Here is a 72,089-nt window from a genome sequence, read left to right on the forward strand (position 1 = left end):
CACTTTTCTCACATACACCCTGATTTGGGCAGAAATATGTGAGAACTTTAGATATCTCCAGACAGGGCCTTGTAAGTAGCAGAATGAGTAAGAATTTTCCAGGTGTGCCACATTCAGCCACAGCTCACCAGTCTTTTTTTTTTTAATATTTTGTTAATTTATTCATATTACATCTCAATTGTTAGCCCATCCATTGTATCCTCCCATTCCCCCCTCCTTCCACTTTCCCCCTACTTCCCTCCCCTATGACTGTTACTGAGGGGGACCTCCTCCCCCTGTATATGCTCATAGGGTATCAAGTCTCTTCTTGGTAGCCTGCTGTCCTTCCTCTGAGTGCCACCAGGCCTCCCCATCCAGGGGACGTGGTCAAATATGGGTTACCAGGGTTCATGTGAAAGTCAGTCTCCACTCTCCACTCAGCTATGGAGAATGTCCTGGAAAAAGTGAGGAAGAGCCTGGAACACATTGGCACAGAAGACAACTTCCTGAACAGAACACTAACAGCCCAGGCCTTAAGGTCAGCTAGCGAGTCTTAAGATCACTCACAGAACTGAGTTACTTGTTTCCTCTTGTAAAGCAGTCTTGATGCTTGCCTGCAATGTGTGATTTCTACCGCCACCTAGTGGCTTGCCCGTGCTTGCGGAACTGAGTCTACATAGTAAACTTAATGTTCTCTGCTATTCTGGTTTGTGGGGAGACTTGGGATTCTTTAATCTCATAAAGTCATGCTTGCTGTAGGTACAATAGATAGATCCAGGAAGTAAAGATGAGACTTGATAGGCTGAGGTCAGATGTTAGAGGGAGGAGGGCTCCACTTTCTGAGGACTAGAGAAGGGAGGGAGAGGGCGGAAGGGAGAGAGGGTGGGATCAAGAGGTGACAAGGGAGGGGGCTACAAGCAGGATGTAAAGTGAATAAATTTTAAATTTTCTTTAAAAATTAAAGAAAGAAAGAAGGCAGGAAGGAAGGAAAGTAAACAAGAGCAGAAGAAAAAGGAATCGGGCACTCACCTCGTTGCGCACAGGCTAGTGCTTGAGCCCAGGCTTGCCCTTGAGCCCAGGCTTGCCCAGGATCAGCTCCAGCTGCGTGCGGTTAAGGTTGGATCCCCCAATTAAATTGGTCAGTTCTGAATCCTTACACTTCTCCATGGCCTGGGGCAGGGAGGAAGCGATAAAGGATAATTTATGCAGACAGCTGTGGATGGTTATAAATGTAATATTATTTTGCTAGAAAGAGCACTGTCAAGAAATGAAAATAAAGCTAACTGCATTGATAAGCACAAAGGAAGAGACCAGTTTTAAATATAGCGGAAGATATTTGCCCACTGCTCTTCCAGTTGTCTCTAATATATTCCAATATTACCTTCCTTCCCACATTCCGACTCTCACGTGACTCCCTGACGCCATCACTAAACTTCCCTGTTATTCATATTCTAAGGACTCACCTGCCTTGTCAAGATCCACTGGTCAAAAATTAGTTTTCCGTTTCCATTTTCTCCTGTTGGGTTACGATCCTTTGTTGGCTAGAATGGAAGCAGCCATTATAATCATCTCCCCAGTTTCAGGACTGTGCACATAGCAATGTTCCCTAGTAGACAGGGGCTACTCCATAAATTAGGTAGAACAGCAAAAGATCTTGCATATGACGTTGTAAGGAATATTTAAAGCAGTGGTTCTCAGCCTGTGGGTTGCAACCCCTTTGGAGGTCAAATGACCCTTTCACAAGGGTCATATATCAGATATCCTGCATATTAAAATTTTTAATTACAACTTATAACAGTAGTAAAATTACAGCCATGAAATAGTTGGGGGTCACAGCAACATGAGGATCTGTATTAAAGGGTCTCAGCATTCAGAAGGTTGAGAACCAGTGATTTAAGGTGACAGGTTTCTTCTCTTCTCTCACTATTACATGTATTAATTCACATTTCCCTAGGTCTGTATGGGTATTCCATTTGTCATGGATTACTTCTTGATACCAGCATGATCTCCCCCAGAGAAACATTTGTCACCGAGAAAAGTCAATAGTTAAGTGGTCATGATCCCAATCAAATGAGCAATCACAGTCTTGATATGGTTACAGAATTAGTGTTCCCATCAGTGTTAATTTCCTTGAGCATGTCAAAGGTCAAAGGTTAGAAATGGCCTCTAAACATTGTCCTTTGAGGAACTGGGGATAAAGTTTAGCTGGTAGATAGAGTGTTTGGTGTAGAAGGCACAAGATCTTAGAGTCAATGCCCAGCACTGCATATATCAAGCATGGTGGCACATGGCTATAAGTCCAGATCTCAGGGGATGGAGAGAGAGAGAGATTAAAAGTTCAAAGTCCAAAGTCATCCTCTACTGCTTGGTGAAATACCTGAGACATTGTCTCACAAAAGTAAGCAAGTGAGTAAACAAACACCGCGGACTTTTTTCAGTTACCGTGTAAGAAGTATGAACTAAGAAAACAGGAAATATGGAAACAGGAATGTAGATAGGACATTGGGATCAGAATAACTCTTTAGAATAATTTTTTTCTAAAATTCAAAGGTAATTAAGTCAAGAAGAAAACAATCAATAGCAACAATTTTCAGCTGTAGACTCTAGAACATAGAGAAATGCCTTCCATTTACAGCCATTTCAATGGTTGAAAAATCCTGGGTCCAACTAGGAAGTGTGATGCATTAATTCTTAGGGATGCAGATTCTTTTCAGAACACTAAATGTATTTTAACTGAGGAATCTGTCTTCTGGTCGTAAAGTCAAACATCCTAATGAGCAAATATTTTCCTAACTTCAACTAATGACTCTCAAAAGGCAGCATTTTATGACTTATATCTAGTATCCTGTTTGATTGTAAAGTTTTGTTGTTTCATTTTTTCTTAGTCCAGCATGTCAAAGGCAATACAAAGGAGACAGTGTTGGAGGATGATTTTGTGTACTGTGTATTCAAACGCTAATTTCTCTACCCAGAGATCTGGTTCAGAGTTTGGCACAGTAATTATTCTGAAACATCTCCTTTCCTGGTATGCTTTCCATCACCTGCTGATTAATCAAATAAAAAGCTGCAGGCCCTTCTGATGCCAGTAAAGGGAGTCTGGGGGGTGGGAGAGAGAGAGAGAGAGAGAGAGAGAGAGAGAGAGAGAGAGAGAGAGAGAGAGAGAGAGAGAGAGAGAGAGAGAAAGTCACCATGAGGACACAGATGGCTAGGGAACAGCCAGGGTGAAACTAAGATGGCAGATAATGGGTCACATGGCTGAAATTAGTCTGGCCAGAATTTTGAGAGATTACTGAGTGTGTGTCCTGTTGGCATTTACAGAAGTAATTAGATCTTACAGAAGTAATTAGATCAAGATGATTCTAGCCAGATCACTGGTTTAATCCCTTGATTTCATTTCCTTGTTGAGGAGTAGTGGAAAGCAAGGGTGTGATTCATTTGGAGAATGTGGGAGCATGGGAGTGTATCCTTGTGTCCTTGGACTGTATCTTGCCCTAGACTTTTCCTTTGTTTCTTTTCTCTCTGCCTCTTCCACCACGAGAAAAGCAGCTGCCTCCATATACCCCACCTTGATGTTATGCTCAGACAAAGATGGCCAACCAACAATGAACTGGAGTTTAGGAACCAAGAGACAAAATCAAAGAAATTTTTAAAAATATCAAATCACCAATTTCTTCTTTGGTTTCTATGAGGTATTCACATGTTATCTGGAAAATGATTACTGTCTGGGGTACATGAAGAATTCAGAAAACTTTGTAACAAAGTTAGCTAAATAGAGGGGAAATTTTATACATAGACATTTTTTTTAAAAGACATGAAAATTTCCCACAAACATATGTTATATGACTCTCAGTGTGGCTCACATTTATGCAGGAGGGTGGGTATTAAGTTGCCTCTTTTGCACCCAGCTGGAAATAGGCTTGTTTCAGACTTGAAACTGAAGTCAAGGCAGCATTAAGAATATGGTCGTTAACCCCATGGTCAACTCTCAGCTTGCTCTGGTCCTGCCTGATTTCTTCTGAACTCCAAAACCACCATCTTTATCTCCTCATGGACCAAAGTTCCAAACCAAGTGCAGGAATGTAGTGGCCATGATTATTTAGTTCTGCACAGGGTTTGAGATTCATTCTACACACTCTGCTTTGTTTTTTTCCTGCTGTCACTTGATACTGAGTAACAGGAAGATACACTGCAACTGTGGGATGCAAGGTTAATCATTACTGACTTTTCATGCAGTCCTTAAACAGTAGTATGTGGAGAGAGAGGCAACACACCTCACATACCACAGAGAGGAGAAACCAGTTCAATGATCTCGCAGGAAGGAGAATTCCAGAGTAAATTCTTATACACTGATAAAGTACTTAGTTTTTAGCAAATTTTCTCATTATAGTTTTCCACAAGTTGTCTTATCACAGAAGATTAATTGAGCAATTACTGGCCATTTGTCACACTGAAAAACTACTTCTACATCTGTTCTCTCATTTGGACTCTTATTTTTCTGTCTATAATGAAGCCCCCTTTTTTATATGTATATTATAAAAAGAGTAATCTACCACACAACAAATGGAAACTGGCTCTGTGACTCAGTGACTAAGATCATTTGCTGCACAAACATGAAGACTGCAGTTCAGATGCCCAGCACCTACATAAAGGTCTGGGTGTGTCTGTGCATACCTGTAATCCCAGGGCTGCCAGGTAGGGGGGACCCAGGAGGACCACTGAGATGTAGGCCAGTCCTTCCGGCTTCAGCTTCAGAGAGAAACTTGTCTGTCTCAAGCAAGTGAGGCAGATAGTAGCAGAGCAATACGCTCACAATTCTCCTCTGGTCCTTCAGGTTCATACACAACTCACGCATCTACTGCACGTGCATAAGCCCACACACTCACTAAACATATACACATTTCCACACATATATACGCTAATACATGTGTGTTCACAACATACTGACATACATGTACACACACCATCACACATGTACACGTACACACATGCACAAATATGCACACATAGACACAACACACACATATATAATATTCACATGTCAGATTTGTATACAAATGCATACAATAACACACCATCAATTTCAGAAATTCAGACACACACTTAGCAGACACTCATCTCTCTCATGTACATTCACATAACACTGACACGCATACACACACACACATATATACACATTCACATTAGATTTGTACACAATGTATACAATAATAAACAATCAATTGCACAAATTTAGACATCCACATAACAGACAAACATTTCTCTCATACACATTGACATTCACATGCACACTCAAACACACACAATCTAACACACTTACACATTAACTTATAATCACACACATTCATAGAAACACACTAACAGAATGCACAACTTATGAATAATAGTTATACTGAAATACTAAAATACTAAATAAACTACATACATTTCCTACACCCAAACATATAGTGCACATTACCCACATATGGGAATACATTCCTACAAACTCACTTACCTTCTCACACACTTACACACTAACATACCACACACCCACATACATATAAACTAAAAGCAAACTACATACATATTGGATTCTAGGGATTGAACTTGGGTATCCTGGCTTATGTGACAAGTACCTTTACACACTCAGCCATCTTGTCAACCCAAATTTTACCTATATATTACTCCTTTCCATTTAAATTTCTACTTGGAAGATGTTGATATTACTTTTCATTGTTAATGCAGAAAACTCAAGCTTCCCTAAGAAGTTCATTCATACTTAAAATGCACTTCAGGAAACTGCTTCTGTGACTGATGGTTAACTTCAGCACATGCCACACTCAGCAATCCTCTTGCTCTATGGTCGCTACTAAGCCTCCATTCACCAAGTTCTGAATTCATCAGGAGCCACGATCACTGGGAACCATTCCTTCTTTGCTTTCTGTTAGATTTAAGCCATCAGTCACTGGAACAGCTGTCACACACCACTCGCCCTCTCTACAGGTCTCTTCTAGATAGATCTCTTGCCAGGGTGAGGACTTCTGCCATTCTCACCCATCGCTCTGATTTAACGCCACCTAGAGAGAACCAGCATGGCCAAGAGCAAATTCTCTTTGCTTTTGCACACAGGGGTTGTTTTAAACAAAGCTGAAGAAAGGTTGTTTTAACTCATGCCCCTTCTGCTCTATAGCGAACCTAGCTATTTCCAGGCCTTGGGACCCTGCCGAGCAGTGGGACAACTCCCTTTCAGGAGTGAGATCATAGCAAGTAGGAGATATTAATTATTTGAAGCCAGAGAGGGTTGTATTACTTCAGACTAAAAGAATCAGTCTCTCATCTGCTCTCCTTTCTCCCTTGGCTTTCCTATTCCCTCCCTTCTCCCTTACCTGTTTTTTTTTCCTGTCTCCTGTAAGACTCAGAATTCCTTACATATCTTGATGAGCTTCTCCTGTTCAATGAATTGTACAAAACCAGAACTGAATCCTTGATAACTCCATTAACCCTCACAGACCAAGCAGGACACCAGGCCATGCCTGAGACTCAAGCAGCTGCAGGTTTTTGTTAGTGTGTGCTAATCTGTACTGCATGCATGACCTAACTCAATATCTGTCCTGTCCTGATTACATGCTTTGTGATTTGGCTGAATTCTTCTATACTCAAATCTTGTTTACATTTGAAGGAAAGATATCAAAAAAGACAAAAAAAATGTAAAGTAGGTTAGCCAATATCAGCTTGAGTTTAGACAGCTTTCAACTTCATTATAATCCAATCCACAAGATACCTCCATATATACCAGCAACACTGAGCATAAATATTTTCCCTTTTCTCCTCTTCATTTCTTTCATCTTAGTGTGACTTCTGCTCCAGTGGTCAAAAAGCATATTGTGAACCTTTTATGTCTACTTCTCGCATTCTTTGGCCAAGAATAATTTTCCTCACAGCTGAAGCTCACCCTTAGTTACTGCCTATGTGTCTCCAAGATGGATAAGGCGCCCTCTGTGAGAATAAACTTGGTAACCATCCTATGGTTAGTCATTTCAAAAGCAACTCTACAGACAGAGAGACAATGGTTAGGAGAGCTTTGAGTCTGAGCACTGTTTGGCATATGCCTATGTCCAGTCATAGTTTATTCCATCGATATTAAATGGTCAGCCATCTGGTGTTTAGACCTTCCTTCAAAGTTTCTGTGGTCCCATAAAGGGCAGAGTGGTGCTGGGGGTGTGCCTCAGTTGGTAAGGTCCAGTCCTCACGTGTGTACAGCCATGTATTTGCCCTCTAGCACTAGATAAGCAGGCACACTAGCTCATGCCTGTAATGACCTGAGGAAACAGAAGTCCAAGGTCATCCTTGACTATTGAGCAAAGGTAGAAGACAGTCTGGGCTACATGAGACCCTACCTCAAAAACTTTTCTTCAGATAAAATGATAAAGGCCAAAGTGGCCATGTTTTTGTGGTTTCTTCCTGTCCTCTCTTCTTTAACACGAAAAGTCTTTTTTTTTTAAATCACAACCCAGAGTCCTTCACAAAGTCCTTTGGCTGATCTCACTCTTTAATCTATTTACACAGCTAGAAACAATGTGGCACTGGAGGTTATAGTGACTGACAACCACAGCCATAAACTAACTTCATAAAAAGGCTTTCCAGATTGGCATAACATACAGAGTGTACCCTGTGCCCAATTCCAGACTTGCTTGAGGAGTCTTCAGATTGGTTATGGACCTGCCTGGCATCATCCCCATAATTCAAGAACTCTTACCTGCACCATCTCCAGACTGCACTTGAGACAAACCCAGAAAACAGCTTATAGTGGTCAGCTTCAGTGGATTCTACAAATACACACCATTACTTGTCAATTGAGACTAATTTCAATGTAAATAGGTAATGAAATATCATAGTTGTGCTGGCTGTGGCTACTCTGTTGTTTGATATTTAGGAAGTTGATTTTAAGGACTTTGAATACTTTACGATTTGGAGTGATTCTTTGTTTAGTCTTTCATTCAGTCGTATGTTTGTTATATAGCCCAAAGTAGCTTCAAACTCACTACAGAGCCCAGGATAACCTCAAATTCACCTTCATTTACTGCTTACCCTCCTGAGTGCTAAATGCCAAACAGTCACTGTTTTCAAGCCATTATCTATTTCTTTTAGTATAAGGAATATTGAATAGCAGCCTTGCAAGCAAACTATTCATTTACCTTCTTTGACCTTTTTCCTGGTCTTATTGCCTTCTCAGTGTCTCATTGCAAACCAGCTTAGAACAGGGACCCACATGAGTTTTTTTAGTTGGGGGTGGCCTTGCTGGTTTTACTTCTCTGACTTGAGAACTGGTACAAATAAAACCAAAGAAAGTACCACTATTTTCCCAGGAACTATATATATTCTGCCTCAAAGTTGCAGTTCAAACTCATTTTTTTCACTTTCTCTTTAGCAAGATGGAAGTGAGCAATTTTATGGACTGTGGGATGGCTATTCTTGGTTGTCAGCTTGGCTACAATCCAGAAATGGAAGGCACACCTAGAAGAGATTTCCTGCTTTGGTGAAAGTGGGTGTATCTACATCTAATCTGGACCTTGGAGGTAAGAAGACAAACACCTTTGATCCAGATCTAAAAAGAAAAGCATGCCTTTAATTCAAATCTTGAGGCTGGAAGACATCTTTAGTAGGGGCCATGCCTTCTGCTGTAAATCTATATAAGGACATAGAAGAAGAAAGCTTTTGGTTTTTGCCTGCTGGCCCTTTCCTTCAATGGCATTAGAGCCTATTTATTCAGGATTCAGCATACGCAGAAGACCAGCTAAGACATCCATCCTCGTGGGACTGAGACACTACTAGATTCTGGAACTTTTCCATCCACAGCCATTGTTGGGCTAGCTGGAATACAGCCTGTGAGTAATTTCAATAAATACCAGTGTGTGTGTGTGTGTGTGTGTGTGTGTGTGTGTGTGTGCGCACATACATATATATATGAATATATATACATATATATAGATGTTTTCTTTATTCAGTCATAAATACTGTAACTCTAGAGAACCCTAACTAATACAAACTGGTAACTATTATTTATAAGTCTATGACTAACTACCCTGTTTCCAATATCTTGATGGGTATTCTAATGTTTAAAACAAATCTATCTGATATTCTAGGCAGAAGATCTAAAATGTGTGAAGTTCCCTAAGAAGCCAACAGAGGATGTCAGATCCCTTGGACCTGGACTTATAAATGGTTGTTAGGCACTCTCTATTCCCTTGGCAGACCCAATCTCTCAGGTTCCTCCTTAGCACTGCATCAGAACAACAATGGCAGTCTCCCTTCCTTCTATCCACACCTCCTGGGGATCCCAGACCATCTCTTCCTGATATGTCCCAGGCCCCAGTCCAAGCCTGTCAGAGGGCCAGGTATCCTTCCCACAGGCCTCTGGTCTCTCCCATCCCACAGATCATGCCCCTGACCTCACTCTTCTGATCCTTCCCTATATCCTGTCTTCTAATACCAGCACACACTCCCTGTGAACAAACCAGCCAAAGAGGGAGACAAAATAGGCAACACACAGCCATCACATTTTCTGAAAATCCAGAGAGGAAACAGAAACCAAAGAACAAAACACCCACCCAAGATAGGCAAACCCAAAAGTCAACACCTAGACCTGTAATCACCCAAAGCCCAAGTACTTAGGCAGCGTAGGAAGGCAATCAATAACAGCCAGGAGAAGATGCCTCCACAGGAACCTGGCTATCCTATCGCAACAGGCACGGAATATTCCAAAATAGCTGAAGCACAAGATAGAGATCTTAAAACCAAATATGGGAACATAACAGAAGTCATTTAGAATGAAATAAATAAATCCCTTAAAGAAATTCAGAAAAATATGAATAAATATCTGGAGGAAATTAATAAATTCCTTAAAGAAAATGAAGAACAAAACCACACAAACAAACAGTTGAAGGGAAACAAATAAAATTACTCAAAGCCTAAAAACGGAATTAAAAATAATAAAGAGAACACAAATTGAAGCTATTCTGAAAATTAAAAAAAATAGAAATTTAAACAGGAACTACAGAGACTAAGTTTACCAACAGAATATAAGAGATGGAAGAGAGAATCTCAACCATTGAAGACATATTAAAGGAACTTGGTATAACCAGTCAAAGAAAATTTTGAATTAAAATTTTTTCTCCTACAAAACATCCAGGAAAACTGGGACACTATGAGAAAAGCCAAACCTAAGATACGTACTTGAGAAAAATCCCACATCAAAAGCACAGAAAATATTTTCAATGAAATCATAGAAGAAAAATCTTTTTAACCTAAAGAAGGAGATGTCTATCAAGGAATAAGAAGCATGCATAACACCAAATAGATTAAACCAGAAAAGAAAGTCCCCTTGCTATATAAGAATCAAAACACAAAACATACAGAAAAAAGAAATGTATTAAATGTAACAAAGGAAAAAGACCAAGTAACATAGAAAGGAAGACTTGACTTCTCAATGGAGAATCTAAAACCCAGAAGGACCTGAACAGATGTGCTGCAGATTCTGGGGCCACAGATACCAGGCCTGATTACTATACCCAGAAAAACTCCCAATAATCATAGATGGAGAGAATAAGAAATTCCTTAATAAAGTCCAGTGTAAATATCTATCTATAAATCCAGACCTAAAGAAGCTGCTGGAAGGAAAACTCTAACCTACTCCCATGAAAACACAGGAAATAAATAATCTCACACCAGCAAACCAAAAGAATAGAACCATACACACACACACCACCATCACCACCACCACAATAATAATAATAATAATAATAATAATAATAATAATAATAATAACAAAATTACAGAAATCAACAATCATTGGCCATTGAAATCTCTCAATATTAATGGTTTCATTTTCCTAATAAAAAGACACAGACTAAAAGAATGTGTGGGGAGCCTTGCTAAATTTTGCCATGTTAGAAATCCTGTGCTTAGGCTGCAGGCTGTGACCTTCAAGTTGTTGACCTTTGCTGAAGGAGATCTTGTGTTTAGGCTATCTTTGGATTGTTTACCTTTGAAATAAATGAGGAAGTTCTTACAGGGAACTACCCAGAGTATTAAGGAAGTTCTTACAGGGTACTATTCAGAGAATTGTATTCTTGCCTGGGGGATAGGAGAAGTGAGATTACAATAGATCTTGTGTTGACCTTGGTGTATAAAGTCAACCCGCCTATATTAAAGGGAGTCTTGACCAATTTTTTCACATCTCTGTCCCTCATTTTTTTAATTTTTTATTAATTTATTCATATTACATCTCAATTGTTAGCCCTTCCTCTGTTTCCTCCTATTCCTCCCTCCCTCCCACTTCCCCCCTTCTCCCCTCCCCTATGTCTGTGATTGAGGGAGACCTCCTCCCCCTATATATGCTCTTAGAATATCGAGTCTCTTCTTGGTAACTTACTATCCTTCCTCTGAGTGCCGCCAGACCTCCCCATCCAGGGTATGTGGTCAGAAAAGGGGCACCAGAGTGCGTGTGAGAGTCAGATCTCACTCTCCACTCAACGGTGGAGAATATCCTGTTCGTCGGCTAGGTCTTGATAGGGGTTTGAAGTTTACTGCCTATATTCTCCTTGGCTGGTGCCTTAGTTTGAGGAGGACCCCAGGACCCAGATCTGCCTGTCATAAAGTTCTTCTTGTAGATTTCCAGGACCCTGTGGGTCCTACTATTTACCCATTCTTCCATGCTACTCTCGCCTAAAGTCTCAATAGGATGTCCTCTCCTCTGACCCACTTTCTTGGTAAGTAAAATTTTTCATGGGATGTATCCCTTGCTGTCCCTCACTTTTAATTCCCAGTCTTTCTTCCAGGGAACCCTGTTGGATTTGTACCACAGGCTGACATAAGAATGGATGTGAAAACAGGGTTCTTCCTTTTGCTGTATCCAAGAAACACACCTTAACATCAAAGATAGACATTATTTAGGGTAAAGGGTTGGAAAAAGAAACCCCAAGCAAATGGACCTAAGAAATAAGCTACTGTAGACATTTTAATACTTAACAAAATAGACTGCAAAACAAAGCTAATCAGAATATCTAGGAAAAGACTACACAATCATGAAAGGAAAAAATCCACCAAGATGACATTTCAATTCTTAATATTTATTCCCCAAATGCAAGGGCACCCATACATGTAAAAGAAACATTACTACAGCTTAAATCACATATTAACACTTACACACTGATAGTTGGAGATGGCAATAATCCACTGTCACCAATGGGCAGGTCATCTAGACAAAACAAAACAGAGAAATATCAGAATGACAAACATAACTTCAAATGGACCTACCAGATATTTATGGAAAATTTCACCCAAACACAAAAAAACATACCATCCGCTCTGCACTTCATGGAACTTTCTTCAAAATTGACCACATACTCAGACACAAAGCATGTCTCAACAGAGAGAAGAATTTTGGAGTAACTCCCTGCATCCTATCAGACCACTACTGATTAAAGCTGGATGTTATCAACAACAGACCCAACAAACTCATGAAAACTGAACAACTCTCTACTGAATTAAAATGGGTCAAGATAGATATAATAAAGAAATTAAAGAGTTTCTATAATTCAATGAAAATCTGGGACACAATAAAAGCAGTGCTAAGAAAAAGGTTCGTAAGACTAAGTGCCTACATTTACAAAATATAGAAAGATCTCTTAGCAACTTAATAGCACACCTGAAAAATCTAGAACAAAAAGAGTAAATAAGCACACCCAAAAGAAGTAGATGACAAGAAATAATCAAACTAAGGTCATACATAAATAAAATAGAAACAAAGAAAACAATACAAAGAATCGTTGAAACAAGGAATTGGTTCTTTTAGAAAATGAACAAGATAGTTGTGGTGGTTTGAATGAAAATGAACTCCATATTCCATAAGCTCACAGCGAGTGGCACTATTGGGCGGTGTGGCCTTACTGGAGGAAGTATGTCATGTGGCGTGGGCTTTGAGGTTTAAGAAGTGCAAGCCAGGCCTAGTGGCTCACTGTCTCTTCCTGGTGCCTGGGGGTCCAGATGAAGGATGCTCAGCTCCTTCTCCAGCATCAAGTCTGCCTGCACACTGCCATGCTTCCCACCATGAGGCTAATGGACTAAACCTCTGAACTGTAAGCCAGCCCCAATTAAATGTTTTCCTTTATAAGAGTTGCAGAGGTCATGTTGTCTATTCACAGCAATAAAATCTTAACTAAGACAATAAACAAATACCTAAAATAAATAAAAGAGACAAAAAAAACCCTCAAAATTAACAAACCAGAAACAAATAGTGGAGAATACAACAGACAGTAAGATTAACATAGTAAAAGTGACCATTCTACCAAAAACAACCTATAGATTCAATGCAATCCCCATCAAAATTCCAACACAATTCTTCCTTTTTATTTGTTCACTTTACATCCTGATTGCAGCTCCCTCCCTTGTTGCCTCCCAGTCCACCTCCATCCTCCCTACCTCATCCTCCTTTTCCCTCTACCCTAGACCTCAGAAAGGAAGAACCCTCTTTCCCTAACATCTGACATCGACCTGTCAAGTCTCAACTGTACTGTCTATATTTTTATCTTCTGTGGCCTAGCAAGGGGGAAGTGATCCACAAGTGGACACCAGAGTCCATGTCAGAAGCAGTCCCTATTCCTTATATTATGGGACCCATAAGGAGACTGTGCTGCCTACCTACTACATCTGAGCAGAGGGTCTAGGTCTTCACCACGCATGGTCCTTGGTTGGTGCATCAGTCTCTGCAGCACCCCGTCCTCAACTCAGATTTGTTGAATCCATTAGTCTCCTTGTGGAGCTCCTGTCCCCTCCAGGTCCTTCTATCCTCCAACTCTTCCATAAGACTCCTTGTGCTCCACCCTGAAGTCTGGCTGTGAGTCTCAGCATCTGCTTCACCAACACAATTCTTTGTAGACCTTGAAAGGACAATCCTCAACTTCATATGGAAAAAAAAAGCCCTGGATAGCTGAGACAATCCTAAACAATAAAAGAAGTGCTAGAGGGAGCACCATCCCTGATTTCAAATTGTACTACAGAGTAATGAAAACCGTATGAAATTGGCATAAAAATACACATGTTGATCAATAACATTGAAGACCCAAATATAAATCCACATACCCTTGGACACCTGATTTTTTCTTCTTTTAAAAAAGCCAGAAATACACAATGGAAAAAAGACAGCATCTTCAACAAATCATGCCAATCAAACTCAATAACTGTATTTGGAAGAATGTAAACAGATCCATGTGTATCACTCTGCACAAAACTCAAGTCCAAGTGGATCAAAGACCTCAACATAAAACCAGACACACTAAATGTGGGGTAAAAGGTCTGAGCTCACTTCCAAGTTTGATAACCTATCAAAACCCACCAGTCCCTGAGTAACACTTACATTGATGCTGTGCCTTGGATAGGCTCTCTTGGTGATCTTCCCACTCCCAAAAAGTTTGAGCCACACTAGGTCTCCATCACTCGTCTCCAGCCCACCTGCAACAGACTCACCTTCTGGCTCACAAACTGCTCAACACTCCATCTACCAATGGCAATTAGGTAAGTTTCTCCTTTGGCCAGTGTAACAACTTTCCTGAATCCAAGAAGGTGACTGTTGACCATCTGACACCCCTCTGGTACATTTGGAGTCAGAGGAACTCCCATTCATGGCTTTTAGGGCTATGGCTGGCATTCTTTATCTGACTCTGTCCTCCCAACCCTTGGAGTTGCAATCCTGAAGTTTCTTCAGCCCTAATTGGACTGTTGTGTCCATTTCTGCCCTCTTCTTTGGCCTTCCCTTTGAAGCTGCCAATAATCCCATAATTCCTCTTGTCTCTTGTGGCATTTGCAACCCCTTCCCTGATCTTCTGTGGATGAGACTTCCCTCCTAGAGCTTAGTTTTCATCCTCACCCTCTAGCCTCCATGGAAGTCCTGGTACCAGGCCCCAAGTCTCTCCTCAGGTTTAGCCTAGTGAGTGTGGTGACTTAACGGCTTGTGTCATTCTCTGGTCCTCACTGAGCCCTGAGGACAACCGAGGCTACAGGTTGCAGTGACCTTTTCCCTTTCCCCTCTTGTCCATGTGATCAGTATCTACATTACTCTTTCACACACACACCCCCTTGGGAGACTTCTAGAAAACCTCCTACCTGTCCACCTGCCACACAATCTGAAGGGTCTTAAATGTATTTGCCTTTGCAATTAAATTTTGTTTCAATACTTTAGATAACACTCTAAATTGCTGCCTAACAGCACCCTAGATTTCAAAATTATTTAAGACCTTTACAGCTATTCCTAAGGATCAATCAGGAAAATAGAAAGAGAATCTCTATCTAAACTTTCTCTTACTTCCACTCCAATCCTTTTCTGTTCTTGTTGTTCACCCAACTCAGCTCCTACCTATGAAGCCTAAACAAGATGATTCCTCCACTACTTTAATTCCATCTAATGAGCCTCCCCATGTCTATCTCAGCCCATAGCTCCCTCTCTCCAACAGGACTTTTCCCCCTTAGATTTCAGAAGATACCAAGGTTGGCCAGCCTGTCGCTGGTCTCAGAATAATAATACCTCGCACGTTTGCTGAGACCAGAGCCAAGTCCCATTGCATTATTCCTTACCTTTCTTTCTGCCTCTTGCTGCTCACTCCCATAAGTGAAAGGGTTTATGGATAGAGATTTGAGGTTCAAGAAACTTATATCAGCCATTCACCCAGACCATGCCTGTGGTAGGCTCTGGAGATTGCTCACCAGCAGGTTGCCAAAAGTAAATGTTTATATCTATAATACGAAAATCTATTTCTTTTTTTCCAAAATCAATTTCTAAACCACTCACTCCCTATGTTTTCTTTCTCTATGATCAAATTAGAGATTACTGTCAATGCTGTCCAAAGACTTATGGTAGCTGCGCTCATTGGTCCTGTAGGAGACATGATGCATATTCCAGAAAGAGTCCTACATTTTATGCGTAATGGAGACTTTATTTATATCCTAATCGAGGACCCGTAGTACCCCAAATGGGAGATGGGAGTCATGAGTAAGCTTAAGAACTTATCACGCTGTCCATCAGGCACAATCAAAATGCAAAGAGTGTATGCCCTACTCTTTCAACCCCTAAAGCTTGAGAAGAAATTGTCCAATATTCTTCAAAGGTCTCTATATCTCTAGCATCACCCCCTCTTAGACTATCCTCACCCTCCAGCACCACATAGATTCACTGGCTACCATAGTGTTACAAAATGGGCATGGATTACTAACAGATCTCCAAACACTTAAGAAACAAGTTGATGTTACCAGGGGTCATCTGGTAGAACAGTAAGTGGGAAATCTGTCTGAAGCTCTTGTCACACTGGCTGCAAATGTAAGATCTTTGGCCTATGTGCATATGCTGGTGCTATACAAAAAATACTAGTTGCAAATAGGAAAGGTCTAGGGCTTCTTGCCCATGTGTGAACATGGATGAAGCTGTGCTATAATATTTTACCACATTCTGTAGATGTCATTTGCTCAAGTGGATACTCTGGTGTTCTGTGGATGTGAACGTGGTACTCTCACTAAAGTAAGAAGATGATCTGTCTTTAATGCAGCAAGGCTTCTGCCCCTACATCTCAACCTTGTCCACCACTAGTGGATGTACCAAGGCAGGAGCTTCTGCAGTTTTACCTGTTTCAATTTTAATCTAAACTTTGCCTCTGGGTTTGGTCCAATCCTCAAGAAGCCTGAAGGGACAAGGGTTTTTGGGGGGGGTTGTTTTTTGTTTTTGTTTTTTTTGGGGGGGTTGTGGTTTTCTGTTTGGTTGGTTGGTTGGTTGGTTGGTTGGTTGGTTGATTGATTGGTTGGTTTTTCAAGACAGGGTTGGACCAGGGTTTTGAAACAGAACTCTTTTCAGCATCCCTAAAGTGCTTCAATTAAGGGTCAATAACAAGACTCACAAATGTCATCTAGATTGAGACAAGAACTCCAGGATAGAGGAGCAAACAACTACACTAGAGTGTGTCTACTACCTTTAAAGAGACAAGATTTAAGAAAAAGTCATTGTCTTCGTTAGGGTTTCTATAGCTGTTAAGAGCCACCATGACCATGGCAACTATTTAAAGGAAAACAGTTGCTTGGGGCTGGCTTATAGTTTCAGAGGCTCAGTCCATTATCATCATGCAGGAAACATGGTGGTATGCAGGCAGACATGGCAGATGAGAGTGCTACATCTGAACCAGCAAGCAGAAGTGAATACCACACTAGGCATAACTTGAGCATCTGAAACCTCAAAGCCAGCCTCCACAATGGCACACCTCATCCAACAAGGTCACATCTACCCCAACAATGCCACACCTTCTACTAGTTCTACTACTTATGGGCCAAGCATTCAAACAGATGACTCTATGGAAGTCAATCCTATTCGAATCTCCTGTTCTATGAGATGACATGCAGAATGTCCATTAGCTAGAAAGACGTTCTTAGATGTCCAGAGCCACATAGCTCTGACCCAGTGACTTCCAGATAAGTTAACAACAACTACTTTTCCTCAGAGGAAGAAAAGTCTCTGTGAGGACTACAGTAGCAAGAGGTTAGAGATGGACCAGAGAGGTCATAAATAAGGCTATGGTCTTGTAAGAAGACCACATAATTTGAACTTGGAATTTGTACACAAGCTCTAGGCATAGGATACAATTGAAAGACCTCTCAACACTCAATAACTATCTTTACTTTTAACACTAGGATAATGAGGCCTGTGGTCAAAACAGAGAAACAAACTTTGAGCCCTGGATGCTTTCTAGTATTTCTAGCCATGAACAAAGGCCCAAGACTTGTCCCCTGACCCTTTCCTAGTCCTCATTCTCTTACCTCAAAATTCCCCCTGGCTCCCTGCCTCCCCCTTTCAGTCCCATCAGTGGAAGGATAGTGTACATGTCCAGACTTTGGAGATTCAGTATGGCCTTTTTGTCTGATATAGAGGCAAGTTGCCCACACAAATGTATTTCTACTACTAAGATGAGAGTATATGTGAGTCAAGAAGTTTCCCAAAGCACAGAATAATCTTTGATCCAAGCAATGAGGGACTGGATGTTTTCCTGAGAGGAGCATGGATTAACCCTTTCATGGTCAAGGATGGAGCTTTCTCTTTCAAGAACCTAATAACTCCTTTGTGAAAGTCCTTTCATCCTTAACTGCAGACTCCTGGTCTCCTGCTCTCCAGCTTTGCTGCCATTTATCTAGCTTGCTGCATCTAAAACTGTGTCTGTGTAGAACAAGAGGCTAAAGAGGAAGAGCATAAATCTAACCACCCTTAGTTTCCAACAGTTTCCAGGTTTGTATATTCCTAGCTGTGTGACCCATTACACTCTTCTGCATCTCAGTTTCTTCATCTGTGAAATGTGCCATCTACCTCACGACGCTGTGAAGATCCTGTAGATACACTCTCCTTCATGAAGTACCTGGTTAGGTGAGTGGCTCAGTAGGCCTCAATTCTCCTCAAGTCTAGTGTCCTGTTGGTTAAATCATTCTAAAGTACCATGTCAGCTCATGGGTCAGCTTCTAAGATAACAGAAATGCACATGATACTCCTGTAGTAGCCCATTGTCCCATAAAGGCAATGGGCCAGTAATAACAAAGTAAATGATGCTTGCATTGGAAAAGGGCCATTACCTGTAGCAAATCTGAAAGGCTTCACCCAGATGAGAGCTAATGAACAGCTCTGGTTCCTCAAGCTGGGTAGAAGAAACTTATTCCATGAAGGAGTAAGTAATTAAAGAAATGATTCTTGATGTGCTCCCATTGACAGTACTTCAAAAAACGTAACCCAAAATTTGGGTTGAATACATAGCTGCCATTCAATAGATAATTGTTATGAATGGAGAAATACAACTAAGACACATGTATTCTAGTAAAATTTATGTAAAAATGAACTTCAAACGATAATTGAGTTGGATGGAAGTTCAAACAAACAAAAAATAGAATGTTTACACATCCATGTTTATTGTTTCTCTATTCATGATAGCAAGGAAATTCAGCCAGCCTAAAAGTCTACCAACAGGATAATGAGGTTGTGTACATACAAATAATAGTAAGGTATTTGACTGATAAAGAAAGATAAAATACATCAGAAAACAGATAGACCTGGGACGTATAATCTGAAGCAGAATGACTGTGTGTTCTCCTTCATACGTGGACCCCAGCCTATAGTATATTCATGTACATATATAATCAGATGTGAGTATGGATAAGAACTAAAAGTATTGAAAGGAGACAAAAATAGGTTAGTGTTAGGTGATAAGAAGGACAGAATGTAGGCAGGACACATGATTCAAGAAGGAGAATATAAACTTAACATTTTTTAAAATTTAAACACTATTATAGAGGTGTTTTCCCCTGGTGGGAATGTGAATTCTACACCTCTGTGTATCGAAGTAACAAGAACCATTTTTATATTCCAGAAGAATCCAACATGTGGAGCCGATACTGTACTAGTCTTGCATTTTTTCTTTTTTATTTAATTGATTTATTCAAATCACATCTCGACTGTTATCCCCTCACTTGTATCGTCCCATTCTTCCCTCCATCCCTCTTTCACCCTATTTCCCTCCCCTAGGCCTGTGACAAAAGGGCACCTCCTTCCTACCATATGGTCACAGCCTATCAGGTCTCATCCTGGTAGCCTGTTTATCCTTCCTCTGAGTGCCACCAGGCCTCCTCACCAAGGGGAGGTGATCAAATATGGGTCATTGGAGTTCATGTCAGAGTCAGCAGAGTCCCTGCTCTCCACACAACTGTGGAGAATGTCCTGTCCATTGGCTAGATCTGGATAGGGGTTCAATGCTTATTGCATGTACTGTCCTTGGTTGGTGCAGTAGTTTGAGCAGATACCCATGGATTTTTTTTTAATTCTGTTGACCATTGGTGCAAAGGGATTTGGCCATGACTTGTGCCTAAACATACTTGAAATATTGACCCATTTCAACTAAGATGTACCCATTTTCTCTGGAGAATAAAGGTAATACATGATTTCCCCCCAAGACTTGTTCAGGAAATCCTCCACATTTTACTACCAAATTAGACTAGATTAAAAGTTAGGGAATAGGTCACACTGTTTTTTTTTTAAATTAAAGATAAATTCACACACACACACACACACACACACACATACATATGCTGAAGTCTCTATGATCATTCCCATACTCTAAATATTAATAAATGTTAATCCTTTATAGCATCAGCAAATACTTATTGAAATATTTTCCCATGTGATTTTTATGTTCCTTTTTTGCATGGTATATTTTTATGAACAAACACTTCCATCGTGTGTGTGTGTGTGTGTGTGTGTGTGTGTGTGTGTGTGTGGTGTGTGTGTAGCTCAGCTGGATAGTTATGAAGTCTAAGCTAGCATCAAACTTGCAGTCCATCTTGCCTCAGCCTCCTGACTACTGGGATCATCCACAAATCCTGTCACACCCAGCTTATTTCTTGTTTTGTTTTTGTTTTTTGTGTGTATTAAGACAAGCTCTCCTGGAGCTCACAGGCTGGCCTTGAAACTGATGTAGTTTAGAATGATTGAAGTCTCCCACTATTAATGTGTGGGGATAAATGTGTGGTTTTAGCTTTATTAATATTTCTTTTACAAATGTGGGTACCTTTGTGTTTGGGGCATAGATGTTCAGCAGTATGATGTCATCTTGGTTGAGTTTTCCTTTCATGAGTATGGAGTGTCCTTCATCATCTCTTTTCATTAATTCTGGTTGAAAGTCTATTTTACTAGATATTAAAATAGCTACTGCAGCATGCTTCTTGTGTCCATTTGTTTGGAATAGTTTCTTCTAGCCGGTTATACTCAGATAATGTCTATCTTTGTGGCTGAGGTGTGTTTCTTGTATGCAGCAGAATGTTGGGTCCTGTTTATCCATCCATTTGGTTAGTCTGTGTCTCTTTATTGGAAAGTTGAGACCTCTGATTTTAAGAGAGATTGATACCAGTAACTGTTAGATCCTTTTACTTCGATGTTGGTTGTGGTAGTGTGTTTGTGTGCTTGTTTAATTTTGTTATCTATTTCCTGTGTTTTCCTGGGTGTAGTTAGCCTCCTTAGATTAGAGTTTTCCTTCCAGTATCTTCTATAGGGCTGGATCTGTGGATAGGTACTGTTTAAATTGGCTTCTGTAGTGGAATATCTTGTTCACTCCATCTATGGTTATTGAAAGTTTTGTTGGGTATAGTAGTTTAGACTGGTATCTCTGTTCTCTTATGGTATGTCAGACATCTGCCCAGGCCCCTCCAGATTTTATGGTCTCTGGTGAAAAGTTGGGTATGATTCTGATAATTTTGCCATTATATGTTACTTGACCTTTTTCCCTTGCTGCTTTTAATATTTTTTCTTCTGTACATTTAGTGTTTTGATTATTATGAGGAATTTCTTTTCTGATCTACGGTATTTGGTGTTCTGTATTCCTCTTCTATGTTTATAGGCATCTCTTTCTTTAAATTGGGGAAATTTTCTTCTATGGTTTTGTTGAAAATATTTTCTGAGCCTTAAAGTAGACATCTCTTTCCTCAATTCTGATTATACTTAGGTTTCATCTTTTCATGATGTCCCTGATTTCTTGGATGTTTTCTGTCAGAAATTTTTTAGTGGTAACGTTTTCTGTGATGTTTGTTTCAAATTCTTCCATTGAATTGTTTACACCTAAGATTCTTTCCTCTATCTCTTGTACTCTGTTGATGATACTTACCTCTGCAGTTCATGTTTTCTCCTCTAAGTTCTTTCTTTCCAGGCTTCCTTGAATTTTTATCATTGTTTTCATTTTCATCTTCAGATCTTGAACCATTTTATTGATATCTTTCACCTGATTGTTGGCATTTTCCAGGATTCCTTCCAGTGATTTCTTCATTTCTTCTCTATAGGACTCTACCATGGCCTCTCTAAGGGCCTCAATCTGTTTTGCTGTATCTTCCTGTATTTGTATATGGATTTTATTTGTTTCCTCCATTATCATCTTCATAAAAAATGTTTCAGGTCATTTTCTTGTGTTTTGGTTATTTTAAAGTTTCCAGAGCTGATTGTTTTGGGATAATAGGGGTCCTGGAGATGCCAATTTTATTTTAGCATTTGTTGTTTGTGTTTTTATGCTGTCCTTTAGCCATATTGCTATCTCTGGCATTGGGTGGTAGTTTCTGGTGTCTTTCACTGGCAATTGAGAGCAGCTCCTAGGTGAGTGGCTATAGATTGAGACTCATCACCTTTGAGGATCAGGGAACCCTTCAGGTGGATCAGGCAGGTGACCTGAGGTCAAATCGAACTGTGTTCCACTCTGAAATATTTCCTCTTAGCAGAGACTCAGACACTAGTGTTTCTGAGCCCACAGCTCAGTCTGAGACATAGAGTACAGGTGCTGTGTGCTGCCAGCTGGCATGTGGCTAGACCTTGGAGCCCACACACATGACTGCCTGAACCAAGGAACTTTCCATGGATTGGCCAGATAGCCTGAGGTCACATCCTCTTGTGTTCCAGACAATGGGGTCTTCTCTGGTCTAGAGAACACAGATATTGATGTTTTGTAGCCCCCAGTTTAGTCTGATACACAGAGCACAGGTGCCTCACACATGCAAGTGAGTGGCTAGACTTTGCAGACTGTGCACAAGCCTGCAGGGACCCAGGGAATTTTCTGTGGATTAGTTGGATGGCCAGAGGCTGGACCCACCCATGCTCCATACAGTGTGGACTCCTCTCACTTGGGAAACACTGGCCTTGGTGTTTTGTACCTCTCAGTTTGGTACTTAGGATGCTGTTCAGTCACTGCTGTCCTGCTCATCAGACATGATGAATGATCAGCACCACCATCTTGGATCTCTTGGTTATGATTTAAGGTGCTATTCCTTTTTCTATTGGGGTGCTATTGAGTTTTTGTTTATTTTGTCTTTTCATTGACATGAGATATCACTGTTCTGAAATCTTCCAAGTAGGCTACAAAGCTATGGGTATACCTGTTTAGGCCTCCCCAAGATTAAACTTACAAGTGAGTGAGTTACCTCTTTGACTTTTTAAATGTGAGTTCTGTGGAGAAATAGGTCATGGCAAACATGGAATGATACATCACTTCATGCCTAATGTGTTTAATTTCTGTATACTCTTTATAATGGTCAAAGTCAGCATTGTTAAATAGAATAGAATTTTCTCCATAACCTTTTAAAATTATGCTTAACTTAATTTTTATTTATCAATCTGTCATGCAAAATTTTTAGGCGACCACCTTGTCAACATCTACAAAAGAGTAAATCTAAGCATATATTTGATATTGCATTGGAGCCTTTGGTTGGTTTAGAATAGACTAATTGACCCCCATTGACATTGACTCTGTTATCGTGATTAAATGTCTAGCTTTTATTTGTTGTTTAATACATTTCAAGAAATTTCACATTCCCCATTATAGCATTTATGTATTTCATTCAATTTATTAATAAGAACATGAAAGTTTCATTGGCATTCATAAAATTTTGTTATTCATATTTTGTAATAATTATTAATAGGTGCATAGTAATTTTATTGCTTTTTGATAATTTTTCACTTTTCTATAATTCTTCAAATATATAGGTATAGTAGCACAATATATGCATAGGTATAGTGCTTTAATCTCAGTATTCTAGAGGCGGGGGTAGGTGGACCTTCATGAGTTCCAAGACAACCTGGTCTACATAGCAAGTGTATGTAGGGTTATATAATGGAAAACTGTCTCAATTTTTTGAGTTATTTATTAATGAAACATATAAATTCACCTGTATCCTTGAAATTTGGTAAACAATATTTTCATTTATATAATTTATCACCACATTCTTCTGGATCGTCTATAAACATAACACTATCATCTTTCTTCTCTGGTTTATTTTAATATAGTCTTTGTACAAAAGATATCACTAAAAGATAAAAGTTTTTAAAACACTGCTGATTCAAATACAGTATTTCAGATAATATTTGGAAATTTAAAGAATTTGTCTCATCAAATGTGTCCTTTTAATATTAATTTGACAATACAATTTAATAATTTTGATGTATTGCATATTTTATAAGTCTGACTTGTTTACCTATAAACATATCAGGTCAAGCTTCACAAATAAATTCTTAAATCTGAGAAAAATTTATGTATATGGAGTTTATACTTATGTGGACTGATTTTTCTTACCCTAGCTCAACAAGGCAATTTCTGAAACTCTTGAAAATGTGAATATCGAGTCTAGATGTCTGTCTTAGATAAAATATGTAGAGTTCCCTTTTACCTATAACATGTAATTTTTTTAAAATGCTGCTATATTTCCCACACAGAGACATGTTCAGCTTTTTCCTCTATCACCCCACAGGTGTGTCATGATGATTCTTTTAGACTAGCTCTCTTTTTACCAAGCTCCCAACCTTCCCACAAAGAGAATTTACTCTCTAGACTCTTGGAGCTGTGATCCTCAGGCTGTGGTGAGAACTCTGGGTCTCTTGGTCAGCCCTGCTGCATGTGTTTCACCTCCAAACTAAGAAGAATGGAGTAACTGCAGAGTAGTTTTTTCTTCCTCAAAGGACTTGAGGAATAGTGACTTATCAATAACCTCTGTTAATTCTCTAAATGCTGAAAATTCTTCCAACTCCTACCCCCCAAAAAACGATGACTGTTCCTCATCACACACTTCCTTCCCAAGACTTCTGAGCAAAACAGGTTAGCGTCAGAAGGAAATAAAAACATTGAGGTCATAAAAGAGTAGTAGGCAAGAATCTTTAGCATAGGGCCTAGTGAAATGGATCTGTGTTTAAAGGCACTTGCTGCTTTTACAGAAGACTCAGGTTTGGCTTTCAGCACCACATGGTGACTCACAACCAACTGTAACTCCAGCTCCAGGTGATCTCTCACCCTCTTCTTCCCTGTGTGGACATAGGCATGAAAGTAAAACACTCAAATGAATGAATCTTTCAAAACACAAGAATCTTCAGGAGAAACAACTTGATGCTCTATTTCAGAGTGTGACAAAAATATGACTTCCCTCATAGCTCTGAGGACTTAGCTCCAGCTGACGTTGATTTGACAGACAAGGTGGTCTGATAAGAAGGGGTGAGTTCAATCACCAGTATCCAAGATGTCTTTCATATCACGATGCATACACAGATATTCTGGCAGGAATTCTGACAATGGTCTCCATGTTAATATTCATCAGCAAATGGGTGGTTGGGATGTCCATTAAAACTACAATTTGGGAAAAAAAGGCTTAATATAAGAAATTGATTCTTCCTTGTTTTAAAGGAGGATAAGTCCAAATGTTGGTCAGTACTAAAGGTTAGTTCAAGGTGTACTAGTTACTGCTAACAAGTTCATTTTCTACCTACTAATCAATCCAAATAGTGTTTGCTTACTCTACTGGATAATCTGATGTCAACTTGACACAAGCTAGAGTCATCTGAAAGAAGACACCCTTAATTGAGAAACTGCCTCTATAAGATCCAGGTGCAGGCAAGGCTGAAGGGCATTTACTTATTTAGTGATTGATGTGGAAGGGCCCAACCAATTGTGGGTCGGGCCACCTGGACTGGTAGTCCTGGGTTCTATAAGAAAGCAGGCTAAACAAGCTAGGAGGACCAAGCCAGTAAGCACCATGCCTCCACCGCCTCCACATCAGCTTCTGCCTCCAGGTTCCTGCCCTGCTTGAGTTTCTGCTCTCACTGCTTTTGATAACAAACTGTTATATGGAACTGTGGGTAAAATAAACCCTTTCCTCCTCAAGTTGTTTTGGTCATACTGTTTCTTCACAGCAATAGTAACCCTGACTAACACTGGTGCTTAACATGTTAAGTTTATAAATTGATATTTTTTTTCAATTTTTTGAACAGGATCTCACATAGCCCAGGCTGCCTTCACAGTCACTACACAGCTGACAATGATCTTGAACTTATGACCTTCCTGCACCCACTTCCTAAAGTTAGGGTTATAGTCATGTACCACCGTGCCTAATTTAAGAACTTTAGATTTCTTATTCTAGAAGTATACTTTGTAACTTGGTGACATTCATACTTTACCAGTGACACAATAAAACTGAGAAATATCATTCTTTAGAGTTAAACATTTAAAGAATAATTGCTCTCTGCATGACACTCTCTCTGTTTTTCCATTATTGTCCTACTTAATTCTTAACTTTCCTCTATACTAATAAAAAGATTATTGGTGCTGTATCTGCTATTTTTGAGCACTTATAATTTTTCATTAGGTTACTCTCATTTCACGTACCATTCTATTATGTCTATTATGAATTTAAATTCCCATGATGAGAAGTGTTACACATGATGCCTGCTCTCATTTATAGGGTATGTCTTTTCTCAGTTCCCACAGCCTTCCAGTGGGAAGGAAGAGTAGAGACTGTTTATTGGCTTCAGATTGCTTTCAACAATAAGACCATCTCTAAGATCTTCCTTCAGTTTCTCATCTTACTAATCTAAGGTGTCTCTGTTCTCTGCATTGAGATCTCTATATTTCTGAAATTGTAAAACAATGGTTTCTGTTTGCCTCACCAAGTCCAACTCATTTTTATACAAATGTAGCATTTGACTTCTGAGTAAATGTGCAGTAAAAGCAATTAAGAGACCTGAATCTATTAAAAACATCAATGGGCAAGGTATAATTGGCAATTCCGTATGAAATAGATAAGAGAATCTAACTAGGACCATGGTATGTAAGAAGTTACCTTTGATCTGCTCAACAACAACAGAACAAACACAAAAAACCTGAGCTATGTGGGAGCAGATGTCCTAAGCTTACTTCCAGAAACACTTAATTCAGCTATACGGCAAAGTATATGTCCCATAATATAGCTGTAGAAGACAGAAGCCTACACAGAGGTTTAATTTCAACAAAGGCATAGTATTATCCAGAAAGTTCAGTGGATTGAGAAGTGCAGAGTGTCACATGTGAGTCAACCTGTCCCTGGTCCCACCAATGGAGCAGAGCTCTGGAGACAGTCTGTAAGAACGCCCAATGTAGATCATCCCTAACTCACACTGGCTTTTGTCTTCTGCATATTGAGGTAACTTTTAGCACATTATATGCTTACCCAGAAAAACAAATGGAACCAATGGATGGATCAAAGTTACTTACTAATATGCAGGATTGTATCTTAAATTTCTGTTCAAGCCATCTAGGACTTTCATGTCCTCTGGAGTCAACTGGAATTCAAAAACCTATCACAGAAGTAAAATTTTTATTACTTTCATATTGCATATCGCCAGTCCAGAACATCCAAGTGAGTTCAACAGAGGGACACAGAGGCAATATTGAAAACACAGGGAACATGTTCTAAATCTCTTGAAAATATCAAGCAAAACATTCAGTTTATTAAGCAATCATAGGTGGAAAAAGAAAACTCATATAAGAGATTAAAACTCCACAGCTACAAACCAAGGAAAAACTGGGAAAGAAACAGAGATAAAGCTGAATTTTAACACTAAAGTTTAGTAAGATGTATGGATAAACTCCTACATCCCATTAGTAAGCACAATAAGAAGTTTAGTTTTATACAGTTCAGTGTATAAATTTTCAAATGCCAATGAAGTCATCAGCAAAGAACATAGGAACGGACTTCAAGATCTAATTTAATTCAGGGATAGACTAAACATGAAAATTATCATCACTAGCTCTCAGCATTTGTGGACTAATGATTTTATGAATCTATAGTACTACTATAAAGCATGCTCAAAGACAAGAGAGAATCAGCATCTGAACAGCTGATAAAACTGCTCTATGTAAGAGAGGACTATGCTGTTGAAGTGTAAGCCAAAGAAACCCTTTCCTCTCCCAAGTTGCTTTTGGTCATGGTTTCATGCCAGCAACAGAGCCCTACCTAGGACATCCAGTTAAGCTAATGTCAGCCATGTACATTGCATTTACTAATGTGATATCAGAGTCTCTGTCCACACATCTTACTGAACTCTACTGTTAAAATTCTGTTTTTAAAGTTTCCCCTTGGTTTGTAATTGTGTGGTTTTGATATCTTATATAAGAACATATGGGTTATTTCTTTTCCACCTGTTATTCAATATAAAAGTAATTGGTTTTCACTGATACCCAAAGTTGTCTGACATCCAGACACATACCAGAGCATGTTCGTACAGAGAGAGAGAGAGAGAGAGAGAGAGAGAGAGAGAGAGAGAGAGAGAGAATTTTAAAATAACCCTATATATGAAAGGAAATAGCAGACATATCTAGAATACTCCACCCTACAATTGTGTTGTGTAACAATATGCAGCCAAAGCTAGTTAGCTAAAGCATAAAAATAAAAGCTCATGAAGGAGAGCAAAGACAGTACAGACAATAGCCTAATCAGTAGAGGCTTCGCTCTCCTGCAAATATGAGTGGACAGCAAAGACTTGAGAAAACTCAGTCCAAGACAGCAAAATGGCTCAGCAAGTACTTGTAGAGCAAACCTAAAGACGAGAATTCAATCCCTGGAATCCATAACGGAAAGAAAAGCTGACTCCTGAAAAGCTGTCACCTGACCTCCATCATGGCACACGCGAGGGCGCATGCAAGCACACACACACACACACACACACACACACACACACACACACACACACACACACCATGCATGGATACATAAGTATTTTAAAAGAGGCTAACTAAGTACAGAAATACTCTGAGAGATCACAAAGGACCCATGTTAAGGATATGCACTAGTTAGTCTTATGCCAACTTGACACAAGCTAGAGTTATCTGAAAGGCAAGAACTTCAGTTGAGAAAATGCCTCCAAAAGATCCAGATGTAATGCATTTTCTTACTGAATGACTGATGGGCAACAGCCTAGCCGGTTGTGAGTGATGCCGTTCCTGGGCTGGTGATCCTGGCCTCTATAAGAAAGCAGGCTGAGAGAGCCATGAAGAGCAAGCCAGAAAGCAGCATTCCTCCATGGCCTCCGCGTCAGTTGTTGCCCTCTGGTTGCTGCCCTGTTTAAATTCCTGTCCTGACTTTCTTTGATGGTGGACTGTGATGTGAAAGTATATGACCAATAAACCCTCTCCTTCACAAATTCCTTTTGGTCATGGTGATTCATGACAGCAGTAACAGCCCTAACTAAGACAAGATACTTCACCGACGCGGCGAGGCCCACAGCCCTGTCATCACCTGCATGTTCTCTCTGATCCGCCTCTCATTGAAGCTCCTGGTCAGGACCACAATGCCACGCTGCAAATGGTAACGAAGAGCAACCAGCGCTGGTGTTTTCTTGTACTTTTTTGCCATGGTACAAAGAACTGGATCATCTAAGAGGACTGGACTATTCTGGTCCACCCTGGAAGGGAAGGTAAAAATGATGAACTCCTGAAGTTCAACTTACCTTTGTGTAAGTTACCAAACAGGCATCTCTTCTAGACCATAGATATAAAACTTCTCCCTGGGCCAGTAGAGCCAATATCATCTCAGACCTTCTTAGAAATGTAAAGACTAACCCCTCTAAGCCAGTTGAGAGTTAGCTCTAGAAAATCATTATAGAACTAAATATATTTCGACAATGACGTTTAAGATGCACTGTTGTCTTTGTTACCTACCAGGTTGCGTCTCGAGAACTCCCCAATGTACAGTAGGAAACAAGAGCGATGTCTTTTGACTTACAATAGTCCAGCATTTTGCTCTGGTTGAGATAAAGATGGCATTCTACCTGATAGAAAACAATCAGATTATATGAAGCTTTGTGTTACTATGAAAGGGAAACATCAAAATGAAAGAACTTTAATTTTTTAAAAGTATGTGAAATTTGAAGTGAAAAATGGAACATTAAGTATCAATAAGAATAACTTAATAACTCTTTCTTGTAGAAAGTAGATTTAAAATATACACCTGAAAATGTTTCATTCTATGTACCAGTTCTTGAATGGTAAATAGTCTTTTATATTATACAGAAAGGTGGCTGATTCCAAGGTAAGAACAGGAAAAAGATCTTTGCAAACTTGGATACTAAACCACAGAAGAAGCAAGGATTTAGCCAAAGGCTCATAATGGCATGTGTGAAGACAAAAGCACCAATGTGAGAGGATCTATATTAGTTTTTAGGAATCTGTAAATCCATCAGAATACAGAGAAAAGAGAGAGGGAAAACAAATCCATTTGCTCATGCTGATTTTCACTGTAACACTTTAGTTAAAACATTAGTATTCAAGGATAGACTACTAATGTTTACATTATCTTATAAGTGTGTTTAATCTTGATGTGTAAAAATTATAAATAGCCAGATATCCTGTAAGAAAACTAAAAGGGACTGGTGAAATGGCTTAACAGGTGAACGCACTCACCATCAAGCCTGATGGCCTGATTTTGATACCTGTGATCCACATGGTTGAAAGAAAAATCCAACCAGTTCCTAGAACCCTCTGACCTCTCCACATATGTACTGACGTGTGTGTGTGTGTGTGTGTGTGTGTGTGTGTGTGTGTGTGTGTGTGTGTTTCAATGGTTGATTTGCTGTTAGAAAGCAGGAAGGATTAGACTATGACAGATGTGGTCAGTCAAAAGGTCAGCTCAAAGTGCTGTACCCAAAATTCCCACCATGATTTCATCATAATCAGACAAGATATCTCACAAATCTTGATGAATTGTATAGCTTCCAGCTAATTTCCATGTTGCTGTTACTATGGCTTACACACCTGAAATTAGGTGTGTAGGGACTAAAGGCACAGCCACCTAACATTCATGTTTGTACCGTTGATCTTATACTTGGACTCCCTCATTGGAGTCCACTGCCCACACTGTCCTTCCAGGACCTTTCTTCCTGTACACAATTCCCTCCACAGCATCTTTCCTCATCCAGTCTCTTCTCACAGATGGGGAGGAAATGCAATTTCTTCTCAGAGGTCACACTACAACTGCTACCTCCTTTGATAGCTTTTCCCAGTTCTACTTCCTATATAAAACTAGCCCTGTGATAGCCCCAAGTTTTCCACTGTCTTTCTCAAGCAGAGTTGTAATGAAGGGACTTCTATGTCCTCTATGAGAGAGTCTACTCTTAGAGCTTCTGCCTCGTGAAGGTAAAATGAGCAGACTAAACAACAAACGGATATGAGGCAGTGGTACAAGAAGAAAGGTTTAGGCATAAAAGAAGAGGTGGAAAAGACTTACCTGGTTGCACACAGGCTTGTACTTGAGCCCCGGCTTGTTCAGGATCATCTCCAGCTGCCTGCGGTTAAAGTTGGACACCCCGATGGACTTGGCCAGCCCTGCATCCTTACACTTCTCCATGGCCTATTGAAAAAGAGATAGTGAAGGGTAAATTGGGCAGTTGTTCCAAGAAGTAATGTTAAAAAGGAATGCTTTCTATCCATGCCAGGGGAATTACTGGCTCTGACAGAGGAAAAGAAAGCAAAAAAAGATGTCCTGTGTCCTTAAGAAATATGTGACATTACAATCTCACTGCCCTCAGTTCTTCGTTCCTATTATTTTTCAACAATAAATTCCTACAACATCTCCATCAAAACACCACTTCTAAAAGCTACAAAATTCTAGATCAGGCTATGTGTATTTCATCCTCACAGGTGGAAGTCATACCTGACTCATCCTCTCCCATATCGCCTTCTGTGCCCTTTCTCTAAAGACTCACCTCCCATGTGTCACACAGAGCCACTTCGTCAACCAACAGTTTTCCATGTTCATCTCGTGGAAAAAACTGATTTCCTGGCTAGAATAGAATTATTCATTTTAGAGACCTCACTGAAGTCATGTTACCACATTTAGTCACATTGCCAAGTCCTTCAGCATATGGACATGAAGCCTTCCTGAGTAAGTAGGACATTATTTTAGACACTTTGCATTTGGAATGACAAAGAGTAGTCCTTTAATCTTTAATATTTTCCATATGACTAGAAAATGCTTTCTTCCCAAGTCCTAATGGTGTCTTGTATGATTTCTGTTATTGTTTCAGCCTTTATATTTCCATATAGGAAAACGCCTCTACTCTTTTGGTAAATTCAATAATTATATAGACTTTATATCTGGCAATAATGGATTATGTACAAGATTTGAGCAAAACAATCCTAATCCCAGTGGTAGAGATAAGGGGTAAAATCTTATCCCACGATGTAGAGCTAAGAGATGGAGAAAATATTTCTGAAGCTGATGGTACTTCATGTCATTAAATATAGTCATGGCTTGGACATCCCAATTATGTAACTTAATAGCCTCCATTGCACAAACTGGCTTCTGGTTTGGTAATTTTATAGCAAGTGCATAACACAGTTATTTTTGGCCAAGTGCCATCTACAAAACCCCACCAAGGAGTCATCAAATTTGATAATACTCGTCAAATATTCAAGAGCACATAGGATGAGAACCACATGTTCTACTTTGTTTTCTGTTTCTGTGATAAAACATCATAACTAAAAATAACTGGAGAGGAAAGGGTTGATTAAATGTCTTCTCTTCCAGATCACAATCCATCATTGAGGGAAGTCAAGGCAGGCACTCAAAAAGAAACTGAAGCAGAAAACATGGAAGAACTCTGCTTACACGTTCACTCCCTCCCTCAGTCATCAGCCAGCACTTTCAGAAGGGACCACACTCCCCACAGTGGGGTGGGCCCTCTCACATCAAGGCATAATCAAGATTATTTCTCAAAGACCTAGCCACAGGCAAATCTGATGTGAGTAATTCCCCAACTGAGGCTCCCTCAGATGACTTTGGGCCCTGTCAAATTAACAGCTAAAGCTAACTAGGTCACCCACCCAGGGTGAGGACCACCAGATCTACTTTCAGAGCTCAGTTATGAGAGATGATGTAATCTCATTGTGAAGTATATGTATAGCAGTTATTTAAACCTACATGTAAATACCTTCAAAACACTAAGGGGGACTAAAGAGATGGCCCAGTGGGTCATTTATTCATAATTCTAGACCAGTGAAAGACTTTGTCTCAAATAAATTGTGGGTGGCATCTAAAGAACACTAGTGGCTGTGTTCTGTTCTTCATATGCATAAGCACACACATGTTATCTGCAACCACACACATATGCACTTGCATGTACAGGAACTCACACACTACATACACACACACACACACACACACACACACACACACACACACACACACACACCAGACCAACAACCAACAAAGAAACAAACAAACAGGGACCAAACCAGAACTATGCCTTGAATGTGGCTATTGGGCTTTTTCTGAGTTTCTAATGAGGAAGAAAGTTAAATTATTTTCTTTCACAAGCAGGAATCACAGTTTCAAGGCTTCAAAAAGAACTCTATGAAATGGGACTTAGGAATTATTATTTAGGATTTTCATCAGAGTGATAATCTATATATTCACTCAAGAATACAAATCTTAAATTGCCATATAACTGTCCGTTGTGCTGGCATAACTAGTGAAATGATTTTTAAAACAGCAATTGCTCACCTGCAGAGCCATTGGGAAATGAATGATATAAAGATCAACATAGTCCAGTTGTGTGGCCTTCAGGGTCATCTCTAAGCAAGACCGAACCAATTCTGGTCGATGGAAAGTGCTCCAAAGCTGCCAAAGTTAAAGAAGAAAACGTTAAACTCAGAGCCCATCCACTTTTGATGGACTGCTCTATCTAACACAAAGACTCCTTTTACATTTGGAAACGCACTCTCTGCTTTTCTTTCTTTTCATTGGTCTTTCACAATTAAGTAAAGTTCATTGCATGTGTAATCCGATGTCCTGCCACTAAGCTGTGTCACTTGGACATCATTATATATTTGGTTATTGTCAGCTTATCCATTGAACAAGGAATAGAATGTTTAAGGGAAAGAGTTGCCCCATTCAGTCTCCATGACTCCTGCTACTAGGAGTCTCAGCTAGAGTCACTCCCACATCCTCCCAGAAGCCCACCCTATCTTGGGTCTCCATCTTGTCACAGAGAAAGCTCTGCCCATGGTTTCTCTTCTCTCTGCAGGCCCTCTGTCCTCCTACCCGACTCTCCCCAGGTCTGATCTTCAGCCTTATTTCTCTCTGCGTTCCCTCTCCTACCTTCTTCCCTCTCTTCAACCACTACCTCTGCCTATTCTCTTCCCCTTCTGCGTGAGGTTTAAGCCTCCTCCCTTGTTACTCGTCTGCACTGGGCCTGTGAATTGGAATATGTTTATCCTGTACTAAATGGCTAAATTCCACTTACGAGTGAGCACATTCATGGGTGGGGACACGCTCTACCTAAACAGGATACCTAGTGGAGGGAGGGGAACACCAACCCACCCACAAGAACTTCAACCCAAAATTTACCCTGCCTCCAAGATATGCAAAGATAAAGATGGAGCACAGACTGAAGGAATGTCCATCCAATTGCTGGCCCAACTTAAGACTCACCTCATAAGAGAGAGGCAACCACTGACACTATTAGTGATGCTCTGCTATGCTTACAGATGGGAGCCTAGCATAGCTGTCTTCTGAGAGGCTCCACGCAGCAGTACTTTGAAACAGATGCTGAGACTCACAGGCAAACACTGGGCAAAGCTAGAGAGTCTTCTGAAAAATTGGGGGGGGGGGGGCATAAAGGACCTGGAAGTGATAGGAGCTCCACAGGAAGACAAACAGAGTCAACTAATCAGGGCCCAGAGGGGCCAGTGGAGTCTGAAGTGCCAACCAAGGACCATGCTTGGACTGGACCTCAGTCCCCTGAACAGATGTACTCAAGAACAGCTCAGGCTTCATGTGGGTCCTGTAGTAAGGGGAGAATGGGCTGTCTCTGACATGGACTCTGTTGCCTGTTTCTTGATCACTTCCCCTCTGACGGGGCTACCGTGCCAGGAGGCCACAGAAGAAGTGGACCCAATCACTCCTGATGTGACTTGAGCTGGGGGAGGGGGCTCAGGGGCTCTCCTTCTCTGAGGAACAAGGGGGAGGAAGTGAGGAAGAGGAAGGGAGGGACCAGGAGGAGAGGATGGAGGAAACTACAATTAGGAAGTAAAGTGAAGTAATTATTTTTTTTTTAAAAAAACAGAGTAAGAATTGTTTTCTCTAATAAAAATGTTCAGTTTTCAAAGTTACACACAAGATTGGTCTAACTCCTTCATCCAGTCCAGGACGCAGGGAAGAGCTAGAATTCATTCAATATACATATCTGAAGGTTATAGGAAAACCTTTTTGGAGGCTTGTCAACATGGGCTAAACTTAAATGAAAACACTTCAGCTGTGGTTCTTGAAGACAAAAATTCCAGGAAAGAAACTGTGTCTTCAGAGACTGTTTCCCTGCTTAGAACTTCATAGAGGCAGGTATTACAGGTCCAAAAGTTAATTATCCTATCTTATTCCAACCTTTCTGTAACAGCTATGTCTTGTCCACCTCTGTGTGAGAACTAGCATCTTGTGACTAATAGATTTTTTTTAAAAAAAAACTTTTGAGAACATATGAATTTTTTAATTTTTTTAGATTTAAAAGATTTTTAAATTTTATTTATTAAGTACACAGTGCTCTGCCTTCGTCTTCACCTGCAGGCCAGAAGAGGGCATTAGATCACATTATAGATGATTGTGAGCCACCATGTGGTTGCTGGGATTTGAACTCAGGGCCTCTGTAAGAATAGACAGTGCTGAGGCCTAGAGAAAAGATCCCTATCTCACTATATCTGCCTCTCTGGTGTTCCTAGCATGTATTTTGAATGTGTGTTGATTTATGACTTTCCTTGTTCTGTAAAAATATTTTTAAAATTCACAAAACTGCTTCCACATTGGAATACGGAATTTGAGGTAACCTAAATCTGTGCTCCTAAGCCATGGTTACTCAAAAAAAAAAAAAATGAATACAGAATAAACGGCCTCTTACTCTTTTTAAGATTAGAGCTATGGCTTTTGTTATCCTGTAGCCTGTTCATATACTATTCTGCTGTGTGAACTCTGTCCCCATAAAATTGACTTGCTTTTCCAGGAAGAATGCCTCCACCTGCCTAAGAAACACCTTAGGGCAAAATGTTTTCTCTTTTCCCCCCTCTATAGGAACAAAACTTAGTGTGCTCAAGGGCATTGTATTTAGAGCTCCCATTTGTCCACGAGACCTTCTGTCTTCTGAGCACATCTAGTGACAGTGATGGGAAATGCCCTGGTTTTCATCGTTTCTCTCCCTGAGTTAACTAGAAGGAGGCTTCACAGCATGCCTGTATAGGTGCTTGGGAGCAGCATCACCTGCAGGCTCCTGGTTCTGTTGAATCTCAAATTCTACTTCAGTTCCTCAGCAACAGTCATTGTTGGGTCATGGTCGAGCTCTGTGCAGCTGTACACTGCATGATGAACCACTGCTTTGACTTGAGATTCCAAACAGTATACTTACATGAAAGTCATAAATGTTTGCTCCCTGCTTGTCTATTTTTGGTCCTAGTTTGGATGCATGCGTGTCTGAGTGCATGAATAAAAGTTGTGGCAGTGAGAACCAATGTATGAAGCAGGTGTGGATCTAGACACACACTACCTCCTTAGCTTAGTCATATAAATATGCCCACAACCATCCCATGTGCAAGATACCTTTGAAGTATAAAATATGTCTTCTCTCTTCACAGTGCCATCTGCAATCTTGCTCCTAATGGCCTGTCCTACTTCCTCTTCTACTTTGTACAAATGAGCCGAATCAAAATGGCGGAATCCAGTGTCTATAGCTATTTTAGTAGCCTTGATAACTTCATCCTTAGGTACCTAGAGGAGCAACCAAAAGTAGTGTCTGTTTAATGAAAGATATTTCAAACACAAACAACGGCTTTCCACTGGGTCACCTTCTCCTGTCTTCAGGTTGCTATGTATGGGTAGGGACAAGCTCATTATAATTTTTCTGGGTCTCTTCCAAACAGTCCTAATGGAGGGAATACTCCCAAATATTCTCATCCCAGATCAATCACTGCTTTACTGGCCTTGGATGTCCTGAATAATATCCCCCACTTCAGTGATTTGATCAAAGGACTCACGAGCCTGAGACAGAATAGAAATACAGAAAACTTGTGAGGCTAGGACACAGGAAGAAAAAGGAGCCTGTACCCTGATCTCGGCCTCTTACCAACTGAGAAGCAAGCATTCCAGAATAGTTAGCAACATGTGTTGTGGTGGCTACACTAACACTCCTTTCGTATTTGGATATATTGTGCTAAAATAGCAATAAAACTGGCTTAAATCCTGACCTTGGAAAGGACATTGTCTCCCACCCCACCCCCTGCATATTTTCTAGGCACCTCGAACAAGACTGTTAACTTTACTGCATAAAATAAAGATATAGTGTTTCATGGATCTCCATGAAACAGGTTTGTTCTATCAACTGTGACCCTGCCAAGTGCCCTTCAGAAACTACTCCATGAACTCCTTTAGGCTTAGTAACACTTTGAAGATAATAACTTCACTTGAATAGTATATATGGCTAGTATAAATATGATAGGTAAAGAGTGAGTTTCCCCTGAAAAGCCAATACCTACACTTGGAAATGTCATATTCTTGCTCTTAATATCCCATATTTAAATACATGTTTTAAAATGTGCTTTAGGACTGGGCAAATGACGGAGTCATTAAAATGCTTGCTACACAAGATGAGACTCTGAGGTGGATCCCTAGAATTCATATGAAAACATTGGGTGTGGCTGAACACATTTGTAATCCTGGAGCTGAGGAAACAGAGACAGAGAGATCTATCAGGCCAATTTAGTCTGCGGTGAATTACAGGCCAATGAAAGATTCTACGTAAAAAAAAAATATATATATATGTGCATAAATAACATGAGGATAACAGCAACTAAGGTTGATTTCTGGCCTCCTCATGCAAGCATCCACATGCATGTACATGTGTACAAACATACACACACACACACACACACACACACATGCACACACACACATGCACACAAACACACACACACACACACAGTTTAAAAAACAAAAATAAAGAAACTATTCTATATCTGTAAGAATTTCAGAATTTTTTCAATGAAATTACAATAGTTATATAATGCCTTATTGCGCTCTCTCTCTCTCTCTCTCTCTCTCTCTCTCTCTCTCTCTCTCTTTCTGAGATTATTATCTTCAATTCCATAAAATTTACAAAGGTCATTCTGCATTTACATCTACAATAACAAGGTCAATGACATTTTATGGCAGTGTATTACATTCAAGCTCAAGACTCTTTCATGCAGAATAAGTTGTAAGAGGATAAGGAAATAGCATAGCTATCCAAGTAGAAAAAAAAACAATTGTTCATAAAATCTTCATACATGGATGTCAACTTGATTATGATGTTTAGCAAATGTCCCTTTACCCAGAAAGCTCAAACCTTTGAGTCACAGTCAACAAGTTCTCTGTCTGTTAATTCAAAACCAGAAAAAAATGTAAAGGAAAGCTAGCAACATTCTTTCAATATTTTGCATTCACAATCTGTTGAAAACCTATCTCGTGCATGACTTTCATGAACAGAAACTTTTTAAAAAATGCATCTTTTCCCTGAGAGAATAATTTCATCATTGGTTTCATGTTGAAATATGGCCAGCAGTCACTTCCCATTTATTTTTTGCATTAGATTATGGAATCTAAAAAATGGAGTCTGAAAAATAGATATGTTAGAACTTGACCACCATTTTTTATTTATTGAATCTGTACAGATTAGCAAAACAGGAATAGCTCTGTGCAAACTGATACTATGTCATATATTATTTAGATCTACACACATTTGTATGATTCACAAAACTGATGCTGTCTCTCATTAACACCCATATCTGGTTTCCCTGCACCCATGTCAGGCAGCTCACAATTGTCTGTAACTTCAGTTCCATGGGGTACCACACCTTTTCCTGGTTTGGAGGCCACATGCCCACACCCACACATGGACATAAACACATACACATATTGAAATTAAGCCAAATCTTTTTAAAAATACCTAACAACTTAAATTCATGTGGGACTCAAAATGCTGTATTTAATGCAAACAAAAGAAAATAATAACCCTGTGAGTGACTAAAATAGTTCTATGAACCCTTAAATGTCATATGGCAAATCTATTTACATAAATATTTGTTCTTGTCCTATTATGAGAGAAAGCATTCGTAGGAGTAAAGCACACATTACGTCTACTGGATAAAATTATTTCTAGTATCCTTGTGTTCATGTGGCAGCCAATGCCTTTAACTTCACCATCTTTTTTTAAAAAACAGTAGTTTAGATATTGTTCTATATGCGTAATTTATACATATAAGTCTAATTTCAATGCTACATAGATCTGATTCATCTTACCATCAAAGAAGATAGTAAGAATGAAGATGAATTATAAAATTTTTTTAATTTTTTATTTTTATGCACATGCGTATGCGCGTGCCTGTGTGCATGTGTGTGTGTGTGTGTGTGTGTGTGTGTGTGCGTGTGTGTGTGTGTTGTACATCTGGAGGTCCAAAAAACATCTGTAAGAGGCAGTTTTCTTCTGCTGCTGTGTGGATTCCAGGGATCAATCCAACTCAAGTCATAAAAGAAACTACAAGTTTTTTCAGTACTTCTTTTCTCTAACATATTCAATCTACCTAAAATATTATTATATTCTTCTTTGAACGTTTTCCATTTTTAAAAAAATTATTCCATATACTCACTTATATCGAGACACTAGCCCAAGGGGCATGTCCCATGAAAGACTACTTACCAGGAAAGTGGGTCAGAGGGGAAGACATCCTATTGGGACTTTAGGTTTGAGAAGTATGGGAGAATGGGGAAATAGAAGGATCCAGAGGGTCCTGGAAACCTACAAGAAGAACATTATGATGGGCGGATCTGGGTTCTGAGGTCCTGCTCAAACTATGGCACCAGCCAACGAAAATATAGGCAGTAAACTTCGAACCCCTATCCAGACCTAGCCAATGGACAGGACATTCTCCACCATTGAGTGGAGAGTGAGGTCTGACTTTCATACAAACTCTGGTGCCCCATATTTGACCACATCCCCTGGATGGGGAGGCCTGGTGGCACTCAGAGGAAGGATAGCAGGCTACCAAGAAAAGACTTGATACCCTATGAGCATACACAGGGGGAGGAGGTCCCCCTTAGTCACAGTCATAGGGAAGAGGAGTAGGGGGGAAGTGGGAGGGAGGGAGGGAGGAACGGGAGGATGCAAAGGATGGGCTAACAGTTGAGATGTAATATGAGTAAATTAATAAAATTATAAAAAAATTTATTCCATCTAACATGTGCCTGAATGTTTGTGTATATGTCACTTGTTTTCTTTTGCCAGCCAGGACAGAAAGAGGATGTTGCATTTCCTGGACCTGGAGTTAAAGACAGTTGTAAGCCATCATGTAATTGCTGGGACTTGAACCCAGCTCCTCTGCAAGAGTAGCTGGTGCTCTTAACCACTAAGCCATTTTTCCAGACCCAACAGTTTTCCCTTTGGCTTCCCAGGGCTTCCCTTTGTTGCCAGCCCTGTCCTTCTCTAAATTGTACTGACTGGCCCCTACAAACTGACTGAGACTACAGCTGCTGTGGTGTCTTTGTTCCTTACCTACCTTTCAAGCTGTGAATGCTGTGAAGTAAAAATTCCTAACCAAAGGGGTCAAAATGAATGTTGCTGGGATTGTCCTTTGCGTGATAAAACTGTGACTCAAGCTCTAAGTGGCAGCCCGAGGACAAACTCAGAACGGGAACCTTTTCCCTAGAGAACATCCTGTAGTATTTTGCGCCAAATGTCAAGCAAATGGGCATGGAGCAAGGATTTAAAATTGCTTTCGTAAAGTATAATTCACCCCCAAAAATAGTATTTTATTTTCTTTGTGGGTAATTGTTTCTAAAGTGAAAGTAGGAAACAAATGCTATTTCAACACAGGTCTGGAATTTGTGCTGTACTCTTAGCCCATACTCCTCATTGGGACACAAGACATTCATCGTTTTTCATAAGCCACAAGTGCAGTAAATTCTACCACAAATATTTTTCTCTGGATCATATCTACATGAGAGGACTAATTACTTGAATTACAGAAATAACCCATGTCACTAATTCTTTGCAATCAAATGCAAAGCACAGCAGTAACATTGGTGGCTGCTTCCCATTTATTGGCAAACAGGCTGAAACTAAAGGGTAAACCGAGCCCAGAATAAACAGTTCTGTCCATATGATAAGTCTCCACGCAACAGTAACAAGACTGCCTTCTCTATTACCCATGGATAGCTCAAATATGCAGACCCTGTGAGTCTGAGTCAAACAAGAGCAAGTTTGAAAAGCCCCATCAGTTTCCACACATCCTTGATCTCCTTTCTTATAAACCCCCAAGCCCAGGACACAATTGTTACCTTCTGAGGCACAGTAGTTCCAAACCCCAGTACAGGGATGAAGTGACCATCATTTAGTGCCACGTGCAGATGTACAGAGTTCATAGCTTGTTTTCAAACAACTAGGCAGGTCCTGAGTCTTCTGTTCGCACGGGGCAAAGCACAGCAAAATTGTTACAGTTCCTTAAATATCCCCTAGAAAGTTATACAATGGCATGTGGGAGGAGCCAGTTTAAAGCAATAGTCCACAGAGAAGGAGGACTAGAGGCTGCTGGCACTTGCATGAAAGTGAACTTTAGTAAATTACTAGACCATGAAAATGAAACCATGAATGTCTTGTAGAAGAAAAGATTCTGTCCACACTCCACATTTACTTCTGTAAATTGTTAAGAGGACACTGATGCATAGTAACCAATCATGTTACCTAGAAAGTCCTTCGGCTAATGGGCTCTGGATTTTCAATTGAAAAAGGTGTCTCTTCTTTACTTTCTAAACAGTGAAATTTTCATTATGACGTTACCACATAGACACAATGTATCATAATCATATTTGCCTCTCCCACTGCCCCTTTTGTGCCCTCTCTTGACCTCCTAAATAGTCCCCTTTTACTTTTATGCCTTTTTCAAAAACTATATACCATATGTGCAGAGCACATGAGCTATTTGGTACTTTTATGTGTAACAAGATGATTTTCACCTACCCCCATCTATTTTGGTGCAAATGTGTCACCCCAGAGCCTGGGTTCTGCTTCTTCCCCTGAGTGCCTGGAGGGGATGCGGGGACGTGAAGAGAAAGCCTTCCCTGATACAGCCCTTTCATTGACACAGCTCTTCCAATGAAGAGCTCTGCTTTAGTTGTGGGTGGGGGTGATAGGGGTTATATAAACCATGAAGAAGTGAGTAGGAGTTTGGGGGAGGATGTACGTCATCTGCTGGTGCTGAGGTGCTGGGAATGCTTCATTTGCATAGAAAGGAACTGCAGCTGCTAGCTGGACAAGTCCTTGTGAGGCAATCCAAAACCTGGCCACCAGGCTACGTGACTACCTTGAGAGTTCTGCACATCACAAGACTACAAGACAAAATCCTCATGACACACAGAGCCAGGAGGAGGAGGAAGTGATCCTTATTCCTGCTGGTCTCAAAATAAGATTTTTCTGGGTTTGGACTCATCTCAACCTCACTCCTGCCCCACACTGGTTCCTCTGGTCAAATGGCTCACAGGCCCCACACAAATTAGATAATTTTGTTTGTCCTTTTATCTAAATAAAACTCCATCATAAATAGATACCACATTTTCTTTATCCATTTATTCACTGATTGGCACCCAGGCTGATTCCTAATCTTGGATATTGTGAATAGTATGTTTTAAAAGCATGATGTATAAATATTTTTACTGACTTTGATTTCTTTTGCATCTATACCACTCCACCACGACTATTTATTCTTCCCACTCCTGAAGTTTCTCCAAATAACTGTCAAAATTATGAAAGGTCTGAGGCTTTAATCTGACTTGCAAGCTAATGAGGTGACTTCATATGTTTTGTGCATGGTGGAGAAACCCTGAGACTTCTTGGTCAGTATGGTAGGTTGAAAGAAAATGGGCACATATGCTCATAGGGACTGACTCAATTGGGAGGTATGGTCTTGTCAGAGTAGGTATGGTCTTATTGGAGGAAGTGTGTCATTATGGGGTGTGGGCTTTGAAGTCTCAAATGCACAAGCTAGGCCAAGTGTCTCAGTCACTTCTTGCTGCCTGTGGATTTGTTGGGTTTGGAGAGGAAGCAGAGAAAACTCTTCTTCAGACAGAAGCTTAAACAATGCAAGCTTTATTTTCTTAGCTCTCGGGGAGACATCAGCTCAGGATCTGAACTGTGTCCTCAAGGGAAAGCAGTAGTACATGTTAAAGGGTGAGATCACAGAACAGAGGGGGCTTGGGTGACCTGTGGGGTCATCCAATTATAATTTGGCACTGGGGGTTAAGCAGGGGAGTGTCTGTTGGACACTGGGCCTTATCCATGACACTTGACTTCAAGTCCCTTAACTTATTCCTCTAGACATATGGTCTGGAATCCAAGGCTCTTAACTCGTCCTCCTTGACATTTGGTCTGAAGCTCAAGGTGGTAAGGGGACAAAGGAGCAGGTCAGAGGCATGAAGTTAATGAGGGCTTGGCAGGCAATTGGTTACACACACACACACACACACACACACACACACACATACACACACATTACAACTTAGCCACCTTGGTTAAAATAACAGCAAGTTCTACATTCTTTAATAGACAATTAAGAAAAACATTTAGAGGGCCAGGATAAGAGCTGGTTGCAGAGCCTGGGAATATGAACTCAGCTTGACCCTGCTAACAAAATGGAGGAGCAAGGTGGAAAAGCTGCTTTCGAGATGGCTGGGCTCTGGCGACTGTCTCCAAACAGATGCAGATGTAGAACTCTCAGCTGCTTTTCAGGTACCATGTCTGCCTCCACGCTGCCATGCTTCCAGCTATGACGACAATGAACTAAACCTCTGAACTGTAAACCAGCCCCGCATAACTGTTTTTCCTTTATAAGAGTTGCTGCTTTTCCGCCTGCTCCCCCTCGCCCCAAGCGCCGTTCCGGCTGCACCGCGCTGGCTCTATGCTGTCAGGCTAGCCCCGCTGTCCCCAGCCGCCACCATGATCATCTACCCGGACCTCATCAGCCATGACGAGCTGTTCTCCGACATCTGCAAGATCCAGGAGATCGCGGACGGCCTGTGCCTGGAGGTAGAGGGCAAGATGGTCAGTAGAACAGAGGGTAACATCGATGACTCGCTCATTGGTGGAAATGCTTCTGCTGCCCGGAGGACGAAGGTACCGAAAGCACAGTAGTCACCGGTGTTGATATTGTCATGAACCATCACTTACAAGAAACCAGCTTCATAAAAGAGGCCTACAAAAAGTACATCAAAGATTACATGAAATCACTCAAAGGTAAACTTGAAGAACAGAAACCAGAAAGAGTAAAGCCTTTTATGACTGGGGCTACAGAGCAAATTAAGCACACCCTTGCTAATTTCAATAACTACCAGTTTTTTATTGGTGAGAACATGAACCCAGATGGTACGGTTGCTCTCCTGGACTACCGTGAAGATGGTGTGACTCCCTTCATGATTTTCTTTAAGGATGGCTTAGAGATGGAAAAATGTTAACAAACTGGACCAGTCACCGTGACTGGCTGCTGCTTACCATTGTACAGGACTGGGACAAATGGGACTGATGGCATCTTGAGCTTTTATTTTTACCGTGATTTATTCGGAGTGGAGGCATTGTTTTTATAAGGAAAAAAAACATGTCTTGTAGGTTGTCTAAAAATAAAGTGCATTTAAATTGACTTAAAAAAAAGAATTGCCATAGTTAGGGATAAGTAATAGTTTGTTACTCATAACAATATCTGTGGCCAAAGTAAGGGCACTTTTGAGTTGGTTCCTGCATCTCCAGTTTCCAGAACACGAAACAAAGCAATTCAATGGCACTTGGTTATGCAATGAGTTGAGTAAAAATAGAAAAATGTTTTGAGTGTTGAGAACTGAGATTATCTGCAATGGATAAAAATCAAGGAAACCACACCAAGTATTTCCTTTGGTCTTATAAATTCTCTGTAATTTGCTCGTTATTTTTGATCGTCAGGAAGAACAAATGTCCTTGTTTGTGATTTATAGTTTTGTGACACTAGGCAAGCACCAGGAAACAGGGATACTGCTTCTTAACCCCCCACCAAATACAGATACATGTTGTCTGGAGGCAGGAAAGTCTTTGTAATGTTAGCATCTCAAGGTCAATATTCTTCCAAACATGGCCAGTAAGGGTGACCCACGACACTGAAAGAGAAGGAACAGTGTTTATTCATTAGACACACTTCTGATAGACAAAGTGAGGAACAGTCATGCGTTGGGGACCCAGAGAAGCTTTAGTGTATCCTGTCTTGCTAAATGCAATGGGACTCATCAGCGATGACGACTGCAGGTCAACTGATGTCATTACTTACATTAATGATGTCATTACTTACATTAATGATGTCATTACTTACATTAAAAAATGCTATGGTTATCGTATGTGAACCAAGACATGCATGCGGAGATGCAAGGACAGCTTTGTAGCATCATTTTTCTCCTTCCACCTTTCAGGGATTGAGCTCGGGTCATTGAGCGTGCGCAATAAGCTTCCGCACTCACTGGGCCTTCGTGGCTTCCTATATTTCACATTAGTAAGAGTATGTAACTAAAGAAATGGGCATGTGACAGGCAGGAAAAAAAGCTGAGGATAGATGCATTTGAGGATGATAGATGTGTCTTGGAAAAGGACTGCCACAGGGCAAATGCCATTGGACACAGGCAAGAGAAAGCTGAAAGAGAATCATGTTTTCCCTAGGACTTACACATACCACCTTTGAGAATGCATCTTCCACAAAAGTTATTTGAAGTGCACATTACACTGCTTTGGTACAGACAGCATTAGAATAAGCTTGATGTATTATTATATATTCATTAGTATTGAATTCTTTTATATTTCTTTTTATTTTAATAGACATTAATAAGAAAACACTTTCCTGGGCCTCTTAATGTGTCATAAGCCATAGGTGGTCTGCTCTCTGTGCCTCGTGTGCAGGTTAGCCCTGAAGATGTGGCCTCGTGGCCACAGGTCATAAGGACATTTTGTTTAAAATTCAATCCACGGTGACGCAACTTTTGACTGTGGGTTTCGACAAAGTGACATGTGTTCTGTGTTTGCCTTGAATTCACTGTGCAATTGAGTAAATTCCTAAACTTCTCATCCTTCTTTTTCTACTTCCATGGTACTGAAAATAATGGCGTAAGGCACCATGCCTGTTCTCACATGGTGCTTGGGGTCACACTAAGGGCTAAGTTTGTAGAAGGAAGCACCCATGTTTGAAAGTGATGCCTAACTGAGTGGCAGAAAAGGTGATGAAACAGAGATTTGATCGAATAGGATGCACCCAACTCTCACAAGAAGAGAGAGGAAAGGGAAGCTACTTAAGAGGCAATTTTACAGAGAGAGAAGGCAGTTTTTACCAGGACAGTAATAGAGAGATGGGTTGCAGAGAGAGGACTCAGGTGAAGATGGAATGAGCCAGAAAATGAAAAGAAGGCAGAAGAATAGAGCTGATTTCTGAGTTAGTCTGAGGCCAAACAGAGCAATTCCAGGCCGAGAGAGAGCCCAGATTAAATAAATCAGCTGGGAGAGGAGTTTGAGCCAGCCCAGCTGAGCTCAAGAAGCCAGCCCAGAGCTCAGAAAGAACAGGTAAGGGTGAGCTCAGTAAGCAGTATGTCTCAGAGGCTGAAAACGTTCTAGGCCTAGGTTAGACTGTGCAGAGGCCAGAAGCTTCTAGGACTAGGCCTAGGTTAGCAGAAGGAGGTGGTAAGCCTCCCGGACAACAATTGGGCCAGGAGAATAAAAGTGACTTTTACAGAAATGGAGTTGGTCCTGAATCTCTTCTGAGGTCTATGGGCATGCACTAGTTGCACACCCATTCTGAAAATCAGGTATATTTCTGTAATAACATTGTATTGAAAAGTTATCATGCATTGTTCAAGCTTACTTGAGAAGCTGCCTCTGGAAACAGAGTTGCCATTTCTCTCATTTAAGACTCAAAGTATTTTGCCTCAACATATCCTCCACGGCCTCCTCGTCTAGGATTGCCCCACACCCAAACTCTTACAGGGAAAAAGAACACAATAGAACAACCCAGGAGTGAAAACATCCTGGTAAGTGAAGGCTTTCATGGAACAGCCCCTTGGGAGTATATACTCACTTATATCTGCATATTAGCCCAAGGGGCATGTCCCATGAAAGCCTTCACTTACCAGAAAACTAGGACAGAGGGGAGGACATCCTATTGGGACTCTAGATGAGAGAAGCATGGGAGAATAGCAAAGTAGAAGGATCCAGAGGGTCCTAGAAACCTACAAGTAGAACATTATGATAGGCAGATTTGGGCCCAGGGGTCCCGCTCAAACTAAGGCACCAGCCAAGGACAATACAGGCCGTAAAACTTTAAACCCCTACCCAGACCTAGCCAATGGACAGAACATTTTCCACAGTTGAGTGGAGAGTAGGGTATGACTTTTACACGAACTCTGGTGCCTCATATTTGACCATATCCTTTGGAGGGGGAGACCTGGTGGCACTCAGAGGAAGGACAGCAGGTTACTAAGAAGAGACTTGATACCCTATGAGCATATACAGGGGGAGGAAATCCCCCTCAGGAACAGTCATAGGGGAGGGGAATAAGGGGAAAATGTGAGGGAGGGAAGAATGGGAGGATACAAGGGATGGGATAACCATTGAGATGTAACAAGATTAAATTAATAAAAAAAAATTTTTTTTAAAGAGTGAAAAATCATGCCTTTGAGAACAGCTAGAGGTTTCCATAATATAAAAGTGCCCGTGGTGGGAAAGAGAAGCCAGAAGTTCAGCCATGGGAATTGCCTCAGCTTTCCCTGTGACCTGCATATAATAGCCTTTCACGTACTGTCCTGCTGTGTGAACTCCATAGAGCATTGTTTACTCCCATGGGAAGAATGCCCACACCTGCCTAGGAATGCCAAGAGCAAGATGAGGCCTCTCCCCTCCTCAGCTGTGCAGCTTAGAGTCCTCAAGGATGTGATGTAAACAGCCCCCATTCGCCGAAGAGCGCCAGAGCACATCTAGAAATCAGAAATGCCTTGAATGTTTTTCATTGTTTCTCTTTGAACTCCCACCTATCCAGAATAACGCTTCAAAGAATGCCAGTGGACACATGACTGAGCGGCAGAGCCCAGAGTCCCCTGGTTCTGTTGAGCCCTGAATTTGACTTCAGTTCCTTAGCACCAGGCATTCGTGGATCTTGATAGTACCCAGGTGGTGTCTACTGAATGTTGTAAGCACCCGTTTTGATAATGCTGGTTTGTTCTAGTTGGAATCCTCACCCTACGGGGTTGGTCACCGTCCTCTGCTCAGGACTCTTGATTAGGAACTCTAGTTGACTGCCTCAACTCTCCCAGGTGGGTTCTGCTGGGTGTTTGTAAGTCTCCTGTTTAATAATGTTACCTTTCCACCGATATTCGTCCTTTTACCTAGAAGCCTCACCTGAGATGGCCCTGTGTCCTCCTCAGGACTCTATTGAGAATTCAGACTGGTTGTTTTAAAGGTGCTGTTGCAGTCAAAGTCTGGATGTTTTGAGTCCATAACTAATCATGTTTTCTATCTATCTATCTATCATCTATCAGTATTTAGTCTTTTACTGTGATTGTCTACATATGCTATAAACTCACCCATTCAAAGCCAAAGGTTTAGCTACACCTAACATTCTCTGGATTACACAGACCAACTTCATGCCTCATGTGCATAATTACAAAAAGCAAAAGCAAACAACCTCTAAAGCCGTCTAGAGGAGTCACTTACACTGGCATTCTAGCCTATCAAAATTTTCTATTGAGGCTGCCAATTACATCCACGTCCCCTGGGGCCAATTCACAGTCAAACACCTAGAAAGGAAGACAGAGTCACAGAAATATATATGAATAAATAAGTAAATAAATGAACAAGCAGACAATCAACTGAAGTTGCCTTTCTACCTGGGAATATAAGGTGACAGCAACAAGAATGGCTTTAACGGGATGGAGTGCAAGGAGTCTTGTGGAAGAGCTGGGGGGCAGAAGACCTGGAAGGGGCGGGAGCTGCGCAAAGATACCAATGAGGCCAACAAATACAGGAAGAGGTAGTGGTGCTGCAGAGACTGATGCACCAGCCAAGGACCATGCACGGTGAGGACCTGGACCCTCTGCTCGGCTGTAGTAGAAAGGCAGCAGTCTCCTTGTAGGTCTCATAATATGGGGAGTAGAGACTACTTCCGGCATGGACCCTGGTGCCCACTTGTGTCAGGCTACACGTACAGACAGTCCAGAAGAGACTTGATAGGCTGAGGTCAGAAGATAGGGGAGAAGGGCTCTGCCTTTCTGAGAACTAAGGGAGGAGGAGGGGCAGGAGGGGAGAAGGAAGATGGCAGGAGGGAGGGGGGAGGCTAAGAGGGACTGAGTTACAATTGGGAGGTAAAGTGAACAAATTAAAAAGCTATAAAATCAACCAGTGCATGCCTATACAAATTTGCTACCTCTGCATCTACAAATGGGACTCAAAATTCACTGATAAATGAAGAGCACTGTGTTCCTAAGCCTATGGACTTTTAAAATTTATCAGTGTATATTCAAATCATACTATCATAGTCTTCTCTACGGACATGTTGGACACCCTGCGTATCAATGTTACCACTTCAAGAGGTGGTCATGCTTTCTCCTGAGAATTCTCTTTTGGCTTCTGTATAATGTTATCTCTGATGGTATGAGAGAAGGTAGTTCTAAGCACTTACTACATTAAAAATTAAATGTTGCAGAAATAAGAATGTTTCTAAGAATAATATGAATGTGGGCTTTACATTCTACCCACTTGTCAAAATGGCATGGCTAGGATACATTTGGTCTAATCTCTGTAAATTGTGCCTTAAAATCCCTTTTAGGAGTTACACTTATTAGTGCTGGAAACAGCTAGACACAGAAAAAGAGAAAGTGGAATAACAGTGGTGAGCCTGAGGCTCAGCATGGCACATGAGAACTAGCTGCACTCTTGCGTTTGTCTCTTTGTGGTTGAACTTTGCCACACGTTAAAAGTTAATGTTTTTTGAAATGTTTTATTGACACAAAATTATTGATGTGAGGAAGTAAAGTCCAATAGTCCCACTACTAGTTTGGATCTCTGTGGGATTCCAGGGCACTTTTGCCAACTAAAACAATGTCTTTGGCCTTTCAGACCTCTAGGAGTTTGCTCTGGTTGAGATACGAGTGACACTCCTCCTGTAAATTGCCAAAATGAGATGTTATCAGAATGCATATGTCACTAAAAGTCTCTTAAGAGCCAAGCTATTTCGATATTGACTGAAGTACAATATGTTTCAAATTGGTTGTGGTTTTTTGGTGTTGGGTTTTGACTTTTTGGGTTTTCCCTGAAATACATTTTCCTGTCCCCCCCCTTTTTTTTTTTTAGCATTTTAAGATTGAAGTTTCCTGTTTCAAACTTGTAGTCTCTGACAGTTTCTATAGAATGAAGCCAAATGGCATTAGAGCAATGACTGAGTATAGCCCTAGGTGAGAGGACTATAAACTGACCTGAAATTGTTTGCCCTCTAGAGAGGAAAGAAGTTAAAGGTTTATAGAGGGACCAGAGAGCCAGGGGGGCAAGTGAGGCGAGCACAAAAGGAACAGTGACAACTGAGGAGGAGAAAACCTCGTGTCTTTTAACATTCACTGACTCACGTGATGTTGATCTTCTGTCATCAAGTCTTTTGCTCTGATCCCTAACGTATATGAAATTCAAAAGCAACATACCCAACCATCACAGCAATCAATGACTAGCTTCCTCTATTATGAGAGGAACTCTAGCACGTTAAAATGCTTAATTTCTTTCATAAATAGAACACAGGAGAAAGTGAGAGAGGAAACAGAGAACCAGGGGTGGCTGAGGGATGAAGAAAAGGGAGTAAGAAGGGAAAAGAGAGAATAGACTGCTGTACAGAAATATTTCACAGACACATCGCCCAGTTGTAATGGATAGACCTTCTTTCCTCTCTACTTTTAACTAATTGGTTGCAAAAATATGCCGCAGCTAGGCATAGTGGCAAACACTCTAGCTACTTATAATGCTGAGGCAGGCAGATTAACTTTCCAAGGCCAAGTGGAACATTCAGAGAGATCCTACCTCAAAATAATTTGTCAAAGGACCCAGGGTATGAATTAGGGGCAGAGCATTTGCCTACTTCATAAGAGGCCTTTGTTTCAAACCCAAGTACCAAGGAAATAAGACATGATCATACTTTAACACTCAAGATAATTAGTGATAGCAATCATTGCTAAAAGTATGTTTTAATAGTATTCTAGCAATGATAATTTTCTTAAGCCATGTATTTTTAAAATACATATATATACATACATACATATCCAAAGAGAAATGTAAACAACAACTTAGCTATAGTCCCTTCGTTCTACAGTGGAATCCCACCTGCAAGATATGCTTTGTGCAGTGGTGGTACAAATCTTGTAGAAGTAACCAACTGATGTGTTATTTGACCTAAGCCTCATTTCATGAGATGGAACCCATATCTGACATTGTTTGAATGACCAAGAACCGGAAACTAGATAGCCAAGGGACCTAAAGCAAATACTACTGGTCCAAAAAGAAAGAAAAGAAAAAATGTAGACATAAAATGACCCCCATTAATATTCTACTATACTCATAGATCAGTGCCTTGCTCAACCATCACCAGATAATCTTCTTGCGGCAGGCTGGAACAAAGATAGAGACCCACACGTCAGGCATTGCACAGTGAGTGAGAAACCTTGCGACACACTGCCCTAAATAGGGGTCTTCATCAAATTCCTTCCCTCAAATTTCAGCAAACCCCAAGGAGAGAAGGAGGAAAAATGTAAGAGGCCCTTTCATCGCCTAACTTCAAAGTTACTCATCAATACTATGGCCTTAATGACCATCCATAGAGCAGTGGCACGAAAAATTGGTACCTCTATCCCTAACCACCTTGAGCCTCAAACTAGTGGTGCCAGTTTTAATATATCTTCACCTCAAGTCCATATCTGATCTAGAAGGTCTTATTCTCACCACTCTAGGCAACCTGAACCACCACTGATATTTCTTATCTCAGTGAAAATAGCTCTAACCTAAATGGCCAGTTCAAAAGAGAAGTTTAAGTAGTATCCAGTAAGGAGGAAGTCTGTGAAAAACAAAAAGGCAGGGGCAGCCAAGAGCTCACCTGATTGCAAGTGGACTTGTGTTTTAGCCCTGGTTGGTAGAATCGGTTCCAGCTATTTGTGATTGAAATTGGATACTCCTATGAACTTCGTTTAACCCACATCATTACGCTTCTCCAGTGCTTGCTGAGTAAAAAAAATATCTGGTAAACCTTTATTGTACTCTGTTCTTTGGAGTTTCACCTTGGACTCTACTTTTAATACTTACACAATAATTTCAGCTCATCAAAACAATGTTGTCACTTGAATAAGGCCTTGACTAATGCATTTACCTGCTATGAATACTCATTTGTGTCTGTTCATTCAGTTACATGCACTTTGAGAACAACAAATACACATAAGTCTCCCCTTCCCTCCCCCACCCTCTTTAGTGGCACCTGTTTCGATGCCAGGCGCAAAGTGGTTCTTCAGTAAATGCCATCATAGTAAAAAAAAAAAAGTTCTCAGACCTTGTACTAGTAGAAGGTGCGTGGTTACTTTTTCCCTATAGTGTTGAAGAAGTGTGTATGAGCTAGGGATGCGACGGCATTCCTCATTCTCAGTTACAGTTTACTCTGTGCTCAGGAAGATTACTCTTTTCTAAAGGTGTGTTTATCCATCCTGGAATAGTGTTGTAATCCTTCTTGACTTTCCCCCTTTATACACCTTGTATCTTCAATCAGATTTATGAGGCAAAAAAATTAAATCATATTTGAGTTTAAAAATTAAAGTTTGTCCCTCTCAACTCTTACTGTATAGAGGAGATTACAGGAATACAGAGGTTTTGTTTGTTTTGTAATTTTCTCTCATAATTACATCCCAATCTCAGTTTCCACTCCTCCCAGCCCCTCTCTCTCACAGACCCACTCCTCCTTCATTTCCTTACGTAAATGACCAGGCCTCCCAGAGATGTCAACCAAACACTGCATAACAAGTTACAGAAATGTGATATGTCTTGGGTTTGTCAGCTGGCTATATAAAACCCACCTTGTCTAGTTTTTTATTAATTGGTTCCTATCTTTCCCATAATGCCTTGGGGTATCTGCAGCAGTGCATTCCTCCCATGATGAATGTCCACTAATTCTAAAATAATTTTTCCACTGGCATCCTTTGGCAAAAGTTCCTCTTCAGGCTAGAATGTGGAGAAAAAAAGAAGTTAACAAATGTTTTTCCTAATAGTCAATTTCTAGTGCCTAATGATCTTTCTCATCCAACATTCAGGAGATTGTGTTAAGTGTTCTGTGTGTATTGTGCACATTTGTCTGTAAAGGGAAACTTGGGAGAAGGAAAATTAAAATTATTTAAAAGATTATAGCAAAGCATTTTCCTCTTAATTCCCTTCATTTTTCTGGCCCCATGAAGCCTTAAACGTCACCAATTACGAGGGCTCCTTCAATTAGAGCTTATTTCCTATCCCCAAGACAGAACAGTGTTAAGGACAAAAAATAAATAAATGGTGTTAAGGACAGAACTTATGCTATTAATCATGAGGTTTTTGTCCCACTTTACGATTACTCAATTCTGAGTTAATGAGTCTGTCAGATGTGATCAGCAAGCTTGTGCCATGATAAAATAAAGCCACAAGTCCCAAAGGAGCCCAAGTCCAAATGTGAACCCAAATGTTCCAGATGCCTGTGTCCTAGTGGGAGAGCTACACATAGTATGGGCACTCTGACCACTAAAAGGCAGTGAAGTCCCTGAACTTCAACCCACCTGAAGACTAGAGCATTTTAAGAAGTCTTAACTGTTGATTGTTCAGCTGTTGTGGAAAGTCATAATCATTTAGCCATTCTGTTCACCTCAGATAGATGTGTCTCTCTCAGCAAGGACCCGGAAAAACTCACCAGCTTGCCGTAATGTAATAACCAAGGGCAGAAAAATGCAAAACTGATCTTCATAGCAATTGGCATATGAATAATGCAGAGATCAACATAATCCAGCCCACGTTTCTTCAGTGATCTCTCCAGACGCTGATGAACCAACTCTGGTCTATGGAAAGTAGTCCAAAATTTGTCATTTCCAACAAAATTACACACTGTGGTGAAAGGTAAAGACTCTCTATGGTGGTCTCTGCTAAGCTAAGAACAGCTCAGGTAATTTTTTTATGTTTTTAATTATTTTTATACAATATGTTTTGGTAGTGATTTTCCTCTCACCCAACTTTTCCAAGATCCCCCCCCCACAGCCCTACTCAAACGTATGCTGCTCTGTAAAGACCACATGCGCAATGGAGCAGTGAGATTTATTTGAGCCATGACAATATCAGGTAAAACAAACAGATTCTAGAAAACAACCAACTTAAGTGCTTCAAGTTTTGGTCATGAAGGAGCCAAGGAATGATGGGCTAGCGAGGATGAAGTCGCTGTTCTTAGTAAATTCAAAACAAACTGTATAAAACCAAGTTGTCATCAGTGTAAACTAAGTAGGCAATATCATTAGAAACCACAGCTCAGATCGCGTAACGCATGTCAGCCTTCCACCTGAGAAAAATGTTACAAGTTTAAGTCTCTTCAGTGCTGATTTGAGAAAAGATTTTTTTTCCTTTTGTGAACCATATCTCAACTTCACTTGGTAATCTACCTGAGAATTAGTTACTCAGGGCCCAGAGAGGCCAGATTATCCAACAGAACTGTTTTCTTCTGTTGTACTGAATCAATGCTACTCAGAGACACCAAGTAGCCATATCCCCACATCTAATACACTTTAGAGCAAAACAAGATTTTTCTTTCTTACTTTTTATCATAGTGTGTGTGTGTGTGTGTGTGTGTGTGTGTGTGTGTGTGTGCTCTCATGAACGTGCACATGAATGGGTGCCACACACGTAGAAGTCAGACATCAGGAATTTTTCTTCTACCATGTGCATCCCAGCCATCAAAGGTTGCCAGGCATAGCAGCTTGCAGTTTTTCCCACTGAACCATCTTCAAGGCCTTGTTCTTTATGTTTCTATAATGTATCTTGGCGAAAGGAAATTATTCAAATTGAGACCAAAAGAGTGCTTTCTCCCGGCCCAGTAACATAGATGAATTGGCAGTGACCACAGGCCAATTTGGCCACAAGCCAAATTGACTCCACCTTGGTGGCATAGAATAAATCCTCCCTCTTCGCAGGTCCATCAGCCATCTTGTCTCCGAGGACCTGTCCAACTTCTTCCTCAGTTTGATAGAAGCATGTTGCGTCTGTGTGATGGAAACCTACATCAATGGTTACTTTGGTGGTCTGAGCAGCCTTGCTCTTTGGAGTCTATGAAACAAGAGTAGGTGAAGTTGGGATGTGACCAACTCAGAAAGAAAGCTATTTATTTCTTCATGGAATTTTCTCTGGGTTGCCCCATGGTTGACTTTCTTTGGTGATGAAAAACTTGATAATAGACATACAATCAATCAATCGGAAGACATAGACTACAAGACTAACTTCTAAATCTTGACTGAATGAGTTAGTGATATGGGATTCACACGAAGCATGGAAATGCAAGTTTTACTCAGTAAAGCTCAGTTATAAGGAACTAGCTAGCAGAAACATTGCATACTGGGAAAATTCTAAGGCACTCAATAACAAGACAGGCGTATATATGCACAGGTGTGATTGGGGTGGCAATTGAAAACTAGTTATTACCTATAATTCCAAATTTCCACCCAAATAGGCTCTTCATGTCACTAAAGATTCTTTTATATACTTCATTTTTCAGGCCTTTGCTTGCAGTATTTATGCAATGAGCATTTACTGAGTTCCTTCTTTTTGCCCAACACTGTTAGGTTCTGAAGTCCTAGATATTTTTGCATGAACAAAAGGACTGTTATGGGGTTTCTGAGAAGTAGAAGAGATGGTTATTACAGAAGGAAGTATGAAACTTGCATGTGATAGCCCGTACCTACAATCCTAAAACTTTGGGAGGTGGAGAGGTAGGAAGAGCTAAGGTTAAGCTAACCCTTAACTACATGATCCTAGGCCAGCCTGGCGTGCATAGAACCTGTCTTCACCACCACCACCACCATCATCACCATAACCATAACCATCACTATCATCCTCATCATCACCATCACCATTATCATCATCACATAGCTCTCCATGTATTCTTCAAATATCTCTATCTTATTGCAAAAGTCACACAGAAGTGGATCTTTAGCTTTTACAGACACCTACCATTGCCAGGATGGATTTTAATGCCAAATAGAAGCTTAATCATGAACTTTGGATTAGTTGTCTAATTTAGCAGGATTACTTTAATAGACATATACATAAATGCAGTGTTATACATGATGTTGGTAAATTTCATAAGCGGTTAAAGTTCACTGAGAAACTGGCTCTGGAAACAAATTTTCTTCTCTCCCAACTTCAGATCCAAACATGTTTATGTCAATTGTCCTCCAAAACTCTTTGCCTTGGGTCAGGTTGACCCTCTGGCTTTGTACCAGGAAGAGGGAAAAACTCAAACAGCTAACGGTATTGAAAACATGTGCCTTAATAACAGCTAGACTATAAATCATTCCTGACAGATGTGCCTGTTGTTTATCCCATGGTATTAAAATGGCTACAGCAAGGAAAAGGAGAAAAAGAAGAAGGGAGGAGAATGAAGAGGTGCTGGGGGAGAAGGAAGGAGGAGGAGGAAGGAGAGGAGCAGGAGAAAGAGGAGGAAGAGGAAGAAGAAGAGAAGGAGGAAGAGGAAGAAGAAGGAGGAGGAGGAAGAATAAGAGAAAGAAGAGGAAAAATAAGAAGGAGAAGGAGGAAGAAGAAGAAAGAAGAGTGTGACAGTTCAGCCAAGGGAAACTCATCCATGGGGAAAGAAAGCTAAATAGGAACTCCAACTTACTTGCAGGACTCCTGTGGGTTTGTAGCAGATATGAGCCTAGAGCTCAAAGGAGAAGCCAGCACATGCCCCAGTCCCTAACCCAGAAGCTGTCTTCAATTGACAGATACTTGAAAATGAAATTTTAATTTCCTCCAAGAGAGTATTACTGAGGAAACAAACTATTCTTAACAGTAGGCTGCAAACCCAGCAGTAGATGCCCAACACAAAACAAACTCAATGACATCTTTGGAGGTTTTGCCTCACAATCTTAAGTCGGGGCTCTCCCACCTCCCACCCTACCTTACAGGTCCCTTGCAAATACATTATGGCTTCCACTTTTGGATTTTTATGGAATTCTTGTGTGTGTGTGTGTGTGTGTGTGTGTGTGTGTGTGTGTGTGTGTTTGTGTGTGTGTGTGTTTGTGTGTGTGTGTGTGTGTTTGTGTGTGTGTGTGTGTGTGCGCGCGCGCACGCGTGCACATCTGTATGTGTTCCTTGTGTTCTTTCTTTGGCTTGTTTTTTTATTTGTTCTATCATATTTTAATGTGCTTGGTTTGTGTGTGTGTGTGTGTGTGTGTGTGTGTGTGTGTGTGTGTGTGTTACTTTATTTTATTATTATTCCTTAGATGTCTGTTTTTTAATCAGAGACAGAAAGGGTATGGATGCAGATGAGATAGGAGATGGGGATGAACTGGAAGGAGGAGGAGGAGAGGAAACTGTAATCAAAATATACTGCATGGAAAAAATCTATTTTCAATAAAAGAAAAAAGAGTATAGCATATTGGGGAAATGGTAAAATTTTGTTATGCTCCTAATCTAGAGTAAAATGAAGGAGACATCCTCAAAATACATCACAGTGGGCTACCTGGTGAATTCTCAGCAGTTCACATTAGCATGCGTCTCTGTCTGAAAAGAGAATACAGATTTCTCCCTAGGCACTGAGGACAGAGAAGGACCAGACAGGACACGGCTCTGCTGCTGTGAGTAATTACAGAGGAAAGGTTAAGCATAGCCAAGGAAGTGTTTTCTTCAAATGATGAGCAGACGGGAGAAACTCAGGAGACAATTTTGTTCTGTTACCAATATTTACCAATGCTACTTTGCCGATGGTAGAGGGAGTAAGTGAAGTGGAAGTTTCTGGTTTCTTTGAAGACTCGGTTGTGTCATGTGATGTTTTTCTGTAAGAAGTCTTGTGAGAAAGCGTGTGATGTGTTTCTGCGAGCAGACGTGAGAGAGGATGTGTGATGTTTGGAAGGGTATATAAAGAACCAGGGACAGCGGGCTTCCCTGGGCTTCCCTGGGCTTCCCTGGGTTTCCCTGGCCTTCCCTGGGCTTCCCTGGCCTTCACTGGGCTTCCCTGGGCTTGGCTGGCCTTCACTGGCCTTCACTGGGCTTTGCGGGGCTTTGCTTCACCAGGAAAAATGTTCCAGAGAACTTCTCATGGGACTCCGCCTGATTCTGGCCACTTCCTCTGACTCGGCACCAATTCGGCAGAGACCTCGAGTGTCTGCACAAGCAAGCCAAGAGCTGTTCTGCTCAACCAAGATTAGGTAGTTAAGGTGACCTCAAAAGAGTCCTTCAAGGTCTGCATTAGCAGGTCACAAAAAGCCAAAAAGGTAGATAGTCGTATCATAACAAAGCAGATAGTCAGTTCTAGATGGGAATCACTGAGTCAAGATTACTGAAAAAGTATCTTTAAGCGGCTGACGGTGAAGGCAAACAAAGTCCTAAGATGGATGCCCGGCGTAAGAGGGTTGACTGGTTGCTTGGGCTTTGGGGGCTGGGTTTGGTTGGTTGGTTGGTTGGTTTGCATTTGGGGGGGGGGTTGCCATCACCAGACCTACAAAATAAGAGTATTTTTCTGAGGGCTAGAAAGAGTGCTCAGCAGTTAAGAACATGTCCTGCTCTTCCAGAGGATCCCAGTTCAATCTCCAGCACCCATGTGGTAGCTCACAACCATCTGAAACTCCAGTTCCAGGTGATCCAAAGACCTCTTGTGGCCTTTAATTTACAAGGCATCAAAGTGATACATAGACATATGCCGGCAAAACATCTATATGCATGTTTAAAGATTATTTTGTGCATTTGTCTAAACAGTAGTGTGCCCCTCCCCAACCCAGTTATAATAACACAACTGAGAAGGCTCGCTCCTGCAGATTTACCTGAGTTTATACACACAGCTCCTTCTATTTGGAATCCTCTCTTTCAATAGTTCATTTTTAGTTTTCTCTTAGCCCCAGTTACCCTGTAAATCCTCCCTCATTTCTTCCTCCCAGATTTAATTATCTCTCTTTTGTACTCATAGTCAGGATTCAATGAAGACCATATATATATATATATATATATATATATATATATATATATATATATATATATATAGTATATATAATCTCCATAGGTGCATTTGTGTGTATATATATATATATATACATGTGCATGCACATATGCACATTTAGGGGTATACACATGGACATATGTATATAGCCCTTAGAACAATTGCTGGAATATGATTGGAGTTGTTGATCAGTGGTGATTAATATGAGCTGAGATTTTGGGGAAGTACACGACCTAGAATGGTAGTGATTGCACATTCAGACAGAGGTAGGTAGGGAAGCGAGGTGGCCCTCAGCACCACCCCAGTGGTGGGAAGAGAGGACGGAGATACAAGATGGCATGTTCTGTGTTTCTGGTTTTAGGGACACTTTGTGAGTAGGAAAATGTACCGCATTGAGAATTCAGAAGTTCAGACAGTTGGTTCTGGCTGTTTTACTATTTACTGTTATGAGAAAGTCATTTCAACATCCTGGCCTGCTAACAACTGTGATAATCAACATCAGCATGAAGCATTGTTGGAGCTGAAGATGACTGAGTGTGGAGAGGATGCCAGACACATTTTTCCATCCTCACTGTGATGGTAATTAGGAATATTTTATTATTACCTAACAAAAAAACCCTTAATGTAGAGTTTAACGGTATTTCATTTAGGCTTGTCATCTGTAAACTGTGTGTTTTAGAATGGAAGACTTTCTCTAACCACTTTTCAACACTTGAGGTTTATAACACTGTCCTTCTGGACTTCCTATACTCTATTGTCTTACCCTGTAGGACAATAGAGAGACATCTATGACGTTTATCTTGGACATCCTGTTACTTGATGGCTTGCAATTGGCTAAGTCATTATCTTAAAAAAAAATATCAAGACCTAATTGCCAAACCTATGACAGTAATATACGTAGTTTAAAGATGTGTTGTAAATCCAGGGTCTTGAGATAGGGAAAACATTGTGGCTTGTCCAGGTGGGCCCCGAGTGTAGTCACAGTGTCCTTTTAAGCATGCTGCAGATTTGACATAGAAAACAAGCAAACACACAGGCAGAAATCTGAGGGTTTCAGTTACAATCCAAAGAAAGCATGGAGCTACCAAGAACTGGAAGAAATGAAAGTTTTTTTTCCTTGAACCCAGAGGGAGGACAGCCCTGCTGATACCCATAATGCAATGTGACACGTCTGGCCACAGAATCTTTAGAAGTCACTAAACCTGTTATAAATTGTGACAGTGACAAAAGCAATCTACCACAGTGCCTCCGGTGCCTCGTGGCAGTGATTCATTAGTCCTGAGCGAATTAGGAAATCAACACGTGAGACAAGAAAGCTGTAGAGCACGTAGACAGAAGCTGGCCGTGGTGTACAATGTCCTTGTGCTCATAACGCAAATCTGAAGGAAATAGGGACCACAGAGTGGAGGGCTGTAGCTGTTGTCAAATGTAAATTTTAAGATGTTAGAACTGAAATATGAGACTAAGAGCCAAAGGGTCAGGACCTAAGTGGACCTCTGTTACTTTCTGCCCGTTAGGCCTTAGGACAGTCTGAACTGAGCGCTGAGCCTAATTTTCTCCCCTGAAAAACTGGACTGAGGACAATAATTAAATGTGTTCCCTAGGGATCTCTGACATGATGGGTGTGGAATGTTTTGCAGGCTGAGAGGCACATGAGCATACTTTAGGGTGTGTGTGTGTGTGTGTGTGTGTGTGTATGCACACGTGCGTGTAAACACACACCCATGCGCACCTCTGTCCCAATTTATTAAATAACAACAAAAAAAATAGACCAAAGAAAGTGCTGCTACTGTATCCACGTTCTCTACTTGCTTCCCAGGGCAAAAAGCCTTTCCCACCTGGTAGAGTGTTTCAGTCCATCACGTATGTGCTACTGTAAAATAACACTGCAGCTTGAGTCATTTATAACGGGCAGAAATAGGTGTTTTGTAGTTTGGAGGCTGGAAATTTCAAGATCCAGATGTTGTCAGGGTTAGCGTCCAATGAAAGCTTGGTGTCTACTTACAAGTTCGTGCCTGTACACTGCATCCCTTTAAGGTGAGTAACACTGTTTTTCACCAGGCGGAAGAGCAGACTGGAGAGCTCACTGCTGCTGGTTTGTCATGTAGCGTCACACATCCACACACATGAGCAGAGCTCTCATGATGTAAACTCCTCCTTAAGAGTTTCTACTACCCAACACAGGTGCCCTAGAGATTGAACCTCTGATATGCCACATTTGGGGAATATCTTCTAACTATATCAGGGAATGTTTTTCTAGATTGCCTATTTTATAGCTATATAATTCAAGACACAGTGGATATGAGTGTAGCAATACATGATATATGGCATGTGTGATGATGAAGCCAAAATTTTTATAGCCAATATTTATTCAAAGTTTCATATATATGTATATATATACATATATATATATACATATATAATATCATGTTTCCTATTCTGGCCTTGAACTCAATTTGTAGATGATAATGACCTTGAACTTCTAATCCTTCTACCTCTACCTCTCAAGTAGAGAGGTAAGCTCTCATGAAGCTGAGATTACAGATGTACACTAGTATATCCTATTTATGTGGTGCTAAGGATGGAAGCCAGGACTCTGTATGTGTGACACAAGCTTTCCCCACAACTGAGCTGCATATGAGGCTCCACGTGTGGGTACCTGCATACTTTGCCACTGCCCTCGGTTCAGGGGAGTACTCCATAAGCAGGGTTTGAATTCTGCTTCATTCCTTCTGCACTCCGTGCTCTCCCTCGCACTGGCTGTCGGAAGAGCATGCAGCAGCCCACACAGGTGACTATAAAGACAGGGGACAGTTCCCAGCATCCTCCAGGGCATTCCTCGTCCATGGATTGGGAATTGAGGCTTGTATCCGGTACTTCTTATTTTTCCTCTTTTTGTTTTTTGGCAGAGGCACGTACTCACCGGGAGGTTGTTACCTCTGGAACACTTAACTGACAGCTTGACTGCCTTGAGAATCACCTTGGAGTCTGCAGTGGGTTTTCTAGGGAAAATTAGATCTGGAGATCTCTGATTTAGCCAATGGATGAACTCTTGTTGTTGTTAATTTTTATCATATGGTGCTACCAGTGGGAGGAGATGGGTGAGGGAAGGTGGGGCCTCCCTGAAGAAGTAGTTTGTTGGGTGCTTGTCTTTTGGTACATTTTTAAAACCCTGGAAGATTATCTCTTTGTCTGCTCTGCTTATACGGGGTAGGATGCTCTGTTCAAGCAGGGGTGTGGAATGGGTTGTCCCAGCAAGGCAGTGTCTCTGCTGTGTCGCAGTATTTATTTAGACTGGGTTAGGTAGGTACTTGGTATCATATCTCTGTGAAATACTGGTATTTTCCCTAGACACGGAGGTTGTGATTTCTTTGAGCATCTTTTTTTTTTTAGGTGCTAGAAATTGCATTTAATCCACATTCCTCTGTTAACATTCTGAATAATATATAAACATTACAAACCAAATTAATCTCTTTGTGACCCAGGCTTGTGATAGGAACCATCAGTGACCAACAGTGACAGAGCTTCGCCTGTCTGTTCTTCCAGGCCCCTTTCAGTCTCTAGCTGTCACTTGTCCTTTTGTGGTTGTCTCTTTAATCTATTTTAATCCTGTGAGATAGGGACCAAAAGTACCAGCCTCAGTATTGTGAGGCTTAAGAGATGGCCCAACAGTAAGTAAGCCAAGCTCTCAGGAACCTTCAAACTCAGAGGCCCCTGCCCTTTGCTGGAGCTCCTCAGGTCCTGGGCTGAGAAACCAGTGATCTGTAAAGCAAGCACGCAGACCTAGACCAAGTGAGGCCTGGACCGTAAGGTGCGTGGCCTTGTGACTACCACAGCAGCATCCAGCCTCAGGACTTCAAGGCTTCTGAGCCCACGTTCCCTGTGGCTGGCCAAGGTACCTCTATCTTGACTGGGGACTCAGTTCCCACTTACCACACCTGGAACTGTATGAGGGATACAAGAGAGGCCAAAGACAAAGTGACCAACCCCAGCGGGGGACAAACACTGGCAAAGCAGTGGTGACATTTGCTCTTGGGAGAAAGGTAGGGCCTGGAACAAGGATGGCGCTGGAAGGTGAAGGGCAGTCCCGGCTCTCAGTAGCAGTAGTGGTCAGGCTTGAAGGGGCCGTGAGCGGGCATGCCAAGGTACTGGGCCTGCTTCTCAGTCAGCTTGGTCAGTTGCACATTCAGCTTGCCCAGGTGGGCTTCAGCCACCGCCTCATCCAGTTTCTTAGGCAGGAAGTGAACCCCAATGGGGTATTTGTCTGAGTGGGTCCACAGCTCAATCTATGCCATCACCTGGTTCATGAAGGAGTTGCTCATCACGAAGCTGGGGTGGCCCATGGCGCAACCCAAGTTGACCAGCCGGCCTTCAGCCAGCAGGATGATGCGGCATCCATTCTGTAGCCAATAGCGGTCCACCTAGGCCTTGATGCTCACCTTCTCCACAGCATCCTCATTCAGCCACTTCACATCAGTCTCCACATCCAAGTGGCCAATGTTACACACAATGGCATCATCCTTCATCTGTTCAAAGTATGAGCCAAGGATGATATCAACACAGCCTGTGGCAGTGACAAAGATGTTGCCCTCCTTACAAGCCTCATCCATGGTGGTCACCTCATAGTCCTCCATGGCAGCTTGCAGTGCATTGATGGGGTCAATCTCAGTGATGATGACTCGAGCCCCAAAACCCCTCAGGGCCTGGGCACACCCCTTGTCCACATCACCATAGCCTGCTACCACGGCCACCTTGCCCGCAATCATCACATCTGTGGCCCGTTTGATGCCATCTATCAGGGACTCCCGGCAGCCATAGAGGTTGTCGAACTTGCTCTTGGTAACAGAGTCATTGACATTGATAGCAGGCACCTTCAGTATCCCCTTGGCCATCATCTTGTAGAGGTTACAGACCCCAGTCGTGGTCTCCTCAGAGATACTTCGGATACCTGACAGAAGCTGTGGGTATTTGGTGTGGATGAGGTTAGTAAGGTCACCACCATCGTCCAGAATCACGTTGAGGGGTCCATCCTTGAAGTGCAACGTCTGCTCAATGACCACAGGTACTCTTCATCTGTCTCTCCCTTCCAGGCAAACACTGGAACGCCGGCCTTGGCCACGGTGGCTGCGGCGTGGTCCTGAGTGGAGAAGATGTTGCAGCTAGACCACCGCACCTCAGCGCCCGGGGCCACAAGCGTCTCCATAAGGAGGGCAGTCTCCACGGTCATGTGCAGGTAGCCGGCAATGCGAGCACCCTTCAGCGGCTTGGAGGCCAAGTATAACTCATGCATGCGCATCAAACCTGGCATCTCATTCTCAGCTATGTCCAGGGCCTTTCGTTCCCAGGCAGCCAGTCCGATGTCCGCGACTTTGTAGGGTAGTTTCTCGGACATGCTGGTGGCATTTCCACTAAGACAGATAAACTCAGTGAAGGGGCCAGGCGGCGCGGGGCAGGGACTTTGAGCATCTTTGAACTCAGTCCTTTCTTTGTACAAACCTCTGTGAAAGGTTCTTGGGCATCATCTAATGCATTTAAGTTTTCCAGAAAAATTATTACTCTTTTCCAGAACCACTTAAAAAATGATCCTGGCCTTTAAAGATGCAACCTGACAGCAAAGGGCTAGCATACTCTTTCTTCCTTTAGTTGGCATGGAAACGTAGAAATTACTTATCCTATCCCTCCATCTCGCAGTGCTTGGTAGAAACATCTATGAGGGTTCGCCTCTGTGCAAACTGGTAGCTTGAGGAGGACCTACCAGTACCATGAGCACTAGTCAGCACAGGCGAAGGCTCTAGGTAGGTCCCAGCTCTCCTTCTCCATGTTCAGTGAAATGTACAGGCATTGTCTTCAGCAACATGGCCTCACTGTCAGTTATTGGAGAGCCACTAATAGCCTTGGCAACAGCCTAGGTAGTCTGGAGATTCTCGTGAGGCCCTTTTGGCCAACAGCTAGATTCGGTATAACCCATTTCAGGTTTAAGAGCTGTCCAGTTGGGGTTCTATCTCGCCCGTTATTTGGCAATTTCATTTAGACTGCCTACCCAAATGGTACAGAGTATATGTTTGATTTTTCATTACATGTCCAGGGTTATGAGTTCAATAACAATTAGAAAATACAAAGAACAATCATCATCATCATCATCATCACCATCACCATCATCATCATCACCATCATCCTTCTAACTCCTATAACTCCAATTTAAGAATCTAAAATTTGTCTCTTCCAAAGCAAACACACTTAATATATATCAGCCTGTTTCTAGGCTGGCAATGTTTGCTGTTTGAAGATATTCCAGACAAACAAAAAATATCTGAACTGGTCTTTTTATGTATTGCAAATACCTCACTCCTTTTACTATATGTATCATCATCTACACTATAAAATAAGAAAAGTTTATTTTAGTCAATCTATCTTATTTACTGAATTTTATTCCTCCATTGGTGTACCATTTATGACCCCCTATCTGTAAACTACATTATCAGAGAGCTCTTAGCCTATAATAAAAAGAAAGCTTGAACTCATTACCTATTATCCTGGCCAGTCAACATTTGTCTATTGTCTCTGTTTACCTTGCACCAATTAAGCTATTTGAGTTAGCTCAGGGGCAAACACCCCAAGAAGATTCGCAGAGTAATGGCTTCAGCTAGCTATGTACTAATCTGTGCTTACTGATTTCCAGGACATAGGGAAGACTTTCAAATAGTGGCCAGATAAAGTCAAAATTAGAGTTTTCCAAAACAAAAAAATCGAGACATAATTTTTCTGAAGACAAAAACATAAATTTATTCATGATGCAGAAAGTCCCCAAGAATGCCACACCTAGGCCCCAAAAGGTACAGACAGAAGAACAGTGATTGTAACAACCACCCACCTTTGCTGGAACTGTGTCAGGCTGCTGTGCTGGCTTCAGGACTCTCACCCTTTCCACTGGATGTGGTTATGCCACCTTACTCCCCTTCAAATGCCCTTTAGTTTTAGCTGTCCCTCCCCATATTCCCTCCCTTGCTCCCCTTTTTCTTCTCCTCCTTATTTGATCCTCCAATTTCTCCCCCTCCCACCTCCTTTCGTATAACTATGTATTCTATTGCCCCTTCCTAGGGAGATCCATCTTTTACCACCTGGACCCTTGCTTTCTATCAAGCCTCCATGGTTATATGGATTATAGCTTGTTTATCAATGAACTTCATATTTCAACACAAAAGTGCTGAAGCATGTGCATTTTTTTACTGGCTCTGGGTAAATCTTAGTTCATACTTCCATCTTGTGGTTGGATTCAATATTACGTCACCTCAAGTTTTAATGGTCAAAGAACTAACCATGGCCCTCCCTGCCTGATCCACATAGGGCACAGCCAGCAGAAGTGAGCCCCACACTGTCCCTGACCCCAATTGCCCACCATCCCAAGGGGTCATGGGGTGTGTGTGCAAGGACACTCAGCATAGTGCCCTGGCTGCCTGTTCCCTACCTCCTGATCCACCTGAGGCACAGCCAGCAGAACAGAGACCTGCAGGACCCCAGAACACTCAGGTCCACCTGAGGCACAACTACCAGAACTTTGTATATTGATGCAAAATAAGTTTAATTTTGATACATTGGTATAGAATTTAAATTTAAGATTATTCTCCACATAATACATATATATACTCTAATATGAGGTATTGAAGCCATATAACTCAATTATAATACAAAATATAGTTCTAATGCCTTGAAAGTGATATTGCAGGCTGTTTAGGATAATTAAGTAATACAAGCTTACAAGCTCATTATAAGTTGATCAAATCATGGTCATGTCAATTACTACTCTATTTTTATCACAAGAGTAAATCCAAGGTTTAACAGATAGATATGATGCTATAGATAAGGCAAAATCTTTAAATAAGGTCTTCAAAAGCCTCAGAGACCTACAGAATATGGCATTTAAAGATGTTTTTTATTATTTTAAGGATCTTTGTCAACAAGCCAAGTTACATTAACTCCTGGCAACAACCAGCCTACCTCAAAGATGATGATGAGCGTCTCAGAACCTCCTTATGGAGATGGCTTCAAATTCAGCAAACCAGTCACTGGGCAAAATGTCCTCACTTCTCCCACAGACAGAATTCTGCCTAAAAATATGCAAGCTTGGATGCAGGCCAAACTCTTCCAAGACAGGGTAAGCAAGTCCTCAAGAGTTCCTGCTTCACAAATATGTCTGTCAGATATACTGGGCCAGGAGGCTGAAGATGGTGCTCCAATGTTATAGAGAGTTTTGGATGACTGTCCATGCAGCCAACTGTCTCTGGAGGGGCCAGGAAGCAATATTGATATTGAACCAAGGTATCGATATCAAATCACTGTGTGTTCTGTAGCTGTTTGGCCCCTTGCAGGGTCCAGCTTGACTCAAGGTCAGCCAGCCTATGCTGAGGATCCAGCTTGACTCAAGGCCACCCGGCCTTTGCTGAGGGTCCAGCTGTATCTAAAAATATTCCACTACCCCTACCCCTGGAATGTACTTACCCTTCCTAGCTAGCCTGATAAATTCTGCTTTTACAAAAAAGATATAAAAAGCACTTGTGTCTGCTTTCAGGGGTCGGTAGCTTGAAAGAGCTTGTCAGACCTCGATGCGCATCGATTCAATAAAATTCCTGTGTGTATTGCATCGACATCAGACTCCGTTTCTCTCCGTGGACTCCGGGTATAGACTAGAGAGCTCTCTGGAGGTCTCAGCCTTACATCTCTGTCATTTTTACATTTTGTAAGCTGCTAACCTGCACTTTACTCAGGTAATTAAGTTTTATTCCTTCTCAAGTCTGTGATGAGGTTGAAGACAAGGTAGTTTAGTCTTTTTAATTAAACTTAGTTGTTTATGGGATAAGATGTTTTTAGATCTAGATAGATGTTTAAGTTGATAGAGATGAGGTATGATAGATATTGGTTTACATTCAGAATTTCAGACTCACCAAGATTGGAAAGGTGTTTTCCACAAGATTCTAAATACAATTAGCCAAAACATCATGAATGTAATATTTATATAATTCCTGATTGTTTCATGGTACTTCTTGCTGTATGTAGTTTATCTTATTTATGTGTAATAATGTAAATGTATATGCCAAAAATATTCCTTAAAAAAAGAAGAAGAAAGAAAGAAAGAAATTGGAGGGAGGCAATACTGGCAATTTAAACACACACTGGACAGCCAGAACAAAAAGAAACAAACATACCCAAGAGGAGTAGATGGCAGGAAATAGTCAATTCAAGGTGGAAATCAATAAATTAGTAACAAAGAGAACAATACAAAGAATCAACAAAACCAAAAGCTGGATCATTGAGAAAATAAACAAGACAGACAAACCTTTAGCCAAACTAACCAAAAGGCAGATAGAAAGTATCTAAATTAACAAAAACAACCTGTCTTGAAAAAACAAAAACAAAAACAAAAAGGAAAAAAGAACATTACATCAGACACTGAGGAAATCCAAAGAATCATCAGGTCTTACTTCTTCAAAACTTATACTCCACAAATTTTGAAAATCTAAACAAAATGGACAGTTTTGTTAATAGATACCACTTACCAATGTGGTATCAAGATCAGGTAAACAATTTAAATCGGCCCCTTAAGGAGATAGAAGCAGCCATTAATAGACTCCCAACAACAACAACAAAAAGCCCAGGGCTGAATCGTTTTAGCACAGAATTCTATGAGACCTTCAGAGAAGATCTAATAGCAATATTCTTCTAACTATTTCACAAAATAGAAACAGAAGGAACATTGCCAAAGACAATCACCATGATACATAAACCACACAAAGACCCAACAAATAAAGAGAATTTCAGACCAATTTTCCTTATGAACATAGATGCATAAATACTCAATAAAACATCCGTAAACTGAACCCAAGAACACATCAATCCTCAAGACCCAGCTATTCCACTCCTTGGAATATATCCAGAAGATGCTCCAGCACACAACAAGAAAATTTGCTCAACCATGTTCATAGCAGCCTTATTCATACTAGCCAGATCATGGAAACAGCCTAAGTGTCCCTCAATAGAAGAATGGATAAAGAAACTGTGGTACATATACACTATGGAATACTACTCAGCTATTAAAAACAAGGAATTCCTGAAACTTGTGGACGAATGGATTGAGCTAGAAATGATCATAATGAGTGAGTTAAGCCAGAAGCAGAAAGACTCAAATGGTATATACTCACTTATATCTGCATACTAGCCCAAGGGGCATGTCCCATGAAAGCCTTCACTTACCAGAAAACTAGGACAGAGGGGAGGACATCTCATTGAGACTCTGGATGAGAGAAGCATGGGAGAATGGCAAAGTAGAAGGATCCAGAGGGTCCTAGAAACCTACAAGTAGAACATTATGGTAGGCAGATTTGGGCCCAGGGGTCATGCTCAAACTAAGGCACCATCCAAGGACAATACAGGTGGTAAACTTTAAACCCCTACCCAGATCTAGCCAATGGTCAGAACAGTCTCCACAATTGAGTGGAGAGTGGGATATGACCTTCTCACATACTCTGGTGCCTCACATTTGACCATGTCCCCTGGAGGGGGAGATCTGGTGGCACTCAGAGGAAGGACAGCAGGTTACCAAGAAGAGACTTGATGCCCTATGAGCATATACAGGGGAAGGTAATCCCCCTCAGGAACAGTCATAGGGGAGGGGAATAAGGGGAAAATGGGAGGGAGGGAAGAATGGGAGGATACAAGGGATGGGATAACCACTGAGATGTAACAAGAATAAATTAATTTTTAAAAAAAGAATACAAAAAAAAGAACACATCAAAAATGTCATACACCATCATCATCAAGTAGGCTTCATCCCTGGGATGCAGGGATGGCTCAACATACAAAAATCCATCAATGGAATCCACCATATAAATAAACTGAAAGGAAAAAACTACAAGATTGTCTCATGAAAGGCTGAAAACGCTTCTGACAAAGTCCAATACTTCTTCATATTAAAAGTCTTGGAGAGATCAGCAATACAAGGCACATACCTGAACATAATAAAGGCAATATGCAGCAAGCCAATAACCCACATTAAATTAAATGAAGAGAAACTTAAAACAATTCCACTAAAGTCAGGGACAAGAGAAGGCTGCCCACTCTCTCCGTGTCTATTCAATATAGTATTTAAAGTTCTACCTAGAAGGGAGGGGGACACCAACACATGCACAAAACCTTCCACCCAATATTTACCCTGCCTACAAGGTATTCAGGGATAAAGATGGAGCCAAGATTGCTGGAAGGCCCAAACAATGACCAGCTCAACTTGAGACCCACCGCATGGTAGTGCCAACCCCTGACACTATTAATGATACTCTGCCATGCTTGCAGAGAGTAGCCTAACACAACTATCTTCTGAGAGGCTCCACTCAGCAACAAACTGAAACTGATACAGAGAGCCACAGCCAACCATTATGCGGAGCTAGAGGGAGTCTTGTGGAAGAGTTGAGGGGAAGGGCAGAGGTACCCAGAGAGAACAAGAACTCCACTCCTACAGAGTCAACTAACCTAGGCCCATGGGGGCTCACAGAGACTGAACCCCCAGGCAAAGAGCATGCATGGACTGGACCTAGCTCACCTATACATATATAGCTGATGGGCAGCTCAGTGTTCATGTGGGTCCCCTAGAAATTACAGTGAGGGCTAGCTCTGACATGGACTCTGCTGCCTGCATTTGGACCACTTTCCCCTAGCTGGGCTGTAAGACTGAGACCTCCAGAGAGCTCTCTAGTCTATATCTGGAGTCCCCAGAGAGAAATGGAGTCCGATGTCTATGCAATAGACACAGGAATTTTATTGAGTCAATGCACATCGAGGTCTGACAAGCTCTGTCAAGCTGCCGACACCTGAAAGCAGGCACAAGTGCTTTTTATATCTTTTTATAAAAACAGAATTTATCAGGCTAGCTAGGAGGGGTAAGTGCATTCCAGGGGTGGGGTAGTGGAATATTTTTAGATACAGCTGGACCCTCAGCAAAGGCTAGCTGGCCTTGAGTCAAGCTGGACCACACAAGGGGGCCAAACAGCTACAGAACTCACACAGTGATTTGATATTGATACCTTGGTTCAATATCAACATTGCTTCCTGGCCCCTCCAGGCTACCTTTTGGGGGCCTCGGGGGAAGAGGATGCACTTAGTCCTGATGCAACGTGATGGGTTCCTCTTTTCTGAAGGGAAAGGGAGGAGGAAAAAGGGAGAAGAGACTGATAGCAGGAGAAGGGGTGGGACACAGTTGCAATAGAGATGTAAAGTGAATAAACAAATACATTTTAAATAAGTAAATACCGTAGGGGCTTATAGAGGCCAGGTGATTAATGGAGTTTTGACTGAAGTCCAACTCACAGTAATTTCCCTATGTCGCTGGAGCCCATCCTATAGTTATTTCCCCAGTTCCACAATGTATATACAGATATGTCATGCTTCGTCCTCGAAGGCCTGTCATCTAACACAGAAGAGAGGAGTCAGTTGTACAACAAGCTCATCCACAGTCATTTTTCATATTAGCCAGAGCCCTTGCATAGATGGTTAACAGCTCCAGGTTTTGGTTTGTGAGGTTTGATGGACATGATTTGATTGGTTGGTTTTGAGACAGAATCTCATCTAGCCCAGGCAGGCCTCAAAAGTCGATCTGTAACAGAGGATGACCTTGAACTCCTGATCTTCCTGCTCTTACTTCCTAGCACTAGGATTCCAGGCTTACAGCACCATGCCATATTTATGCAGTTCTGGAGATTGAACCCAGTGCTTCATGCACGCTGGGTAAGCACTCTACCAACTGAGCTATATCCCAATCTGAAATGGCTGTTTTAAACAGTGTCTGACTCAACAACAGATGAGGAGACATTTGCCTATCACATGACAGTTACAACAAGAATATTTTTTGTCCTTAACACTTTATTATAACTGGGCCAGTGAGATGGCTCAGCAAGTATAGGAGCTTGGCACCTAGTGTGATGATCTGAG

General features: G+C 41.1%; 1 protein-coding gene and 2 pseudogenes across 4 annotated transcripts; 1 reads left to right on the plus strand and 2 right to left on the minus strand.

Annotated features, from left to right (window-relative positions):
* Nucleotides 1-22,317: 22,317 nt before the first annotated feature.
* Nucleotides 22,318-41,393, minus strand: LOC311597691 (3-alpha-hydroxysteroid dehydrogenase). 2 transcript variants are annotated; one of them, XM_084781933.1, is made up of 9 exons: nucleotides 41,191-41,344; nucleotides 36,424-36,591; nucleotides 33,346-33,462; nucleotides 31,547-31,624; nucleotides 31,069-31,191; nucleotides 29,505-29,614; nucleotides 29,083-29,248; nucleotides 27,060-27,142; nucleotides 22,329-25,160 (listed from the first exon to the last, which is right to left on the minus strand). In XM_084781933.1, the coding sequence occupies exons 1-9, from the start codon at nucleotides 41,272-41,274 to the stop codon at nucleotides 25,118-25,120; spliced, it is 972 nt and encodes a 323-aa protein (XP_084638059.1). In that variant the 5' UTR covers nucleotides 41,275-41,344; the 3' UTR covers nucleotides 22,329-25,117. The 2 variants fall into 2 exon arrangements, with proteins under 2 accessions (XP_084638060.1, XP_084638059.1); XM_084781934.1 differs by lacking the exon at nucleotides 36,424-36,591 and having other exon boundaries at nucleotides 22,318-25,160; nucleotides 41,191-41,393.
* Nucleotides 41,394-43,748: 2,355 nt separating this feature from the next.
* Nucleotides 43,749-44,537, plus strand: LOC311597363 (translationally-controlled tumor protein-like; annotated as a pseudogene). The gene has a single exon. The product of its transcript is annotated as a translationally-controlled tumor protein-like (transcript).
* A 17,960-nt stretch (nucleotides 44,538-62,497) lies between these two features.
* LOC311597379 (adenosylhomocysteinase-like) lies at nucleotides 62,498-64,551 on the minus strand (annotated as a pseudogene). The gene has a single exon. The product of its transcript is annotated as an adenosylhomocysteinase-like (transcript).
* Nucleotides 64,552-72,089: the final 7,538 nt, after the last annotated feature.

The sequence above is a fragment of the Acomys minous genome (assembly GCF_964271855.1).
Source record: "Acomys minous genome assembly, chromosome: 5".
NCBI lineage: Eukaryota > Metazoa > Chordata > Mammalia > Rodentia > Muridae > Acomys > Acomys minous.

Bases quoted from the DNA above. Each gene is read 5' to 3' on its own strand.
- LOC311597691 (XM_084781933.1), bottom strand. From the start codon at position 41,274: ATGAACTCTGTACATCTGCACGTGGCACTAAATGATGGTCACTTCATC. The intron at 31,625-33,345 runs GTGAGCAATTGC...ATTCTATTCTAG, and splicing joins ATTTCCCAATGGCTCTGCAG to CCAGGAAATCAGTTTTTTCC. The intron at 31,192-31,546 runs GTGAGTCTTTAG...CTTTTTCAATAG, and splicing joins CTCTGTGTGACACATGGGAG to GCCATGGAGAAGTGTAAGGA.